The sequence below is a fragment of the Anopheles coustani genome, chromosome 3, assembly GCF_943734705.1.
Source record: "Anopheles coustani chromosome 3, idAnoCousDA_361_x.2, whole genome shotgun sequence".
NCBI classification, from domain to species: domain Eukaryota; kingdom Metazoa; phylum Arthropoda; class Insecta; order Diptera; family Culicidae; genus Anopheles; species Anopheles coustani.
The window spans coordinates 32,027,771-32,099,859 of record NC_071288.1 but is presented as its reverse complement, the minus strand read 5'-3'; the positions used below and the strand labels follow the sequence as shown (position 1 = coordinate 32,099,859).

Sequence of the window (72,089 nt, the reverse complement as noted above, 5' to 3'; positions counted from 1 at the left end):
GTTTTGTTTAAGAAATTGTGTATTTTGTTTGTTTTAAATTGACCTATTTTGTTTTGACCAATAATGCTTAACATTTCTAGGTTCCTGTTAATCTCCTGAACGCTGTTGCAAAGTGTGGACTTCCTTAAGGTATTTAATAAAGCTTCACAAAATGGTTAACTAATCTTCCGATAAGTACCTTGTTTCCAACCTCTTGATCAAATTTCATGACTAAAACCAAAGCGGAGTTGTTTTCATGGTAGGACATCGTTAACGTCTTCATATAAAACTGAATCCATTGATAAAACGCACACTGAACCGTTTGATCGTTGATTGTATTGATTTGCGGCGTTGCTTACGCAATGCACAGTAAACCGATCAACTCACCCCATCGCAACCAGAAGTGTGAATGCAGGCTATATCGTTCCTTAAAGAAAGCGGCTTACGCTGTTGGGGATAGACATAGTCGCAATAGAAGTGGGTGCATCTGCTGCTTCACGCGTAGTCTAAACCATAGTCAACAATCTGACCCGAACAGGATGTAATTGAAATAAACCCATCGTCTTAAGAGATTAACGTCGTAAACAGTTGCTTGCAGAGACCTGCTTTCTGACACCCTAGGAGACTTTCTGTCGTTCCTTGGTCTTCTAGAGCCATGCTACATGGAAAGACACCCATGCACTCGTCCACATCAGCCGTATCGAATGGATGAAGCTCCGATAGCTACTGAATAAATAATTCCACTGAGACACGATAGTGGGAGTGCGAAATAGTACGCCATCAGGCTCGGGTAAGCGTGCGCTGAACTAAGATACTTGCATCTTGCAACGGACTATCGCTTCTTCATATTAGGCTAATTTCTTTCCTGGCTGCTAAAGGCGAATAGAACTGAGTTCGTATGGATGCACGCTGCTGAACCGGTGCTCATAAAGTAGCGCTTCCGATGTTCCTTGCAAAATCGTTGCCGAGGGTTTCCCTTCCTTGCGGATACACATACACCCCCTTTTCTGGTTGGATATAATTATTGGAGCGTACAGACATAATTCTTGGCGCTTAATCTTACGCACTCATAAAGTGTGATTTATTTGAACCCGCTTGTCCGTGTCCTTTAGCCCTACGTTGTCTATTCCGCAAGCTACCGAAATAAGATCGCATTCCGCTTGTAGCATGGCAAAGAGATTGTTACATGTTTAATAACTAGTTTGTGATGGGTAGTATCTTGAATTTGTTGTGATGCTTACAAACTTGATTTTCAAAATTTTAAATTACTTGATTCACAGGATTGTTTTCAGAGTAATATTTTGATTCAAGAACAACTCAATTCACCGATCATTTTCAGCGTCTTGTGGTCATATAAATATTAGAACCACTTACAATCAACGACTACAGCAAGAGAAAATAGTTCTTTTCTCGCCTAAACCACCGTTAAAAAAATGATTTAATCTCCGCAAGACTCCACAACGACACAAAGGTTGTACGGCTTCCACAGTCCACCAAGTCCACCAATGTCCTAATGGGGATAATTATCTCTAACGATCTACAATTTCGTACGACATTCGGTGCCAAAGCATAGCCGTAATTACCAACCCTTCGGTGGAAGCGGTTGGCAGATAGGAAAGTGTTTAATTTCGCACTAAATAGACTCATCCACAGGAAAGTGAAGAGTGTACTTCCCATTCCAGGAGGCGCTTTTTAGTTGCACCAAGTTTGGGAAGAATAGTACTCCTTTTTGCGAAGGAAACTGGCGGTTTGTAGAGAGTGTATTCTCCGAAATTGGCTGAAAAGAAATGCAGCACTTTTCACTATGAAAAGAAATACAGCACTTTTCAATTTCTCTGTTAAGTCTTGTTTATTTGCAGTTGGAAGAAGTTAAGCTACAAGTTCTTGAAGTACATACTTTATATGTTAATTTTACTATCCATCATAAATCACACCATTTTTTTCAATCAAATACTTTTATTAAATGTGAAACATTTCAGCGCCAAGGAATTGTTCACTTCACTTGGAACAAAATTTTACAAGCTCTTACACCACAAATCCTGAGAACGGATACAAAATGCTGATTTTATTAAGAAGTTTTCATCCCCACCTGTTCGTGCCATTTGACTCAGGAAAAGTATTCGGGACGAGCAGCGAGTAACGTCGAAACCTCATTATAATTTAATTTAATCAAAATCCTTCCTCGCCAGAAGGACAGCAAGCAGCATTGCTACGAGAAATAAAATTTCTTGACGCATGAAAAGGTAACCAAGTTGAGACTGTCACCGGTTTGTGCAACGAAAACTTTTAAAGGGGATTGGAGTCAATAAAGTTTTGCTTGTTCCCGACACATTTGTCTCTATTTATGACAGCTGAAACAGAACGCAATACACTGCCCTGTTACTGTTCAATTACATATTCCAAATCTCGAGCTCTTAGCAGAATTCATGTCACAAATTAAAATTACTTTACATATTGTTACTGAACGTTGGTGTAAGAAACCAAGACAAAGTAATGCCTCAACCTTACCGCATCAAACGCTGTACCTAAGATTTATACGAGAATATTTATAACTCCCACCCCGCGCCCGGTTACCGAATCCGTGCAAGAGCATTGTGTGAGGAAATTATTTATTGGATTTGTTGCTCCTTCCGCCCCATGAAGATGATGCTGCCCAAGCGGATGGTGTAGCAGCTACATCCGAAACAGCACACCCACTTAATAGGACTTTCTACGTAAACGTTGATTAGATGGAACATTTGATGGAACCATAATTCAAACTGATTAATGCGTAAACTTTTTGCAAACCAAAACATTCTCCACCAAACGAAACGATCAAAAAGGTAATTAGTGAGTCGATAGATTTAAATTGAAACGTTTTGCTAGCAAGCGCAGAAGGCAGCTAATGAAAACAAAACTTGACGCGAAACCATTGACGTAATGCGATACGATATTTTTTCAATTTCAACCATAAAAGTGTTTTAAGAAAGTGGAAATCTTTTATGTGTTATTTATTATGCGAGGCAGAAACGGCCTGGAACAGTTTAATAATTATGAAGATAAATTTGACAAAGTTACAGAACGACTCATGATCTAAACATCCTGTACATGTATGCTTTTGATTTCAATGTTAATGAGTGAACTCAAGTAGATGTTACATTTGCTCTACAGCTTCAAGTGCGTCGTGCAGCAAAAATCAAATCAAACGACCTAAATCACCCTTGTTCCAATGATGATGCTTACGATGCGCTGCTGTTCCTGACCGAGAGCCGGTATTGTGTCTCAGCGTAAAGGTTCATGCTGGTGACATGTAATAAAATGTTCGTTTGTGCCCGCACCGGCCGGAAAGGTTTTGTAGTACCCGTTTTTAATTATTAATTTATTCATACGAATGTTTCCTGCTGGTCAAGTCCGGTCTGGTTTATCCGGGTTGTCATTTCTTCTGAAATGCACCGTTTCTGTTTTTTTTTGCAGACGGACCAGCCCCTCTTCGGAATGCTTTGCCTTTAAATTCCTTTATAGAAGGATTCATGCAAGTGGTCGCCAGGAGCGACGTCAAGCCAACCGTCGTATCACGTACAAATGTCCGGGAATGGGATGAGCAGGCCAAAGACCGGACCCGTTTCATCCATCGTTCCGGAACCGGCTTTTGCCGAACCGAAAAAGGACCGGGAACCCGTGGCCGTGATGACGGCGGGACTACAGGCCTTGGTTTGTGCTCTAGTCCGATCTAATTGCATACCACCGTGTGCCCGGGAAAAGCCGCAAAGGCACATCCAGGGCAGGCGAAACTTTTTGCTACACACACCCTTTGAGTACCAGCATCCTTACTATCCCTTCTCGGTGTCGCACCTTCCTGGCCGTGAGTACCCTTAGCTACTTCATTTCAATTGCAATACCGAAGCGAATGATGTTGCTATGAAATATCGGTCTTATTCATCTCTTTGGCCTGGCAGATACTTAATGTGGCGCTCGTTAGTATGTATCTCTACCTCAGGTCGAAAGGATTTTTCTTGCACCAATTGCTATTTTTGTTATGCTTCTCTTTGCTTCACTCGTAAATGACCGGCAGCAACGGCCGACTCAATATTCAAATACTGACTCATCCGACGAATCCGGGAGATGGTTTACATTCGAAGCAATTTCGAATTCGACCAGCGTACCTCTCCAATAAGTATCTGAACCAGGAGGTGAGGCGACCGGGATGGACCAGCTGAATTCCTCCTGAATGAAAGAAATGTTTTCCATCTAGGACATAATGTTTCTTTCTAGTGCTCTTTTGCATTTCAAGTGCCTTGCATTCTAGTCTTATTTAATTTCAAACGTAATTGCCGTATTGAAAGCATGCAAATCGGTATGGAATGAGTTCTTACAAGTACTAACATTCTTTTCAATCAAGAATGACTGACCTACAGTTTCATATTAGTTTTATTGCAAGTAACATATGGAAGAAGAAAGAAAATATTTGAAATTTATGTTCAATTCCACAGCGAAATCTAAGTTTTCATGATCGAACGATATGCTGAGGTAAATTGGTTTTGGCCCGTTTGTTTTACGATTTACATAGGGAACATAAGCTCGTAAGCTCTTGCCAAGAGTACAGTCAATGTAACGTAATAATATAAACGTTTAACTTTCTGCTAGAGCGATATGTTTTGTGAATTTCAACCTAAACTACAGATATTTTATATCATGGTTTGGTAATTTGTGTTTTGTTTTAAGAATCTGTAAAGCTTCATTGACCAAATACAAGCGCAAGGCTCCGCGGTGAGAAATTTTGCAATCTAATTTTCCAATACACGACTATCTAAAAGCTGTTTAAAAGTTGAATGCAACATATGGGATACACGAAAAAAACTCACCCCATTCACCTTTTTGTTTGCTCGCAGTTGGTTTTCCAACCCATTTACTAGATCCTTCGATTTTTGAATTTGTTGCCGGATGTAGTGGAAGCACGATGGAAACTATTTTGCTGACTTTGCTCATTGTTTTGCGTCTCTCTCATAGCCCTTCGAGCACCAATAATGTGAACATGTGCTTTTCCACTTCTCATACACGAGTCGCGGTGATAGAGAAAGGAAAAAGAAATTTCATTGGCAAAACACATATGTAGATAGTAACGCTCCATAAAGTCAATTCCAGGCGAGCATCGCAGCACGATTTGCACGAGGTGTGAAACAAGTAATACGTGGTGTAAATAATCCGACAGCTGGCTTAGAGTAACCACTTGCGGTTTGGCGGGGGTGAACAGAAAATAGATTTTCCGGATGTCCCGCTCCTCAATACATTTTGCAATTTTTAGTCCAACCACCGGAAAGCCATTGGCAAAATGTGCGATTCGATCGATGTTCGAATATCGAGCTGTGATATTTGCCCCCGGGACACGTTCATTGGAGTGAAAGGTTAAAATTTATCGTCACAAAATAAATTCCTTGTGGTTTTCATACATTTTTTAAGAGGTATTATTTTTTATATTTAGGAATATTCAATATCTGGTTCTATTCAATCAGAAATACTCGTCGTGGTTATTTTATTCACATTATTGATTCAATTAATTTTCCTTTTGCACATTTGTTTCAATTTTTTCTTTCCATTTTTCAACCATCAATGTAAGTATTATGTTCTCACCAAACCCAAAAAACTACTTAAAACAAATCGGTCCCACACTGGAGCATTTCCATTAACTGATGTAAGTTTATTACGTTCGAAGAAGTATGCATTGTTGAGAAAACCTCAACAATAAATGATTTCACCCATTCGATCTCTTTCCTCTCCAAAACACCCCAAAAAATGTTACCTTCAATCCCGTCTTAGTTGCTTCTTTCCTTCGAAGCATTGGATGATCGATGGTTTTCAATTTAATTCTTTTTAATGTGTAAAACACACGCTCGGTCCATCGTGATTGATGAACGAAGTGGAGCACGGGTGCCACTTCGTTTGATGAGGGTTCAAAGCAAACTAAACCCCTTAACTTCTACATCAATCGAATGCGCATTACCAGATCGGAGCAAAGTGTGTTGGAAGTAAGTTTAAGAAAGTGCCGATGAAAGTTTTTGGCAAGATAAATCAAAAGATACCTGAAGGGAGCAAATCTAATCAGTACAAAAAGAAGTACAAAACGAGCGTTCATCGAATGCGTTCAAATAGAAAAATGGATTCAAAACTGTCCATGACCTACTCTTTATTTAATGCTTCTAAATGCTAAAATTCAAAAATCAGCTTCAAGAACGCTAATCCTGCCAGACAATTAGACATCGGATCGATAAGACAGTAAAACGTCGCGGACATTCTTCGCTACCTGCCGAAAAATGAACCACTTAAACGCATCGGCATAAATCCCTCGGAAAATCGGCGCAGCCATTGCAGCCATATCGCTTTCAATAGTTTCCGCATGCATTTGCGGCATACCGTGGCACAATAAGGAAGCTCTAATAGGGACAGTCTCGTGCGAGCTATTTCGCCCATATTTGCAAACGAATCTCGCGTCGCTCATAAATCGTTCATTTCCATTTATTCAAATTTAAATGATCGAAAAACTCCATGTGCATGTGCATCGGGGGCAGGAATACCGCATCATGCCCGGAGGCATGATCGCATAGGTTGGTGAGCGAACAATTGTATGCTTAGTCTGGGCGATCGATAAACATTCAATGAATTCTGAAAAGGGTTGCATTAGAGGAGGTAGAATTATAAATAGATCCTTCCATCCTTCTGATGCACTCGCTTGTGGAACGAATACGGTCGCGGCGACCCGAAGCTAAAAGATTATTAGAATCAAACTAATAATAGCGACCCATCGATTGTCTTGGTTCGATAAATGATGGAAAGTTCCGATTACTAAGGGAACGCTTATGATGTAATCCGGAAAAGAAGTGGAAGAAAACAGTTTGGGATATATAGCCAATTCAGATAGTTACCCATAAAATTGAAAAACAAACTTTCTCGCGTAACTGAAATTGGTTTATGCATTCTTTAACATACATTGAAATTAACAACAGATCCCTTATTCGCTGTTGATTCAATCATATGTACAGAATATATGTTGAATTGTTTTATATTTATACATATTACATATAGATATATTTTCTTAAAAAAGTAATGAGAAGTCATTCAAATGGAAATAATCCCTCTCAAAATGTAATAAAAAGGTATTATATGCCATACTTCCTCAATGAAAATTCGTAGTAAGCTGCTACCGAAACAGAAGGGATAACTTTTTTGACCCATGTTAATCTATTTACATCTTTTTCTCATGCATACTCACACTCTGCTTTGTGAAAAATTAATCCACTATAACCAAGTGAATTAATTAATAGGCCAGTCACGTTTAATATGATCGAATGGCATAATATCTTTACCTTTGCTTCATCACAAAATGGATGAATCTTTACTTCAATCTATCAATAATTTGATTGTATTTAATAATTTTATGCAAATGGTGTTCTAGACGGTACTTTCAATCTACTATCTGATTTGATTATTTGATTTCGATTGGCTGGCTGTAGGATTATGATATGATGCAAGCAGAATCTAGTTAGTCCCATTTTAAATCTACTCGTTATCGAACTCTAAGAGCCATTTCATGTTATTGATATTGCATTTATGCTTTCCAGAAGTAGACTTTATTATAATGAGTTCGATTGAAGAAATTTCAACACAATTTCACATGTTATCTTTTTCCTTCTGTTTTTTATTTGAGCAGTAATCACGGAGTTAGGGTCAGACAGGGTAATAAAAATAATTGATCCTTTTAACAACTCTTGTTCTTTTTTTCCACTACCCGTACGATTAAACCGTTCACCAGGAAATAAAAATTACTGATTGATATTAATTATTTTCGCCGTTTCGTTTGTTTGTCTAACCGTGCATAAAATCGGTCTTTTTACATTGAATGAAATAGAAAAGATGTTTTGGCTCCGCGGGGGTCCGCGACAGCCGAGCGGTAGCGCCGGTTAGAAAATCGGCTCACGCCGGGGCTAACCACCTCGACGGCGTGGGTTCGAATCCCAACCGAGACCGGACCCTCCCCTGTACGAGAGGACTGACTATCCACGTACAACAGGGAAACAAGTCTCGTAAGCCCTTAACGGGGGCAGGCATGACCAAGAGGTCGTTACGCCAAGAAGAAGAACATGATTGAAAATGGGACATATTAAACGACATATTCAAATACATGAAAAGCAACCGCCAACGCCAAGTTTATGATAAGAAACGATCCGTTTTTGTCGTGCATCTTTACCGTTTCCAAGCAGGTGTTACTCAACATCGACCCCGCCGAAAAGCTTCTTGCGGCAGATTAATTTAAATCCTTTATTTTCAGCAGTCGGTATGCTTTCACATTTTCTGAAAACGTGCCGTGCTTTGTTCAACATGGGAAACCGGTACGTGCTTTGTTGGACAAAAAAGAAGAAGCCAACAAAAAATAAACTGATAAGAGGCAGCTCTGCAAAATAATGTGAAAACGTGCTACCATCTTCGGAGCATTTTTCTTCGCCTCCATTGGCACCCAATCCATCTACAGCGACGCCATTTCGGTAAGGCAACGTCAATATATGGGAAGCAACCTAGGCGTAGGCCATAAACAAATCCATATGGCGGTTTATTTTTCTTGAATTGTCTGCGCCACAAATTCGTGAAGACAACCTTTACCTTCTCAGTTTTTAAGTTGGCCAATAAAATAGAACATAAGGCAAACGGCACACAGGCAAGTACGTCGCTCGAAAGCTAGGTAAAAAGGTTTTGCTTTCAACGATGCTGGCTGAACACAAATCCGTGCTGGCTACAATTTATGAACACAAATAATAGCTTTGTCGGTTGAATTGAATTTCCCACGGAGTTGCTGTAGGTTCCTTCGGAGGGTGTGCGTACTCTACAAAAGGCACGACACATGTTGATAAAGTCACCCAATTTATTTGTTTGCAGAACGATTTTCCACGAGTGAACATATTAACCTCCTGAAAACAACTGTTCGGGTTAGCCTGGTTAATTTCCAAAGGGTCATTAAATCAGAACGACATGAAGAAGATCGATGAGTATCATGTAACCTAATAATGTTGTTTGTTTTAATTAGAACAATGATATGTGACTTTGAACCAGTTCTCTCGTCACATTAGCGGTGTAAGATTTGATCGTATCGGTCAATGATTCACCGTAGATATTTTCATATTCCATACTTTATCTTTTATATGAAAAGTCATTTTATACGACTATCTAATCTTTTTGTTAAAATTAGAGAACAGGCAATTGTCTTCAATATTACTTTACCGATTTCTTAAATGTTATTATCACTGTGAATAACAGTATCGTAGACAGAAAAATCAGTTCACTTGACTTCTTGAATAACTAGAGTTACTCTTGGAAGGTCGCCTGTGTACAATCTGTGTACAGGTTTAGTAGCCTCCACAATGAACCGATCCATTCAAAGCAAGTGTGGACCAGGGTTTATGTTAGGCACTCAGCCTTTTTTGCTGCCCTCTCAGCTGCGATATTCCTCCCCAGCTGAAGCCGAAACCTCGACAACCGAATGCGCCGACGCATGTGACCGATATTTTGACGGCTCGCCACGCCAGAACTTCAAACCATCTTGGCACGGGCGGCTGTCGGCCATTGCCACCGAAACGCAGCCGTCAGTCTTCGGGCGTTCGTGCTTCCTGCATGAGTCTGGATCCGTGAGTGTGCCGTCGTTCCGGGGTGGCTCGCCAACATCCGTGTGGCCCAAAGAGGCAGAGAGGCGTCGCGCGGAACGCTAGCGGTGGTGAGTGGTGTTAGGCCCTACCCAAGAGGAGATGGGGTAGATTGAAGGGCCAGGTGCATTTGTTTGTGTTTTTAGTAGGCTCGAGTAGGTCCTGTACACCAATAAGTGCAGGCCCTAGTTTACATTGGTGTGCGCATTATGAATGGTAGGAATATCAGTGCGTATAGAAACAAATCATAACAAGTGTGTGAAAATCTCGGAAAATACGGACCATCTTTTGATCGTCCGAGAATGGTTGTTCGCAACTGCAAGTAAAAGCTCCAAAAGTTCAACAACGAGATGTAAAGTGACAGCGTGTTCCAAGGAGTCTTGCAACACTTACCGGGTGGCAGTGTATAGTGTGTCTAGGTGTGTGTATATTTGGTGCATTTGTAACACAAACCTTTGAAAGGTTTTGCATGTGCTGAGCGAAAACAAAACCGAAACTAAATTGAAAAAGAAAACACGTCCCTCCTTGCCTCGAAGCAACGCAAAGAGGGCTCTTACGATGGATCGTTTTGTGCCCGGACGTTCTACTGCATAAACCTACACACATGTACCGTTTGGAAAAGCAGATGGAAGACTTGTGAAAACATTATCAATTCTTCTGAAAACGGGAAACAAGAAAGCATGATGTGGTGAGGTTTGTAATTTCGACAACGGAAAATTCTTTTCGGTAGTGGAACTGTTGTAGTGAAAAACAGTTGTGACTGTGTGAGTGAACATAGTGAAACAAATGTGACCCAGAATTCTTTATGCTCCAACGCTGGGGATGGCCGAGAAGAGCGGCAGAGAGAGAAAGAGAGAGAAAGTCAACGGAAAAGCCATCCGTTGGATGTGTTTGTGAGAGAGGACTTTCTCATTTCAGTTGGTATTGAAAGCCTCGATTCCTCTTCTCTTCGGCGAGTGCAATTTTGTTTTCTTTCTCATCCACTGCTCTCCGGTTTTCCCTGGTGATGCTGAAACATCCGTCAGCGGAGCACACCCGTGGAAAAGTTTTGCCAGCTGCTGAAAATTGGATGTGACATTTCACCGATAACGAGTTATCGTCCGCGGAGCGTAACCAGGCATCAATCCTTTTTTGCTACTTCCGTAGATATATTTTTCTAATCCCAACGTATCCTAACCGGTTCGCATCCGTGTATGTATTTGTTTGCGCTTTTACATGTTAGTATGCGAGGATGTAGTAAGTGTGCTGCCTCATGTACGGGAAAATGTTCAAGTGAAATTTAAAATGTAATGAAACGTCAACTCGAAGCTCATCACTAACTCAGAAAGGCAGAAGCTATATTTATTTCAGTGCATCAAACTACATAATAAATTGTGTAGTTCGCTCTCTAATTGTTGCCAGAGGTTACGTTGAGAGTTGTCATATTTTCACGTTGCTCGTGGTGCTCCCCGATGCATCGGTTCAATTTTCTTTAAGAAAAATAACTATTAAAATAAGTGGTAAAGTTATTTGCAAACACAAAACTCTTGTTTCATACTTGATAAAGTGCAATGCACACCCCATAACTTCTAAACTAAATATACACCAAACTCTCTTCACCATAGGTGTAACGATAAATAAATAATCTAGTGCATTTATTGAATGTTTATTGTCTGGAGAAACGTCACAACGGTGAAACGGTGTTATTGGACAAAAGATACTAAGCTCATTTGTGTGAGAGTATTTTGCTGCCAGAAGTGTAGATTATTTTCCGATTGGAAAAACCCTTGCATTATATCGGTGTGATGGACCGTCGTTGCACTTTTGGGTGGATTGAAAGGTGTGTTTACTATTTCCCTTTCGATTTAAAGGGTTGTTTCATCTCTCCGATGACTTATTAGCGATCAGCGAGGGAATATGTAAGTGGAAAGTGCTACGTTGAAAATATGATATGATAACAACAAAAAGCATGTGAATGGATTACTCGTTTCAAGCCGTCATCAAGTTTACTACAACAGATAAATTTGAGGTAAGTATATAAGCTCAACTTTAAGGTTTCTCATATTTTTTTTTTCATTATCAAACAGTTCTTTACCAATACGCCTTGATGACCAATATTACATGAAATCAGGGTTCACACATGTGTTGCAGCCATCATTATCAGCTGCTTAAATATTGTCTCTAGTTTCGCTTTTTGGAACCATCCATGTTACATTTCCATAAACCCTCGGTAGCAGCTACTCCAGCAAACAACAACACGTTCTTCTTATGTGCTCGAAACGATGTTTGCCTTGGCGATAAGCTAAAACCCCCGTGCCCGTTAGTGATGCAACTGCTTAGCTCCGACGGTTTTATGGCGCCGTGCATTTGCTTACTCACGCGAAACAGCATGCACGGCCCACTGGGGAAAAGGGCATGCATGCATGCATCAATATGTATCCCGCCGATCGAAAGCAAAGACGGGAAGAACAGCCTGGCTCTGGGGTGCGAGGTTTCCCCGGTAGATTTATTGCATGCTTAACCGTCACCTAGCATGAGCCGGTCGCAAGGAAGCGTGTTGTTAGTGGGCGGCAACACCACTAATGCGAAACCCAAACAACTTTGTCCCTTGTCCTTTGGTCGTGCCGGTTTGCCGTATTTTATCGCGATAGGAAACCGATAAAACTGTTATCCTGCAACCATTTGTCCACCGGTTGGGGAGGGTGCTGAACTTCCGCTGCGAGTTCTGATTTGGAGAGAGGGAAAACCAACACCTGCTGCTGGGGTATCGTATAAGAAAAATGAAACCACAACACGGAATTTATACAGATGGGTTGGATTTGAATCGGTCCGGGAAATTGTTGCGAACCTTTGTTGTTCTGATGTTTAAGCTTGTTTGGATTCAAGCGCTTGTTTGTAAGTTTTACGCATATTAATATTCAAATGCTATGCAAAGTGCTGATTTTCTAAGGATTTATTTCCAACCGTTAAGCATCTTATAATAAAAAATATATTTTTCTTGCATAAACACCGCTTCTTTAGAGTTTTCTTATTTCCGGAACTTAGAAGCGGCTGTGAACCTTACCGAAAGCATTATTCCTCATTTGAAGGTGGTCTGTCTAAACGAACCAGACTCCCCTAGTAATGGAATCTGAGCCTACAGCGAACTACGTACAGAAGCATTACCATAATGTATTACAAATATTTACCAACTTCTTGCTTTCCCCCGGCAATGGCTATTTAAATGCCCCAAAGTCGAAGCATGAACATACATTTTCAAAGCCTCCTTGAAAGAGTGAGAAAAAGAGAAGGATGAAAGTCATGTCCAGTCACCAAAACCAAAGCGTCGTATGCTCCGTACCGTCATGGAAACATTTTATGGTTGGGAAAACGTAGACTTTGTGCGGAAGTGTATATTTGTCGTGTACCTATAGCCCGCACTTTCTGTTGAAGCTTTTCGCCAGTTTTGTTTAATCCACCTACGTTTTGATTTCGTAAGACTTTTCTTCATACCATCATCCTGGCCTGAAGTGTATATATGTGTGGATGTATCTACATTGGAAGCTATTAGCTTTTCGGTGCGGAATAAACTATAGATGCTGCGTTTCGAATTAATGATTCAGCAAACCGCACCGCTAATTATGATGTCCGCAGGGAAAGCGGTACCTGGGAAAAAGAAATACCACCGAACCCAACCAACCAGCCCGAATCGTCAAACACCAGGCATAGGACTCGCGGTTATATTTGTTTGCGAGTGTTGACTGACGGCAGCACTGGGCACAACATCTGCCAAACAGGCTTTGAACCATCAGTAAACATCAAACACTGTCGCTCGATAGGAGAACGCCTTGCCCTGAGTGATGACCAGGACCCGTTATAAAATTGTGTTTATTTTACGTTTGATTATGTTTGAAGTATGTCGTTTTAATCAAACTGATATCAAGATGATTTATTTGAAAAGAACTTGAATGCTAAGACCTTGGAAAAAAATCTTTGGACTTGCAGTAAGTGAGTGAATTCAGCATTTATAGCTATCCTGCTTCCTTCGGTTATTTCCAAACCGTACTTCCAATGTACGATTTAACGTTCACAATTCAACAAATAGCCATCATTAAAATAAGTGATTCCAACGAAACACGGTATGTCATTTCCGAACCAACCCATTTCATGTGTAATGAAACGCTCAGTAACGGTAATATCATGTTGAAGTTCCAAAGGTCGCAGGAAGACAGTACGACCTCAATTGCGTAACTCTGAGGTAGGTAGTGTTGTTTCATAAAAATGGTTGATGGGTCTCGAGTAAAAATTACCCAATTTGATTGCCCACAGCCTGTTTGTGGAACGATTTCGGTTGCATGTCGATGACATCGATTTTTGCAGGCAATAAGGATCGTTTGTGGTAAGGGAAGTTGATTGATTGTTCGTAATCATAGTTCTGAGATGCATGGTGTGAAGTAACCTTGTCGGTTGCAAACATGTTCAGCACATTTGAGCATTAATTGCATCATGTTTATCCATCAATTTACGAGCAGAATTCGCAAGTATACGAATTTCAATGCAATCATTCTTTGTCTGAATTGTGTTGCAAGTACGATGAAAGGATATGTCATAATACCAGGAACTTTTGTTTGTAACTGACTCAGTACTTTTTTAATAGTTTTCCATGATTCAATAAGTGTTTACATATTCGCTGGTCTGTGACTGATGGTTACGATTTTTTATTGTAAAGTAAAATCATGTCTACTTCAATATTTAAGATATCTTTTCTGCCAGACAGGTTTTGCTGAACCGAGGTATGCGTATACAATATTTTTTTCTATTAAATCACTTATGAGTAAATCGAAAACGAATTTCCTCTTTTAGATTCAAATCAACCAACTCATAAGATAACTTTCAATCTTTCTTTCCCATCGCTAGCGGTAAAAGAAAAACAGAGATTCTGATACTACCCGGTCCCAACGGTCCATAATTGGGCTCCAAATGCTCGGTACTACGATTAATCCGTTTTTTGTGCACCGCATCGAAATTAAGTGTCAAGCCAGCCCATATCGCGTTCCAATTTTCTCCGATCGCGCTCTTATCTATTGCGAGTTCGGGTCCAATGTCCATAGTAGCTTACCAGCAAAATCGAACGTTGAACGATGCAGTTCTGCCGGATGTTTGTGAATCCCTTCGTCCGCGTGCGTTTCACACTTTGGCAAGCGGATTTTCCGGACCGAAGCTTGAAGCTGGATGTGAATGCTACGACTCGTTCCGCTGAACCATGTGTGTGTGTTTGTGTGTGAACATATGTGGCTGCTGATGCTCGCTAATGGATCTGGACGTCCGAATGTAGAACGTACGGACATCTGGGATCAAGAGGTTTCCAAGTTCAGCTTTGTTCTCCATCAACCTTATCGATTCCCTGGCACACCTACGGTTGAGCACACGGTTGGTTGATGGCGAACAATTAAAGCAACAGGAGAAGCGATTTGACGTGCGATTTAATCATGGCAATACAATCAGCTGCACTACTGCGAAGCACACTCTTTTCATATGGTTAATTGATGTTTTTACACTCCTCCTCTAGCCAAAAAGTTCTCCCATGTTTCTAATATAAACGTAGCAAATAGCACTGTTCTTCATATGTAATAGCAACAGTTTCGTGCATGGCTTGACGAACATTTCCACCTTATATCGCTACCAACGTACTCGTAGGTTCCATTTAACTTTCATCCACCATTTTCTTCCAACAGTGGGAAAGTGGCACTTGACTTTTTTAACAAACACACCGAAATCCGGCTTAAGCCTCGCCCGCAATCTTACCATTGCACAGCCAAGATCCGAACTGGCGTGGAATAATATCGAGCACCTCCTCCCGGGCGGAAGTCCGAAGTCTTTCGACCCCTCCCACGATTCGCGGAATTCCGAATGAGGTTGAAAGGATAAATGAAGAATGAAGATATGAAGTTAACGTAGGTTGACACCTGGCTGAAGAAGTTGTGGCCATGAACGGGTCTTAGCATGAAATGTTAATCCCATTATTTCCGGGAAGCTGCCTCCACCAAGTGCTCATTATGTTTCATTCGCTACGGTGACGAATCGTCACCCGCCGGTTTTGATTACGGATGCGGATGCATGGGACGAATGGGTTGGAAGAGACACCAGAACGGCGTGGTACACTCCAGTCACGCTCTGGCAGCGATATGAGATGTATCTTAACGGTAACGTCCTCTTAGTGGTTTCGTCGAGAGTCCTCATTACGTAAGCAGACCAGATCTCTTAGTCTGCGTTTGTGGAAGGATGGAGAAATCTGGGTTGAAATGAGCCGTCAGTCTAGGCTTATCAGAGATGAGATAGTAAAATTATGAAGTATCCAAGCGTAATTTCATTGGATTAGTGTGGTTTTTATCGAGGATTGGTGGAAATGATATAGCAGAGTCATTTGCAGAGCAGGAAACAGGAAAAGGTAGAACCATAACCTAATCAGCGTTTAAAACAATTAAACCGATATTTTGATTAGCATTTTAAACAGCTTTAAAATTCACCTCATATCTGACATTTATGTTAGGTTGTTCTTAAAATTGTATAGCTAGCATTTACAAAACTTTCAAACGTTCAGAATCGCTCTACGTTAGGTTGGTCTTAAAAGTTGTTGTCGTTTAAACTTCAGAAAAATGTATTCAACTTTGACATTTTCGTCCAAGCAGCAAGCTATCTCTCAAATAAAAGGATTATTTCCCCCAACCACGGGTATGTGAGTTCAGCATCAAGTGCGCTAAGATGCTTAAGATGTGAATAAAATTTCAACCACATTTTAAACCGACCATATTCTACCAATTTAACGGATGCTTGTACGAGAGGCACATCCAACCAGCTGTCGCTAGCATAACTCGCACACAGCTCCTTCCTGCCAGCGAGGGTATTTTAATAAATTTAGCTTATCTCTCTAATGCCAGTGATTTATGCGACAAAATACAGCACCAAGAGCAAAAAAACCTCGAGTTGAAGCAACCTCTTGCCTGGGATGAGTTTTTATGTTAGCACTTCTGGTTTTCGTTCGTTTTGCTGATGTGGAACGATGTGGCAACATATTTATCGTATAGATAATTATAAACAACAGAGCAGTAAGATGGACTTGAGGAGATCACAGGGACGCATTACATTCGCTGCCATAAGTAAGAAAACGGAAAATAATACGAAACGGGTGTTAATGTTGCCTAGCTAAAACCGTTGACTGTTAAAGACAGTCTACACAGGTTTGCGGATCTAAAATCATGTTATCTTAAAACTTGATTCGATGAAATTATCCTCCAAATTGTTATGATAATGTTTTACCCAGAGAACCCAGAATAATCGATTGTGGCGGTCTTAAGAGAACAATATTTTGATAAGTTCTTGCTGCCACTGTCTTCCTACATTCTCTCAAGTTATTCCGAAAACCCACAAGATATGCCTCCCCGTTATCCTATCGCGCGTGTTTCGCTTTCGTTATCAGACACACGATAAAATTAACGGTAATGCTAGTGGTTTTCTTGCAAGCTATATTGCCAACCATAAAGCTTCATTAGCCTGTTTCCGATTGCGAATTAGATATGCAAAATTGATACAGCATCTCTATGGGTAGAAATTGTTACTTGCTGCTAGAAAGCCACGAAAACGTGCCGTGAGAGGAAAGCTTTATTTGTTTGAATTTTATTGATCTCTTTGAGTTCAGTTTAAATTAGTGACTAGTTTGATTTTACAATTATAGCCAATTCTTCTTAATCTACAGCACACCGCAACACCAAAATAAATACGGAATAAAGAATAGAATATGGCCGAGAAGAATGCAAAACAAATGTGAGGATAATAAACAAATAAACACCAAAACCTCACGTCCCTAGAACGTTTGTTGTTTCTAAAATCTCTATGTTTCAGCCAAAAATGCAACCAACACGAGGTAAACTGAGTGGAGGAAGTGGAACACTGAAACAATTCTCATGAATTAGTATACCCAGCTTCTCGTGCATTCAAGCTTCGAGTGCTCGCAAGACAGGATCTTCCGTAAAAAGGAATCCGCCTCTAAATGATAAGCCTCACAATCAACAAAGATAGCCTGTGTTCGGACAGTGTTTTGTAAAACTCAACACAACAATACATTACCGCATAGGGTAACAAACATTGATAGCACGCTGTACGAAAACTCAGCACGAGTAGTATTTTTGGGAAAGTTGCTGGGATAACCGAAAATCAAACACAAAAACCCAGGAACTTTTGCGAATGTACCGAAGGCCCTCGTGTTTTCTAGTGGTCTATGATGACTTCAGTTGAAGATATGTATACCATACATGTATCTGCAATGGGAAATACATTAAATCCGCTTTTCGCGTAATGCCAACGGCCCGGTTTCATTTTTCCAGGCCCGTTTTCTTTGTCCTACTCAGTTTTGTGTGTTGTTGTCATTTGTTGTCTTTCTGCTCTAACAGAATGTATGTAGAATGGTATGTAGAATTCAAAAAGCGTCCCCAAGAGATCCTCGGGTTGTAGGATTAAATGCCCTCGACGAAGGGAAAGAGTTTTCCGGGTGAGGTTTGCATATTACAGCACCGACGCGGGATGGCAATGTTACGGGGAAAGTGGTAGCACCCGGTCGGTGGCGGACATTCACGTGTACGCCGGACCAGTACACTAACCTGGCCCCGGGGAACAACGGATATTTTCCTGTTTGTAAAGTCCCCCGAGGAAAACGGGTACTCGCTCATCCTCGCCGGAAGGCTTGTTGTCCTCTTTCCTAGATCCCGTGGATGGAGTACGTAACGAGGAGAAAGGGCGCAAAAATGTGTCCCAACCCCCCGGGCGTGTCGGAACCTCGTCCTCCCCATTCAAAGCTTGAGATGGGCCAGCAGTACCGCACAACTCACCCGTGACGCCGAAGAAAATGAGTTGGCACATCACGAGACGTTTCGCTGGGCATGATCACGTGAACCCTATTATTGCCGTCATTCAATTTTCCCCTGGAAAGCTGTCTTCTTCGCTCGAGAGATCTCCATCTTCCATCCCAAAGCTCAGCACCGGCACCTACCCTACTCGTTTTCGGTTCTGTTGAAAGAAGCAAACAACAAAAACATAAAAATGGCGCGTGAGGATTCGAATTTTATCCCATTCTTTGCGTAGTGTGGCTTCTCCCATATTCTATTATTCGCATCCTGTCTGATATTTCCAAATTTTCTCAACAAGCAGTTTTATGGTTAATCACCTCATCCTCCCTGAAGTGAAAATGTGACCCTAGCCAGAACAGGAAAAAAACCCACATCAACACACCCAAAAAAATTGAAGCTTTCTCTTCACCTCGGATAAGCCACTCCAAACCCGGTCCCCTTCAAAACCCGCCGTTCACCACTTCTCATTGTTATCTACGTTTATTCTTTTTCTCATCCCGCCTCAAATCGCTCCACTCACTTTACCATGGACCATTCCGTTCGTTAGCGCTTGATGACGGTACGGCCCAAACAAAAACAATTTATCAAAACCGAAAATCTGCACGGATCACGAAATTACGATATTAATTTCGTTCGCTTTTCCACGGCCCGAGGTGGCTGTGCTAAGTTCTTTTGGTTGGCCGCACGTGAACCGCATGTTCGCGCGCACATGTAGAGATAAAAGATGGCGGGATCTGTGTGGAGATCGATTGGTAAGTTTATCTTCCCTTTATTCTCGGGGTGTTGGTTGTTGGTTGTTGAAAAACGGAAAACCACACGCAACCGGCGGTTTGGAAGGTTATATATTAATCTTTTGCTGCGTCGAATGTGTTTGCGTATTTTCTTCTTTGGCGCTACAGCCTTAGATTTTTTATAACCTTTCATACCCTAATTTGGATCGAAAACAAGTTTCGTATCACCTTAACCCTAGGCTACAATTAAGATATCCGGTTCGTCATTTGGCTTTTCGAAAGTGACCAAGAAATATCTTAATTTAGTTTTGTTTACTTTGTTTTTGTACTTTGCGGTTGAAGTAAAAACTAAGTTGTTCGCCTTACTCATTCCTCCAATCTAACGAAAGTGTGTAAGAAGTGCGAGCAGATTACGGAAGAAACTGCTTTCGCACCGCAGCCTCTTTACATAAGGTCTGACTTTTTAGAGGGTATGAAGTTGACTATCACAAAATGATGTTTGCTGTCCGTTCCGTAAGTCGGTGACTTCACTAACTGTTGGGGGTTGGTTGTGCTGCTTCACCATTTTATCACGTTCAGTGTAAAACTAAAGTACGCAGGCAGCTCATTACGAAGATTGTCATATAATCATCGCAACCCCAAAACTACCCCTAGTGTTCTGGCAAACTTACGGGAATGACATTCAGGCATTAAAAACCGCCAGACTGGGGCAGAAGAATGTCGTCCAGAGTAGTTGAGGGTGATTGTAGAGGTGCGCCACTTTTTGCGGTTCGGATGAAACTTCGTAAAAGACTTCCTACCAATTCAACGTTTTGCCTTACGGTACTTGTCTGGTTTTAATTGTTAGCTGTTTATATTTTTCAAAATTCAGGATTACATCCAAGTAGGAGTGGAATACTTAGAGACATTATAGACATGCAAACGATAGCTTGTAAGTTCAACGGAGGCTTGCTATTTGGTTATTGAACAGATTTTGCTCACTCATTTACTTCTATGAGTAGTTCTAGTCTGCTTCCTGTTTGATATTAAAGGATTCTTTTACTTATAGCGCTAATGAACGGAACAAAACACAATGAATTGATAAACTGTGTTGAAAACATCGGTCACACGTGTTCGTCTGGAACAGGTCGAACGAAATTACCATAAGGTGGACGAAAAAGGTCTATAAACGCTATCTGAAAAGAGTTACACAAGCTTTGCGTACTCGTAATGGACCTCAGATTCGTTTCGCAACCATTCCCCTTTTTGGCATGATGGTATCGCACACAATTGCGACAGGACGGGGGTTTTCCTTTTCTCGCCCTCAAACCGGAACGAAAACCTCCGGCTAGTGCTCAGCTATGCGTGCTCATCCATTAAACGATGGGCCTGCGAAAAGGCAACTCAAACGAATTGACATGATATGAGGCATTGAGTAATTGGATTAACTAGTTTACGAGCGATTCTTATCGGGAGGCCTGAGCAGTTGTCTTAGTTCCCTGCTGTAGAAGATTTGTGGCTTCCATTTCACCTGAGTTGTGCAGATCCTTTCGATTGATTATTTCTTCCAGAAGAATTCTTGACTACGTGCGGTACGCACTTGAATGGTCTGCAATTTGGCTTTGGTTCAACTTATGTCGATATCAAAGAGTTGCGAGTTATCTTGAAAATTTGAAAATAGAACATGTTTTCTGGAGACTTCTACTCTGTTTTTGGATATAACATGTTCAAATACTTTAGATTGTTGGCACAGAAGGCCTAGTTCTAAAACTGATTCGACGTAACATATGGACTGTAATGTAACTAAATGTTAGTCAAATTTTCAATGTGATAAAACTATTGTTGCATTCGCTCCTTGTTAAGTTAATCGTGCAAGTTTCGCTTTGTAACATTATATGAGTTTTGGAAACCATCACCCAGTTAATTCATACGATACTCCTTCTAATAAGAATTACTCAAAATAAGTGAGAATATTATGAAACCATACGATGCGTTCCTGTTATTAAAATGGGGAAGTTCAGCGCAAGGATCTCGCTTTCAACTTGTTCTTCGAAACTCCTCTGCCGGCTCAGCTTTGCCGCATATCATCGCTGTAGAGGATGCTTGCAGCCAACAGGACTTTCGCAACGGGAATCATACTTTCCCGGCTACTTGTGATATTTCAAAAGTTTTCCAAGTGCTCCAAAATTGTTATCCAAAGATTTTGCTCATCTCTGCGTTTCCGCTTCAGGGCGTCATGCCACAGATGATGGCAATATGGAATTGAAAGTCGTAAGATGATGATACGATACGGAGCGGTAGCATAAGGTATCCGAGATTTCACAGGCCACAATTGCCAATTGACAAAGAATTTGATGGTCGGAAAATCTTGGTGTCTGTGGTGCACACCATCTGCAGTTTTTTGCATGCCTAACGAAGAACGCTTTGCAATAAGTAAATTCCCTTTGCATACTGGCTATGTAGTTGCCAAATACATTTGATGAGTCTTCTGAACTGCAAAGAGTTTGAAGAAAAGTTTAAAAGGAATAGGAAAGATTTTCGTTACTATTTATCGAGTAACGAAATTCTTTCAAACTCACATTTCATTTCATATCCATAAGATCCTTTCAAATGAACTTGGCTATTAAAAGATACTTGTGGATTCTAAGAAATACTTAACAATGCGGCAAGGCATTAAATCAAAAGGAGGAATTTGGTCTATAGAAATGCGATTTATTATTGCTTTTCTTTCAAGATCAGGAAAAACTCGATGAAGCCAGTATAAAAGATGAGAGATTTATTAATAAAAATAAACGTCCGCCAACTGAAAGTTTCTGGCAAATGTCTTAAAATTATCTAAAAAGGGAGATCGAATAAAACAACCTCCATTCCCTCTGACCACATTCCACTCCACAGCTCGCTTCGAGAAGGCAACAAAATTCATCATCGAATGGATCAGAGCATTCGACCAAAAAACCTTCCGCAATGCATGAGAAGGGTCTCGGTGCGATCGCTTCATTTCAGAGGAGTGGGAATATTGAACATATAATTCAGCAGTTCAGTTGGTAGCTAACGAATCGCCTCTAATGCCGTTTCGCAAGGACACTATAACTAACGAACATTGCCAAAAATCATGAGTATCATCGGTTGGGATGCGAAGATAGCGCGCTTGCTCCAAAGATGGAACGCTTAAAGGGCTTCGCCTTAAAATTTAGACTACGTTTGCTGAATGGAGGTTTTGGTGACAACATTGAAAATCCATGGAATTTGGAATCCTTGCGGAACAGTTGTACCGAGGTCCTAGTCACCTATTTTGCCCATTTGTCCCAAGATGTAATTTGGGATTATCCATCGCAATACCTTGGACTGGGCCACATAACACGACAGAGAACAGCAGGGTAGCACGGTCGCTGACGTTCCTGCGTAGCAGAGAAAAGGTATAAAATTACATTCCGTATATCCGTGCCTATAACTCACGCCACCCCTATAATTCAGCCTCATACAAAGGATATTTTAATTGATTCAGGGATATCTCCTTGTTATTGTTGTCCCTTACCAATTAAGCAGCAAAGGAATCAATTTACCAATTCTCATCTATGATGTAGAAAAGATAACAGTATTGTCACACACCACCGAGCGAAGCTTCATTCATGATGGATCCATATTCACTTGCCCGAGCAAGGCTTCATTTCTTTTACATGCACTCACTTGGCGCATTGGACAAATTGGAATTTCATAGAAATCTCTTCTCCTTGACACGATTCTCCAGGGGACCGTTATTCTTTAACTGAACACTTTGTAAGACTTTTTTGTTGGTCTGGCATTTAAAAATATGAGCTAAATTAATGTTAATTTCAAGAAACAGCAAATCCGTCTTTCAAAGATTCCACTTCTTCTGAGATTAAAACTAAGAGCGTTAGACAATCTCCCCTTTTTGTCTAACGTGTAGTGGAATTGTAAGAAATCTACAAAGGGGGATCGTAGATTGCTTAAAATCCTACTACACATGTGATTTGACTATCTTCACACTCCCGAGACGTAGCATGAAGGCAAAAGCTCAGACATGCGTCCCTTGAAATTCTGAACGTTCTGCTTAGGCCCAGGTGAATTGGATCGGCTCGAATTTCACGATTCTTATCATTGTAGCAGGAATATAACTTCCTAGTGTTGATAAAAGGGTCCCTTGTTGGGAAAATTTTCAACGAGGTTGTATTTAGGAAATGTCCCTACAAAGCGTAGTATAGAGAAATACTCACAGGTTTCTAAGATTTATGTTTTATCTCGTTTGCAAATAGATTAGATGTTTATACAAGCCATTGTCTTTAGATCTTTGTCTTTAAAAATACTTTCATTTTGCACGGGACAATTAATGCAGCTCGTTTTTTGTTTTCTATTATTCCACAAACAAATCCACCCATTATAATTAAACCTCACAGTGCACATTGGAACATCACCCTTATCTGTCTTGGCCAGGTAGACTAAAGAGCAGCTTAGCAAACAAAAATCGTAGCCGTAAACAGTGTGCAACCTACCTTCCCTCTTAGCACCGTTTCCTCCGGGCACCGAACAACTCATGGATTCATTTGGTCACCTTACAAAAATATACCGCAGCTTGAAGCCGTCTTACCAACGGTCATCTTCTCATGGGTTGGTGCTGGTACCGATTCTGCCATCTGTCCAAGGTCCGTGTCCGTGTTTGCTGAAGCGCCGTAAATAAACATTATCTCGCCCGTCTTCAGAAGGCTGAATGTTTTTACGCACTGAGCCATTTTCGCGGAAATGGTGGTTCTCACCAGGGTAGCACATAATTCTGCCGGGCGCTGATGGATTATCCTGTCTCCTAGTAGCGATCCATCTTAGCGCTACGTTTCGCGGGACCGCTATCGCGACGGGATAACTTTGTGCACTTAAAAAGGGACTTATAGACAGAAGCTTCTGCGATCAAGCATCTATTTCTCCAATGCATTTTTCATCTTCGTCAATAATCTCAAAAAAAAGCATAAGAAAAAAGGAGAAGAAAAATATCTTGAATGAGTTCATGAACCTTGTAAAACAGTTTCTATTGAATAATAGCCAAACGTTAGAGACACGGAGGGAAGCACCAGCTTAATTAAAAAGCATCAAAATAAGATCGATACCTTGTAACGGTTTATTAATGTTTCCCTTTTGTTTGAAAATTATACAAGCTTTATGGTTGCATTTCATACTTTTTTGATATATATTTAATAACAACAGCGTAAGAATACTGTTTGGATCGTCCGTACTTTTATGCAAAACCGAATGTAGATCTCGATGACCTTGAACGAACCTTAACACAGCGATACAAACAAGAAAAAACGACCAGATAATTTTTAATTATTCTCGACACAGTGTAATTGATCTCTACCGAAATCTCTTCGGATCGTTAATGATTTATAGCCAAATTACTTACCCCTGAGGTGGGCCAAAATTAAACACAGAAACAATCTTCGCAAAAAGAGCCACTGATTAAAAATATGTCACGCTCAACCTTAAGCTTCGGTGCGACTGAATTAAACCGATAGCATGCAGCCAGCAACGGCAACGAGTTTTCTGTATGCATTCCGTGCAGGTCTGGTGCTAGCAAGATTACCTAAGAGACCAAGTATGTCGATGAAAAGTGATAAGATTTGCATACGATATCGCGTTTCACTTTGCTACAGAAATGATAAAGGTTAGCAGCATGAGAGATATTGATACAACAACAAAAACATTTTCAACTGCGACATACAGTATATTGTTGTGGTAATTGCTAAAATTAACTCTTTTTTGCCACTATTGCAGGCCACTGCTTACGACTCCTCATTAGCAGCACTCTAACTTTTCCTCTTTCTTTTCTGATTCTCTTACAGCCTCGACCTTGGCTAACCTAAAGTGAACTTGCAGTTGTTGGCGCCTCCTGGAAACAAACAGCCTAATTACGAACTTTTGCCAACATTCAACCAGGAAACCACAGTCTGTTCAGTGAAAGTCGTCACACCAGTACACAACTCCTACCACCATGGTGGAATGATGCAATTAGATCCCAACGACACACGGTGTGGTAAAAATATCGTCCCGGAAAAGGGAACGCCTCGTGCATGGTGCTTATTAGTTGTCAAGCTACAACTTCAAAAACTCCTGCTCCAACCCAAACCCCTGCCAGCACCACACTTGCTGCTGATGTCGGGCAGGAACGCATTCCGGTATGAGTTCGTTTGTGTCACCGCCAGCGATCGTTAAGTGTCAGTGTTTATGATGCTCGGGCCAGATAAATGATACAACGTGGCGGTGCTGGGCGCCAGGGAGCGGGGCGTCCGACCAATCAGTGCACGGGTATGGCACGAGCACTTCGTTGGGCGGCGGTGGGAAAATAACATCGGAGATAGTTTCCAGTGAACTTTACGCCGAGCCGCTTGCCAAGCGCTGGCAGCTCGCGCTGCGAACGACAACGACGACGAGGAGGATGACGTGGACGATAGCGCAACGATTATTGCCTAGCGATTTGTGGCAATTTCTTTCCCGTGCTCTCGTGCGAAATCGAACCCGGTGCCACAGTAATAAAAAAGGACATTTAAAGTGTGCACCAGCCAGGAAACGTCCGTAAGATATGTCACTTGGTACCGTTTGACATCTCCATCCGAGCTGTATGTGTGTGTTTGTACGGCGGCAATCATTACTCGCAGACTAATGAGACGAAATAATGATATTGCTGCACAAAGTTGCACCAAGTGGCACCACCACTTTGACTCCGATGCATCTATTGCTTTCCAATAGTGCAGCCATCGGGGCTAATGCAATCGTACTCCATGGTAAACACAATCAGTGTGAGAAATGGGACCTTTTGAGGATGCCACCCACTCAACTGGACTAAAGACAACGCTGAATGATACTCTAGCGCCGAGTGAGCTCCACATAATATACAGCAGCTGGGAAATCGTTTAGCAATTAGCTTGAGTGCCACCACGTGTGACCAAGTTGATGATAAGATGGAAGTGATTAGAAGGAAAAACGGAAAAAAGATTCAAGAACGGAGCCCTCCTACCCAGTGTAGTCTGGAATAAAAGTGAACGAACATACTTGATAAAGGTATCAGAAGACAACTAAACGTGCACTGGGAAATTGTCAATGTAACCTGGCTCGGCGCTCATAAAATACACATTTTAATGGTGAACCCTTATGGACAAAAGTTGAACGATTTGCTAGCGATTACGTTGGATCAAGTTTTGATTTGAGTCGTTCCAGCCTATACTATGGTGGATTAATTTCTAGCTCGTTACTTTTTGACAGAATCTTTCGATGCTAGAAAGAAGTGAAATTCTACAAAACTAAAACGGTACCTTCTATCGAAAGTCTCTTTACCGATCGGATGTAAATAGTGTTCCTCGGTTAGTGCAAACCATTCCATTATTATTCTCGTCAAGTGTACAATATTGTCCATACATTTAACCGTATGCAACGGATTTGCAAAGCGGAACCGGAAGCATCGTTAGTGTCAACGAAGAAATTGAAAGAAAGAGGAAAAAATACACAAACGGACAGAAAAATGATGTTTGTGAAATTCCAGTACTTCGGCATCGTATACTTTCTGCTGGTGCGCTTCCTTAACGGTGCCGCGATGGATCTGTACAAAAATTTGCTCCTCAGCAATCGCATCGTGCAGACTCGATACGGCCGGTTACAAGGGCTGGTACTGCTGCTGGAAGGATACAAATTTCTCAAACCCATCGAAGCGTTCCTGGGCGTACCGTACGCCACGCCGCCAACCAAAATGAACAGGTAGGTTGACATGTGTTTTTTTAACATGGAATGGAATCTTAGATGTAGACAATCCATTTCCATTCGAAAAGCACCAGGCGTCTCCATTAGCAAGCCATTAGGTTCACAAACAACCAGGCGTCTCCATTTTAGGATTTTTGAATTTTTCGCATACTGTTTCACGATGTCAGAGAATGTGTTTTGAATCAAAAGCAATAACAGTATGAATGCATTAGAATAATTCAGTCATTATGAAAATATCTTATTCTAAATAGCTAAAATATTAGACATAGGAGACAAAATCAACACAAATATTTTTCCGGTACCACTTTGACAAAATTTTATTCTTTTTCGAACATTTTTTAAGTCTCTTGAAAAGGGGTGTCTTCAATATGACAGCATTTGAAAAGGGTCTTTAGAAGGAAAGTTTTGGGATGGTTTTTTTTCGTGAGAAGCTATCTCAGCGCAAACTTGTCGTGAAAAGGGGTTTTGGCAGCTTATTTCACGCCTGAAATAAGGTGATGAATGATGTAATTTATCAGTTAACTACATCAACGCATCACAGCATCGACCGTTCGGGCAAGTCCATTGTTTTATGTGCAACTTCTTACCTTGCTCTGGCGGTTGCCAGAACGAATGATAGATAAACGGTTGACCGGCTAAGTGAATAAAGGTTGTCTTTTCATTATTACTTTCCATGCTGAACTAATCGTCCTATGTTGATTTCGTTTATACTTATTTTTCAGATTTAGGAAGGATTTTTGATAGGAAAAACTATACCAGTGACCAACCACTCTGATGAATTTCTGTTCATCAATCAACCTTAAACTTTCAAATTCCATTTTCGGCTTGATTACACTTCACTTAATTTTTTATATGGCCAAAAATGCTCGCATTACAATTTTTTTTATGAAATGAAGTAAGCAGCATGTCCAAATTAAAACGCACCATAATTGTTTTTTAACGGTATACTTGTGGTGATGCGTGAACCTGTAGCTGCCATAATAAACCTTATAGGTTTATGGTACCATAAAGTGAATACTACTAAAAAAGCCACTAACAACAAATTACCTCCTGTATGAAGAAAGCAGCCTCTCTTCGAGAGATGTGCAGTAAAACAACCTGTTTATTTTATACGAGCGTGACGACATAAAACAATAAAAACATCTCTTCGCATACAGATCTTTAAACAAAGTTTCTGCTGGACCTGGGCCAACGTTATTTAAATTCTTTTGCATTAAAAGATTTAACGCCGAGAGCATATCTTTCCGTTTCAACCAAGTGTCAGCTATGTTAGTGACGCAAACATAATCATTAGCCCATGGGTGAACAACTTGAACGATGAGTAAGAGTTTTATGGGACATAAATATGGGTCTGATGTTGGTATGGTTGATAAGACGGGTGAGGCATCGCTAGATTTATGTTGGATTGTAAAAGAAAACACCCCGGAAGCATTGAGAAATCTTTGTTTGTTTGTGCATTCTGTATGAAAATTTCATAAATCTTACAACATTTTGGTTATTCTTCATGGATTAACATTTGACATAGTGATTGATTTTAATTATAAAAATATAGCATTACAAAAAATCCTATCATTGTAGAGTTAGAAAAATTGTAAACCATTGTTAAAGGTTTTTCTTAGTGTTGTGCTTAATGAATCTTTTGGCGAGATTCATTCATATGAATCTTTTACCTAAGATTCATTCAGATGGATTCATGAATCTTTGCGGATTCGAATATTCAAAGCTTAATGAATTTTTCGAAACCTTAATGAATCTTCATGAATCTTTCATGGTTCTGTCATGAATCTCCCCGATTCTGTCATAGGCGTGGACATTGAGACCAAAAAAAAAAAAAAAAAAAAGGTGGTCCCTCAACCGACTTTTGGTTGGTGACTTTACATCCTTTGGTGTGTACGAACGAGCACATTTTCTCTCTACTGTCCGTTACCCATCGACCCTGTTTCCATCCGTACGGTGGCTCGCAGCATTTTCCTCCGGGTGATGGGCAACTATGCCTCCAAAGATTCTTGTTGGTCACGCCACCCTCGGCGGGATTCGTGGAATCGTCGACGCGTAATTATTGATGTTAAATCGTGGAAAATGTTCACTTTACTTTCATCAAGTAAGAAAAAGACTTGCGCCGTCATAATGGCTTGTTTGTGGGTATTCTCATTTTCGATCAATTTCTCATGGTTCACTGGTTCCCGGGGTATCTACTTTATGCTCACGCTGAGCCAGGAACCGAGGGTTACTCTTCTCGCTTACTCTAAACATGAAAAAATACGGAAAATAGGGAGGAAATTGTACGGCCCCAACCACCGCAGATATACTAAAGCAAACCCAATGTCCAATTGCATAACCATGAAATCTCTTCTCTTTGAAACGGAGCAGTGGTAGCAAAGAAGGAGTACTTTTCAAATCAAATCAAATTTCTTTCCAAACGACCACTTAGCCATGGAGTCTGGAGGATATCAAATTTACATGGAATTTTTCTGTGTCTATTAAATTGTTTTATTCACCAGCTACGAGTAGTGTTTCCTTTCTTCGTCTTGAAGTGACCAGGGTTTTTGTTGTACGAATCTGAATATGTGTCGAATCGAAAGATCAAACATCATCATTTCTTTCAATGCAATGTTCGAACATTGAAATTCAAACGACGAAACCTACAACGCTCTAACAATTTTGAAATTCAACAAATGAAATGATGGTCATATAAATCAATGAAGAAAAAGCTCAATCATCAAATAATAAATTGTTTTAGTCGAAGTTTAGCATTTTTTTTTATTTTAGAATCGTAGAATTCGTAGAATCGTAAAAGAAAATTTTCGTAGAATATTACCGAAATGATATTGTTATTATTTTGTTATAAGCCAAAAAGTTACCGTTTCCTCTTTGTCTCGATATTATAGCTTCGGCATGCGCTTGAAGGCCAACCGGTCGACAAGCAAATCCATGCAAAACCAAGTATCTCACGTTCGCCCCGTTGCATACAAAGCTCCAAAGCTTGGTGTGGCTTTTCTCGCTGATTTTCTCTAATATTAGAAATTGGCTCCATTATTCGGCCAGGAAAGAAGAAAACGTTTCCGGAACGTTGCCGCAAGATAATCTTTGGTATCGGTGCTTTTTCAAGAACACTACAACGATAAAAAACGGGAATCTCAAGTGAAGTGAATGGCTGAAGGTTTTGGCGCTGCTGTTTCTTCATGTGGCTAGCCAAACCCATTTCTTTCGAAGGCTGGTCGAAAGCTGGCGCCATTCAATGGGTCTAGGGGACCAGGAAAAAAGAAACAAACAAGTACCAAGACCAACGCCGCCAATCAAGTACATACGTATCAACTAAGTAACGAAATACCAAAGCAGCGATGTGAATCGAAACAGAAAAGAAAGCAAAAGGCCATTAGTGTACGGCACCAGCCGAGCGGCGCTTGCTGAAGCAGAACGATCCATAGTAAATACGGAATAGTGAAAGCTCTGAAATTTGCCTCACCCCTACTGCATCGCACTGACGTGCCAGCCCGGTTCGAGGTCAATCCGGGGCGTTAGTCATGGCCTTGTGGATTACTTTTGGCTATTTTTCATTTAACATTTCGCCATTTTGCTCAGTAACTTTGCCGCCCTTAAGCGATGGATAGGAGTGGAACGAAACATTGGAAGAAACTTGGAAAATTGCGTCTACTCAGTAAAAGCACTGGTATCCCCACTGGACGAGAGAGAAAAATGATTTTTCCCTAGCAAACAACCAACACGGATCTAAAAGAAACGTTTGATAAAGATTGCACCACGAAAATTGGTGGCAAACTTGTTTGAACGAAATTTCTTGATTTTTCCCCTACTTTTCTCCACTTGTATCTGCCATTTCCCCGAGTGTAGAGCATTCGATTCTTGACTTGATGGAGGCGCCCAGTTCTTCATCAACCGAATCGATTAATGGAGGCGCATGGTGTTTTGATGCCAGGCACCATTCCTAGCAGCACTGTTTGCAAGAATTAACCAGTCTGAAGATGAAATGCGCTAAAAAGTCTGCCGGGTGACATTGGAAGGCGGACATTGCGACATTGCGACATTGACGACATTGCGACATCTTCTAGATTCATATTCACTGTAACAGGGGGAGCAAAACGCAAACTATCATTACGATCGCGTGGTCGATCGCTCAATGATTGGTACTAATTTGTGATTTATTGCTTTCCCAGCGATATTGTTTTTTGTATTTACAGTTTCGTCTACAGCATAATTCTGTCTGTCTTGATTTGTTATCGATGGTCAAACGCGTGTAATTAAGGCTGGCGTTTTCTCAAAACAAATCACTTAAGCTGATAGATAGAATAAACCAACAGTAGTTTTTGGATTAAAAAAGTATGTTAAGTGATCATTAATTGTCAATCTGATAATTGTAAAGAAGTATTTAAATTATCCAATAAGCATGTGGTTATTAATTTGTAGCTGTGTTTTTTAAAATGTACTTCTTCTTCTTTCTTCACTGGGCCGCTCGCAGTTGAGCACGCCGTGCTGACATGGCCTGGTCACCAATCGTTTTTTGGTAGCTCGGTCCATGGCTGCACCCCTCCAACCCCGGTCGCATCCGATTTTTAAAATGTAATGTTTTGTGAAATTCTCCCATTAAGTTCAATGAGCGGTTTTTTTTGCGTCGATCCACAAAACTGCCCTCAGTTCTCGTAAGATGCTCAAAGACCTGGCTAGTACACTGGCCTAGATAAACGTTAAATCGTGGACCATCGATCTAAAGCAAATAACCGTCACCACCGACAGCATGTCCACAATCTGCATCACCAAGCCATATCCGTTCCAAACGCGTTTAGCGGAATATTTATGATAAGCGCTCTATTTTATAATCAATTTCCGAGAACCAGCCAACGACGAAGGCAAACACTGTTCCCGGAATCTCCACACCTTCGGTTCTTTCCTTTGCATTCTATCATACCTACCGTCACCTATTCTCGGGACACTAATGCTTCGCTTGACCATGCAAAGCGTTACCATTCTCTGCCAAGCTGTTCTCATCGACCGGTTGTGTCGTAGCATTGGATCGATTTTACGCAAGTACCGTTTCTCGTCGAGGAAGCAGTAGGACAACATTTCAGCTGATGCTTGGTGAACCGTTTTTCCACCCATGAAGGTGGAAATTCAATTTCAACTTGCTAGGGAAAAAGGCAAACACACGCTAAAACAACCAGGTTCACATGAAGAGATTATACTTTTATGCGCAAAGATTCTATAATTCATCGAGAAGGAAGGTTATCGCGTCGAAAGATTTACAGTTAAGCTAATCAAGAATTTTATATTACATATTTTCGCTACTGAGCAAAAGGTACTTCTTCCAACCATCTTCTCTTCCATTTTTTATATTACCATACAGAATATGTAAACGCAAATTATGTTTTCAACGATACAAAATATCACTAAATTAGCTGCTTTATATTTACAAGCAAATAACATCAAACAAATCATTCAAAACTATGGAATGGTAACGGTTACAAACTCAACTGCATCCACCAAGTGGATCGATCAAACAAAAAAGAATACAACCTGACCAATCCAAACACAAGCAACGAAAAAGAACTCGTACGGAAATCCGCTATCGTTATTCGAATATTCATGGTCTAGCACCACTCGCTAAATGCAGCTCCACAATTCAATAGAGCTCTCGTTCGTTATTCTTCGTCTATAAGAAGTTTCATGATTGGAAAAACGGAACGGTAGGAACGAAACGAGGTCAGAAACCTAAAAGCAAAACAAAATGTTCGATCCAACCCGTCGATAGCACTCACCTGTAAGTAAATTTTCCAAACAAAGCTAAAGCTTACCTTCGTGTCGAAACTTAGGTTAAGCCGAAACTTTACATGTACTCTCCGAGTTCCTTGCTTGCTGAACTCTTCATCGCAGGACACTAGGCCTGAGGACTTTGAAAATCGAACATTTTCGCACACAAACACACGCTCACATCATCAACTTTAGACAACTTTTCTATCTCCTCCTCCTTCGTAATGGGTGAAACTTTTGTTTTAAGGGCAGAAGAACAAAAGCATCAATCCAACCCTAAATGAAAGATGTAAAATTTCAGTATTTGAGCTTCAATCTGCTCTCTAAACCTAGAGAAGGTATTCTAGGATATTTGCTAAAACATTTAAGTGACCTTTTGAGATCTTCCTGCTCCCGTCGATTCCGAATAGCATCAATCCTCATCTTTCTGCTACCTGGATATTTATTATCAGAATGTTCGTGGCCTACGAACAAAGTCCGATATTATGTTTCTCGCTTCATGTGAATCCGATGCCGATATCATTGTCCTCGCCGAAACCTGGCTGGATGCTAGCTTACCGTCCTCACTCTTTTTTACCTCAAACTTTAATGTTTATCGTTGCGACCGTTCCTGCCTTAATAGCACCCGTTCCCGTGGGGGTGGTGTTCTGATTGCATGCAACTCACGTTTGTCTTCCTATCAAATTCCATCGAATTTTTCGGAAATTGAGAGCTTGTGGATTTGTATAAATTTGGAGCATACTCGCGTGTATGTTGGGGCTTTCTATGTCCCTCCCTCGCATAATTCGGATCCGGCTACCACTCTTGCGATTCGTGATGAAATTTGCATGGTCTCTGATCGGCTCAAACCAAATGACTTTCTGTTTGTTATTGGTGATTTCAACCAACCCCTGGTTACTTGGACCAGGGCAACCTCTTCTCCTCCGGGATGTGTTTCTTCTTTCTTGCACTACCTTCCTTCGTCGCTGGCTCCATCAAGTTCCGGGTTTTTGGATGGATTGGCCTTCAATGGATTATTCCAATTAAATGGCATTCCCAATGCCATGGGCCGGGTGCTTGATCTAGTCCTGGGTAACTCGGTAGCGGCCGCCGCGTGCTCTCCGGTGTCTCCTGGCATTAACCCTTTAGTGCCCATTGACTGTCATCATCCTCCTTTGAGCTTTGAGATCAAGATCTCTTCAACTGTACCTCGTACACTTCCTGGCACTGTTTCTCATCATCTTAATTTTAGCCGAGTAGATTATAATAAGCTTAGGGCTATCCTCTCTCGTCATGACTGGTCCTTCCTCTATGAATGTGATAATGTTAATGATGCTGTTGAATTCTTTTCTGCTTCTGTGTCCTCTGCCTTATCATCCTGCTGTCCTCCTTATCGTCCCCCTCCTAACCCTCCTTGGTCGGATAGAAGGTTGAAGGTCCTTAAAAAGGACAAAGCTAGGTGCCGTCGTGCTTACTGGCGTTGCGACTCTCATTTCAACAAGTGCCGCTATAAGCTGGCTTCGTCCGCTTTCCGTATCTATAATCGCGCGCGTTATCGTATCTATAATGCCAGATTGCAGTTGCGTTTTCACGCAAACCCTCGGTCCTTCTGGCGCTATGTAAACTCCCGCCGTGGTGGTCAATCCATCCCTGCCCAATTGTCACTTGGGTCCCGCAGCGCTAACTCGCCCCAAGGCATAGCGGCTTTATTCGCTGAACATTTTGCGGCCATGTTCTTGGACCCAATATCCGATCCTCTCGTTCTTGCTCGGGGACTGTCTTTTACCCCGTCGAATGTTATCCATGTTCCTCCTATTGTTGTGAATAGTGAAATTGTTGAGGGAGCTCTTGCCAAACTAAATCCGTCGAACTCTCCAGGACCCGATGGCATTCCGGCCTCGGTCCTTATCAAGTGTCGATCGATTCTTGCTCCACTGCTCGCTTCAATTTTTGGACTCAGCCTCTCTACCAGTACTTTCCCTGCTTTGTGGAAAACCAGCTGGCTGTCTCCTGTGTTCAAGAAGGGCGATCGCAGTGTGATATCTAATTACCGTGGCGTCTCCTTACTCTGTGCTTGTGCGAAAGTATTCGAATCTGTTGTCCACCCTTGTGTGTTGTTTCATACTCGTTCGTGGATCAGTATTCATCAGCATGGTTTCATGCCTGGACGATCCACAACGACGAACCTTGTGCTTTTCGTCTCTTTCCTGTCCAAGTATTTAGATCGTCGTTGTCAGGTTGATGCTATTTACACGGATTTTCGTTCAGCGTTTGACCATGTTTGTCATTCATTGTTATTAGCCAAGCTTGACAAACTTGGTTTATCTTCTTCCCTACTTGCCTGGTTTTGTTCTTATCTGTCTGATCGGTCCTGCAGAGTTAAACTTGGTGTCTCCCGCTCTAGTGTCATTGCCTGTACTTCTGGGGTTCCCCAGGGTAGCGTTTTGAGTCCTCTCCTTTTCCTTCTGTTTATCAATGATGTTTGTCCTATACTTCCCCATGATGGTCACCTTCTCTATGCAGATGACCTAAAAATTTTTCTTCCTGTTGCCAATCTCTCTGACTGTATGGTTCTTCAAGATTTTTTGAACGAATTTTCCTTGTGGTGTTCCGCTAACTTTTTATCCCTGTGTCCCGAGAAATGTTCTGCCATTTCTTTCTCCCGTTCCCAATCTCCTTTGTGTGCGACTTATTCTGTGTATGGTTGCCGCCTTCAACGTGTTGAGTCCATTCGTGACCTTGGTGTCATTCTTGACACCAGGGTTACGTTCAACCTGCACTATGAAGCTGTCCTTAGTAAATGTTTCAAAACTTTAGGTCTGATCAGACATTTGTCACATGGCTTCTATGATCCTGTTTGTTTAAAAGCCCTGTATTGTGCCCTCGTTCGTCCCATTGTCGAATATGCTTGTGTTGTTTGGAATCCCGCGGGTGTTGGTTGGTGTGCCAGGTTCGAGAGGATCCAAAGAACTTTTACCCGTTTTGCTGTTGCTCGTTTGTACGGGGGTTCTGTCCAGCAGATGCCTTCGTACACGTCCCGGTGTCAGCTACTGGGTCTTCCCTCCCTGGCACAGAGGCGTGTCTCCGCGCAGGCCTCCTTCATTGCTGGAGTTATCCTGGGCGAGATTGATGCCCCAGCGCTGCTTGCCTGCGTCAACTTCTACGTGCCTTCTCGGTCCCTTCGTCCGCGTGCTCCTCTTTTTGTTGAATCCCGTCGTACTGGTGTCGGTAACAATGACCCTGTGCTTGTGTCTATGCGTCACTTCAATCTTCTTTCTGATCACTTTGATTTCAATTCTTCCCTCTCAAATTTCCGCTCTTCTATATCCTCTACTCCTGCTTTGCTTTAATTTTTCTATTGCCTTCTTTCTGCTTCCGGTTCTACAGCATCTTTTCGGGTCCACGCTTATCCATGTTTGTAGTCTGAGTTAGGGTCTAGTGCTTAAGTCCCTGTTTTTGTATCTTAATTTTAAGTTTTGTTTAGCCCATAAGTGGCAGACAAAATAAATAAATAAATAATAATAAATAATAATTTACAATTTAAGGAAAATGAATGAGAATCATTATTTCCTACAAATTAAATAAATCGAATCGAAAACAAAACCCAGCTGCGTCCTTCACATAGTGACATCTATGCTGTGACGAGGCGTACGCAGCCAAAAGTTGGTCCTTCGAACTTATAATGCAATAAAGAAGCTGTACTAACTTTGAATTCGATTTGCCATCTATCAACTGGGTAAAGGCCTATGTGTTTCACCCCATCATATCGATACGTATCGGATGGAAAGTTTAGTAACAAATCAACTTCTACCAGCACTCAGAAGTTCAAAGGAACATTACCATAATACAGCTACGATGGTACACTTTCCTCCCGAGGTGCTGTCTTTGCACATTTGATCTTTCTACGGATATCAGCCTGGTTGGATAACATGATAAAAAGTTGTACAGTTGAAGTGAATCAACTCGGCATGATTAAATCCTCTGACAATTGTTCCGCCTATCGTAACGCGATGTCTTTACTATGATAACCATCCGATGTGTTTTGATTTCTCCAGGAAAACCGATACCGGAACGACTACTGACGCAAAGCAAAGCAATAGAGAATTGTCGATCGGGTTAATTTCACCCGCATCCGGAATCTTCACGACCCTCACACTTCCAGCGTTTTCCTTCTACAATGAAACATGATTTCCGTTTGCTTGCTTCAAGCAAACGTCGTGTCGTTTTTCTTGGCCCCGAGGGGAGGCGATGGTAAATCGATGGAAACACCTTTCGATTGTGATATGCATCCGTTGGTTATGTGTGTGTGTGTGCGTCCGTGTTTTTGTATTGGGGGCCATAAATGTCGCAAAGCAACACGGAACATAATTAACGTCATGTTTTAACATAAATTAGACCGAACGGTAAGAGCTCTGTTGGTCCTAACCGTTAACCCTCTCGTTCCGCTGTCACACCTCTCGCACTCCTGTAGAAAATCCCAAGGAGTCATGTTGTACGCGATACGGAATAATTACGACAAACTTGCACAGGAAAAACCGACGGAACCGTGTGTTCAGTGGAAACTGTAAAACAAATCACTGCTGGATTCGAATATCCCCGAACTGTCGATAAATCTCAACCACTGTGTACCGATCGGCTATCTGAAAATCCCTCGAGAAACCGTGCAAGGAACGGTGACCTTTGCGGTCGCTTAAGCCCTGCGCAAAGTCGTTAGACCTTGATTTCGTTCGGCGATACTGTGCGATAGGTAATTATACAGTCAATCTTGACATTCGACTCTAAAGCTCTGAACTCCGGCGAGGGCCTTCCTCGTATGAACTTAGTAGATATGGCTCGTAGGTGTCTAATACCCGCAAATAACGAAATGAGTATGTAAATGTGTCTCCACTAGTTTCTAATACGTCTCGTGATACGATAACGTCCGCCTCGTTCATACGCCTCCGTTGGCAATGTAGGGATCGGTTCGGCTGGGATTCGGTTGTCAAAAATGATCGCCTCCGTTCGACCTCTCCGACGACGCCGTTTGCGGGAATGATAATGCTTGTTAGTGTTTGTTGGTTGGATCAGCTGTAGAAAAAGCGATACAATTAAAGCTTGATGCGTGATAACAGCCTATTTCTTTTGAAGTGTGAAACGGTCCTTTCTTGGAGCGTTTCTATAAAGGGTTCAAATGGTTTGACAAAACAAAGAAATTATCTTATAATTTTAAGTTGATACGCAATGAAGAACTTTCAAAAAATTTACATTAAATCCGTTATCGTTTAAAAAAAACATTGTATAATAAATATGCTACTTTGTTATAAGTTATTTTTTCAAAAATATTTTAATTTTTGAAAACAAAACATTTGTTTAAGCATTCACCACACCTAAATAAAATAATTTCAGATGATACCTAAATATTGAATCTTGAACTATTATGCGTTGAAAATATTTGCATGCGCTCAATATCGTCCCGACGAACCAGGATTAGAAGTTTTCATTGGAATCATTCCAAGGAAGAGCTTTTAAATTTCAAGCACCCAAAGAACTTTGCTCAAGAAGCACATTTGAAACGACAGCATTCTCTTTCTCTTATCTCCTTTCCACTTCACTCTGTCGAAGTCGTGGCCGAGTTTCCCTAAAGCCAAATTAATGCCTACCGGCTCTTATCGGTTCTCACCCTGTTTCATCGCGACCCATTTCTCGGTCTTTTGGTCGTGCGCGCAGGTATCGAAGCACATATTTGCAGCTCTTCTGCCTCGGCTCTGCCCTTATCTCTTTCGGGACCCTTTTTCAATATCATCCGGAAGGATGTTTTTTTTTTACACTTTTCGAGTGAAGTCATTTCAATTATCGGCAAATGTAAACGCACAAACATTTCTTGTCCAGGAGAGACCGAAGAAGTCCGTTCATCAGAAGACCCCTTTTTTATTTTTAGTAACTTGGAAATGAGCAAAGGTACGGGATACTTCGCTCGGGTTCTGCAAACATAATAAGTTGAGATTAGCTGCCCCAGGTCTGACCTTCTCGAGGCATATTACTCGGTCGTACCCAGGAAACTAATTTCTACCGTAATCCCCGTATGTCAGCAATTTTTAGAGGGAATGATATTAAGAGACAATTTATTCAAAGAATGTTGGTATATCTGAAACGTTATTCAACTTCGATCACATGAAGATCTAAAGATTGTTATGATATTAAATGATATACAGGAACCATGGATAAGTCACGATGTACAAACATGTGAGAAACGACAAAAACGACAAATAACATTTATGAAACCTCCAAGAAAAATGAACCGGTTTCCAAACGATTTTCATACTGTAGCAACAAATCCATAATAAAGTACGAATTTTCTTTCAAGAGTAAAAGCGAACATGCCGGCTCCAAAACGTACGTAAGCCCATCAAATGGATGTGGTTAAAAATAAAATCGCATTTTTGCACCCATAAAATGTACTCCCAACCGTAAAATATTATGGTTTTCATCTAAAACCTAGCTTGGGCCAGAAAACTCATCTCGCTGATATCGCACCCAGGTGTCCCATTGCGAAAGATCTACGAGCTATCGTGTGACACGCATTTGTTTTTCTACTGTCATGTGAATTTCAAGCTGGTTCATTTTCGGAAGAGTGTGGTTTCAAAACATGAGAAAACAGAAATATGTGCGTAGCAACCAGAAACATTTAAATTTGCTTTAAACTTTAACAAAAACGTCCCTGACGAAATCATCTGCGCGCTTCATAAGCACCACTAAGCGTTAGGCGCTTTCTCACCTTCATTTACATCGGTGTGTGCGTGGTTGGGTCGTTTGTTGTCAAAAAGGGTGAAAATATGTCTTGGGAACGAAGGAGGAGGGTACGTTACCACAGCATCATAATGATTAGTTTCATCAGCAGCTGATGCCTCCGGCACTAATTCATGGAAGGAGGCTGGCATACCACAATGGTGCCGTTCAGGTTCAGGCTCGAAAGCATTCTTAGAAACATGCAAGAATTTTGCAAAAATACTTATTATATGACTTTTCTAGTCATTATTATTTAAGATAAACTGTCTCATTATTGAATTCTCATAAATTTACGATTTTTGGTGTTTTCTGTTACAAATTTATGTCAACCATTTATTTATGAATTATAGAAACTTGTTTTAGTTTATTTATATTGTAGGATAAACTACAGTTAACCTCACACATTCCAATGTAACAATCATGGTGCAAATAATGTCGAAAAACATCCCGAAACCCCAACGCAAACGCTTAATCATGTCTATCCTCTTCTGGTGTACGTTTGCGGTGAACCTCATTAACGTTGGCTCTATGGAAGAAATGAATCCACCCAGCCTTATCAAATTTTCATCCAAAACCCCAAACTTCATCAGCACCGCTATTTGATAACTCCGCACACGAATCATCATCATTTTTCCAGCCCTCGGCTTAATATTGCTCACATTTCGACTCACTCCTGGAACCCTAGGGTCGGTTCCCAGCAAACAAAGGCCAGCGGTTGGCGCGACCCGGATGGCCCAACCCTGTTTACGTTCTGTAACGCGAACCGTTTGGTGAAGGAAGGCCGTCGCTGATGGCGTAGTTTTCACACCACGTTTGGGTTCATCTCCGGGACATTCACGTGTTTGACGATCGACATTCACTCGTTATCGCACGCCGGTATCAACATGTATAAATGTATCAGGTAGAGCGTAGCTCGGCGTGAAAATTCACAAGATGCAGGTTGCAGGCCGTTTCGGTTTATTTTTTCTTGCATAGAAACAACAAAACGTAAGCGTGATATTTCCACGGTAAAATATATCGTAAACCCACCATGACGGTGGAGTCAAGTTAGCTGAGCTGCGGACATAAGCCGACTTTGGAGTTTTTCTTTTCTAGCCCTCCGATCTGATGCGCCATCGCATAATGTCTGCTGCAACACGACACCGGCCTGCGTTGAGTAGAAAATAAAGAGCTCCAAGGCAGGCAACAACTATGTATAAAAAGCACGAATAATTATCCTCTATCTTCCGGAAAACACGGCAAACGTGTGTTTGTGTGCGTATTGTATTAGATGCTCCTATCCGACCATCGGGAACGTCTCTCTCGTGTGAGGACAGCAGGTTGATGCAGTGTGAACGTCATGCTAATGGGCAACTGCTCGTCTTTAGGATGGTGTCGTTACGCAGGCATCTGCAGTACGCTTTGATGATGTGTGGTAGATGGCAGTGCCAAATAAATCAATTTTGTGCTTTTCGTCTCTGGGCAGTGCTGGAAGCTATCGACACCACAGTGACCAAATGGCCGTGAAACTTATCTAGTGACCGAGTTAATCAAATTGAAGAAAGGATTTAATCATGATAATATCATGAATGCTTGGCATCCTCACCCAAGTGCGTTAATACAATGGGAAAATAGACAGAAGAATATGATGGTTTTGTTATGGTTAAAAAGCCTTCCCTAGCGCATTATAATATTTTGGATTACCGTTTTGTGGTATTAAAGGTGATGTCAAAATTGAGAATTTAAAGTAGGTGTCACGATTTGATGCTGTAGGAAAAAAGATTTATTTGAATACTAAAAAAAACCGCGAAATTATAAGGCATTCAAACTGGTCGTTAATTTGGGTCATAAATCAAGCATACAGTAACGTTTCTTTTTGTGTCTAAAGCAAGGATATACGTGTTCAAATAACCGGCTTCGCTTCACGAATTAGAGATACTTGAATGTAAACACGATTGAAACACAATTCCCTTATTCTTTTCGTAGTGAACGTAAAGCCTGTTCCATACAAATCCAACGAAATTGCAAACATCTCTCCTGACGATTCCGGACACCGATAGGAACCGCGATGCGATCCTCGCCGCATAACAAATCAGTAACCGGCTCTCGCTAGCGGCTTTTCACCCGGGCACTCTTTTCGAGCCTTGTGTAGGTTTTTCCTCGGCATAGCTGTCGAGTCCCGACGGGAAAAGCCACCGGGAAGACGCACCGCCGGGCCCACGCTCGGTGTCGATTTATTGCCCACACGCTCGGAGTCACCGGAGAGCCATCAGCTATTGCGGTTCCATAATTGATCTGCAAATCAAACACAACCACCAACACCGGCCGACCGAAGTCGCTTCCGCATGCACCTGGAGACCATTTTGAGCCGTTTTCGATCCACCATTCGTGGAGGAAAATTACCTTCTGTTTCTCACACACCCGGGGGTCGTTGGGGAGATTTTTTTCCCTCAGCCCAACCCCAAAGGAAAGGTCAGCAACGATTTATCTTCTTTGGACTTCCGGCCAGGTCCCAATTTCCCCGATCTAATCGTTCAGAGTTGGACCGAAAGCCTTACAAAGGGTGTGTTTGCGAACCGTGTTGTGCCGATGGCATTCGATCAGAGTAGACCACTCAAGAAAAAGCGAATACAGTGGCCACATTCAAGCCTACCCGGACGAAGACGTGCCCCACAAAATCACGTCTTTCTTAGGGTGCGTTCGGGTTTGAGACCAATTTCGATGCAGCACCGTCAGTTTCACACGAGGACCTCTACACATGTACAATAGCTTTTATTGCAATGCGGTGCTCTTGCAGGGGAGGAGGTAAATTTTCCCTGCAGTATGACAACCGTGCACAACCGAGCACGCCTTTCGGAAAAGGGATCTTCCTTTTCTCAGCCACTGATTAAAATTCCACCACGTGCGGAATAAATTTTCATTAGGGACACTCGCAGCGGCACTGCACATACACTTTGGCGTCGACGCGAGCGCAAAAAGGAAGAACAATCCTTCGCATCTTTTCCCATCACAGAGAGAAGGGCGAGAAATAGGGCCGCGGGCTCGGGGAGATTTTTTACCATAAAAGAAAAAGGCCATGCAAATCCGCCTGAGCCTAGAAGAGCAACACTCATCTCGCAACGGGAAATTGTTCCCGGTGACGAAACAGAGCAGAGTTTCCCTCTGCTATACAGAATTGTGCCAGCAAGATTTCGGGGGACTTGTGTGCCTGTTGTTGTTGTTTGGTTTCGCTCGTTTGTTCATCTCTAGCCTGCGGAGGACGTCGTACGTGCTTAAGAATCGGAATGTTTTCCTACCGAACCACACGCGTATATTTTCCTCTTTTTTGTTTGCGAAAACCTACAGAATCATTCTTGCCATTTGTTGGGGTGCGACACTGGCGATCGCTGAAACATTGTAAATGTAGATGCTGGTGGGAAGAATACCTCGCAGAAGCACTGAAATATACAATATTTCCTTTCCTGGAGTATTTCAAGGCCAAGACCCTCTTTTAATTTGTGTATATGAATAACAGTTGCAGTTTGACAATCTGGTTCGTCTGGAGACGCAAATAACGTGTCCCCTTTAAAGATGCCCTCATTCCTAAGAGAAACGGCGGTTGTTAACTATGTCCTTAACGCTTTCCTTCGCTCAGCTCAGTACGAAAAAGGTAGAACTAATATTAACTAATGTACGTTGCAGCTGCTGCTAATACTATGTTAGACTGGGGCACTCTCCTCCTGGAGATGCTCCCGTAGATGTATGGCCTCTTAATGACCTCGTTTTCGTAGAAACCCGTCTCTTTCTAGTTCCCCTTTTCAGTGACTTGGCTCCTCATCTAGACGTTGAACCTCATCCGAAGCAAGCTCCAGGCACTGCGTCCTACTTCACAGTAGCTTTTTGCAGTTGCTGGGTTTCACTTTAGTGTTACCCTTTTTTATGTCTGTTTAATGGCTGGTTTTTCGGGTAAGCTGCGGTGTGCTGGCACCACGAAACCATTCATTCGTGTGCACGTTTTGTTTTACATTTTTATGCGCTGAATGCGGCCACGGTTGAATTCAGTGCGTCTTTTGTTTGTCTTCTGCCATTCCCTGGGGGGTGGTGGACGAGATTTAAAAACAGGACGCGACTTTGGGTGGATGGTATGGACTCATTCCCCCTGCCCGCCTTCACAGACCACCTAGTTTAGCATGGAGATTGCGTATCGTCATCGTTACAAATGCGAACCATCCGCAGCATTTCAGTTTTCCTCGGCATCACTTTTTCTTTGCATTCTCGTCGATGCGTTCCCGCCTTTGAGTTCGGGTAGGTCGTTTCTATATTCCAGCCAGCCACGAGTGGCTCACGACTCAAGAGAAAAAGGGGCACCCGTCATCAACAACACATTCGACGCGGGAGGGCGACGAATTTTCTCATTACCACAACCCATCACAGTGTTCGTCATATGCATTCAGTGGATGTGGTGTGACACGTGACGTCCATAGAAAACAAGTCATTTTGTGTTCCTGTCCGTAATGTAATGTGTAATGTTTCAAAACAGTTACTTATAACACTTCTGCCACCTCCAGAGGTGCGATTTGGAACGAAAATATTTCAAATGAAGCATCTCGCTTCTTCAAAAACGCTCGGTTCTGGGGTAAATGAGTGAAACTATTTGCTGGCATTGAATAGAACATTCATTACGGCTGGCATCTGCATCGAGTTTTTGAATACCCTGATAAAGGTACTGCATTCATGTGTTCAGAATATGAATATCCTATGTCTCTCTTCTAAAGATTGAAAACGAAATGAACCCTCATTTCAAACAGAATAGAATTCATGCTTTCAATACACTTGCAATCAATTGTTGTAAACAGGAAATGCTATGCAATTACTACACCTATGGAGCTCTTCTTGCAAACACTGCAGAAAGCATTCAACATAAGTTCCAATACTAAACCCATCCATCTGAGGGTTGGTTGTCTCGGATCGAGTACCCGATGCCCGACATACTTCATGTTCACGATAAAAGTTCCACCTTCATCCATTTTCTGCCATCTTCCTCATCAGCCACTAGCCAGTCTCTTGAAACCCCGTACCCTATACCGAGAAACGCCATTGGAAAAGAAGTTTGCGCTTAATTAGAAAAGTACTTCTTCGGTGCGGCTTCGTAACTCGATTCAGTCCGCAACCCAGATTTAGACGTCCCGTTAGGCTTTTTGCTCTTCTACTTGCACTTGTAAAGTATTACCGGTTAACAAGTACTGCAGAAATATCACTCCTAGACGGTGGAGGTTATCATTTTTCTGCGTCTTCCTTTTAGTTGGCATGACGAGTAACGTTCAGGTGGTTCGTTAATTTCAAACTTTAACCATTTACTTTTTAAAAGCCTGGTAAAAAGCACCAAATGTAGGGATAAACCGGGCGCCAAGTAACCGATGATGGCTGTTACTATTCATCTATTCCATCAACATCTACAACTTGCTTACGATGAACTTCCCCGAACGCAAACTTTTGTGAGTACGAATAGAGCAACCCATCAAAATACTGCAAATTGCAGGATTTGTTTGCTTTAGAAGAGAGCAATGGAAACTGCAATAAAAATAAGTATTTCGAAAAGGAACACAGGATGCTTTCGGTGCAGTGTGACTGACATACAATGCCATGATGCATACAATATCTTGTTAAAATAATGAGACGGTTAACAAGGTATTTGACGATGAGAACGAAGAAGGTTATCCTTGAATATAACGATTATGTTTTTCCCACACTACAAATTAACCAGTACAAATATTATGTTGAGTTTTTGGTAATGTAAATTTCTATTTTTTTTTAAATTGCAACAAAATGACGCAGGTATGATGCAATGGAACTGAGTTTTACAAGCAAATCATGTTTATAGAAGCAACCAGTTTGTAGAAATCACACATAAAACACATGAAAAACACGTAACACATAAAAAAATACATGTGATGTGTTGGAAAAGTTCAGATGGTGCTATTATGCATTTAGAAACGCATTACGCCCGTTCATCTACACTACAAGACATTTAAAAAACATATCAATTTAATCGCTCAGAGCATAACGCCTTAGCAATAAAAGAAACCCCAAAAGTATTTGCGCATACCTTTCTCCAGTGGAAGAAACAAACGAGCGAAGAAGTATCCTTATATGATCCGCGCAGTGCCATCGTCGGGGATGGGCTCATCGTCATTCGTCTGTCCGTTTCGCTTTCCAAGGCCCCACTTCCATGGACGTAACGCAAGCCCGCTATATTTTAAGTGCAAAATAAACATAACGACCACAACAGCTTCCTCTCATTTACTTTAGCTTTATTTGACCGTTATCCCGGCTGTGCGGCTGCGAAAGAAAGGGAAAATAAAACTGAACGTTATCCTGCGTTGTGTGTGTCGACGATAGTTGGTTTTGGAAGACCCATTGCGCAGAAGGCACCACTTTGCCATTCAAACCTACAAAAACGACAACTGGCAATAGGCCAAGTGTTTTATGTATGTAGCTTTCCTTTGCTTTTTTTTACGAACTTTGGTGAGTTTGAAAGAAAATAAGGCGAAAGAAGATCGCATGCTACCGGAGCAACCTTGAACAACGAATCTTTTAAACACGAACCACGACGTGCAGTATTTTATGACTTGGGAAACGACCATAAAAAGAACCCTTTTTGGGTTTCTCCCGATCGTCTTCCTATAACAACTTCACTACCAGGACGCGCCATGCTATGTTTCTTCTTTATTCTATTCACTCGTCCTTCCCCAATTTGTCGTGCTCGATTGGGACTGTCGCACCAATAATAGCATTGGCAAAGTTTCCCTTCGATAAAAAGGGCGCTTTTTACGCCGTCCTTTCCATCATGGAAGTGTGCCTCTCGAAAAACCACCCCGGTCATCAGGCAAGGCGGTCTACTCTGCAGGGAACGAAAAACAAAAGTACATGAACCTAAATGCCCCAAAGAGATGAACCGAATGAAAACCTCATCGAAGCACATTGTTTGATGGATGATGAAAATTCATTCATCGATGGATGGCATCGATCGTAAAGCGACGATGATGAAAACTAGATCCGTTCGCTCGGGAATGGTTGCGTTTGGTTTTTACACGGGATTGATTTTTTCTATGTATTAGATCTCATTGAACGAAAGTAAATTAGTCTAGCAATTTTTCTAGGAAAAGATCTGATTACAAATTGAAAACATACCATGTGCCGCATGGTGAAGCATCTTGTTGCATTCGTTCCAATGTCAGCTTGCTCTTATCGTCGGCAAACCTAGTCCAGGTCTACGAATATCGAAATTTAACGTGCTCCCAGCGGGCGGGAAAATTTCTCTAATTCACTTTGGAAAATATTTCCCATAAATTAATTACCAACGCCACCAGCGTTTTCCCTTAACCACCAGGGGGTTTAACTTGTCCGGACGGAACCCGTGCTGCGGGCAATACTGGGTTGCATTGCTTCACACTCCATGCGGGCTTTGAGATTTCTCGTCTGCACTGAAAGGCTCGGTACTCCTCCCATCCGCTTATACTCCTTCTCCAAAATGACCGTTTGTGCGCTTGATTTGCATTTTATACCGTATCGGTGGTAGCTACACTCGCTTACAGCTTCCCGTGAGCGAAGACTCGTAGAAACTCCTTCCGAACGCCAGTTTACCGGCGGTGCACCTGGCGCGAAGGACGAACAAGAGGAAAGTCCGAACCAACCGCGGGTCATTCTTTGGAACACCTGCAACCAGAAGAATGGTCCCATTTGTGGAGCCTCCGGGTTGGACCTTTTCTTACACCGACACCGGCTCCTATTATATTACTATCATGCCCGGTGAGACAGAGAGGGCCTCCAGTGGAGCAGCTGCCAGTATGGCGAAATAAAATTCCTGCACGTTTGTCCCTTAAAGCAAAATAGATCCCGAAACGAGCCGGTAAAGATGCGCCACAGCAAGACACGGCTGGCGAATGAATCACTTCACTTCCGGTGCTCGGAATCTTTCACCCCCCAAAGGGCGCTTCGGGAGGGAGGAACAGTGGACCATGGTACCACCACCACCACCAACAGCATTCGCCAGCGTTCGCATATCGGAACATGACAGTCTTGTGCTGGCGATCGGTCCCGGAGTTGTAGTAAAATTTTATTAGCTCGCCTGTAAAGCTCCGTTGGGAAATTCAGTTACCACCCGGGCGGCAAACAGGTAGCAATCATAACAGTAACGTCAGCCGTTATGGGTGAAAGCTCTCGCAAGAAAATAATGAAAAGAAGATGCCTCCAATAAAGATTTTGTCCACGACACCCATTTGTCGTTCGCAGGAGCTTTACTCTAATATTCGAAAGTCTTATATGTGTAACTGTTAAACAATTGTTGCTCTAATTTCTATACTTTTATCTGGAAATGCAGTCTCATCATCTCTTATTCTATTGCTGCATAATGATATAAAATGTGATAGAAGCACTTACAAAATAGAATAAAAGAACAGAAAACCTATTGAAATATTCTCGGCGCTCTGGATCGTTACGCTATTTACCGTTCAGAAGAATACTCTTGAATTAAGAATAAAGTATGGTTTAAGCGTACTTCGCCTTATATTATCCATCGTATCTGGTCCGGTTACCTGTTGTTTGCATTCCTCTTGGCCATGCGCTCACGCTAGGATTTATCTCTCTCCGTATTTTTCCGCTTCAATTGGGGATGCAGAGACCTGCTGCTTTATCCTACAAAACGTGGTCCGCCTCCAAGATGCGAAGCAATTTTATTTTATTTTCCACCAGCGCAAATTAGCTTTTGCTAAATTGAATTGCCAGTTTGTTCCGAAATGAATTATAAGGAACGATGTAAGAGCTGAAAGAAATACTATTTAATGTTCAGAGTAGATGTTGTACAAAAAAACATAACCAAAATATTCCAAAAGACACCATTCTTTGCATATGTTTATACTATGTAAAATCATTGACCAAGTTAGAAATAATAGTTGACGACTGATAATCAAAACGTTACCAAACATTACCAAAACGGGTAACCAAGTTATTTCCGACTGATATTTTCCCACAAAATTATTTTCGCATCGATTTCACCCATAAACCAGGTCCGTTTATGTACGTTCCGCTGACATGCGTATTACTTTTATCTCCTCTCGTCAGTTTATGTGCCCTTCCATTTTTCTATGTGCTCCAAGAAGAAGCCAAGACGGGGTAACTAGTTTGCGCTCTCAAAATAGTACGATCAGTGCATGAAGGAAGATTTTGATGACGAAAGCTAAAGTTTATACATCCCCAGCCGAGAACGGAAGGTGTATCGTAAGGAGGGCCTGGTCGTTATACAAAAAATTACTATCGCTCCCCTTTTAATCATCAGTGGTGGTCGTTAAACGAACTAACTGCAACCGAGTGAAGGTAGATAAATAAAAACGAGCAAAACCCGGGACCGACACGGGATCGGTTTGAATCCATATTTAACCCAATGCAACCTACTACGAGTTTTTGACGACGGACGACCGGCGGATGGACCTCTTTTGAAGCTGCTACTTTTCGTTGTTTATGCCGTCTTTACGCCGATCTACACCAACAATGGCTGGAGTCAGCGTCTGAAGTGGCCGAACTGGGGAAAAACTGAACTGACAATGTCTCTGTCACCAACAACCCCGTTGTCCCGATACGGCCCGGTCCTGCGTCCAAATAGCATAATTGACATAGTCAGTAGGAACCCGGGGACACAGCACACCGCGGCACGGGCATGGACGGACATGAGCGGACGGACGGATGGAGCTTTTATTCGTGCGGCAGTAAATCCCGTTGCTCCCTTCCCAAAAACCGGCTTGCCATGGCGGTTGGTAAGGCATCCGGCGACTGTTGCCGACCCAGAGTCAACGTAACCTCCGTAGTGACTGTCCCTACTGGACTCACAATACCCGTCACCCATAAACGGTGCTCGAGGATAACCACTGGTTCCAAGCCGACCCAACTGCGCCAATGTAAAAGTAATGATTCACAATCAGTATAAATAATGTTAACCATAAACTTGGTTTGTGACAGTCCGAAAAGCGGACCCCCATTTTTACTTGCGCCGTCCTCGTGGGGTACCCATAATTCCGGCCGAAAAATGCTACCCTCCGGCATGAGCCCGGTGGGGGTGTAGAAGACTGAGGCCCGCTCATGCCAACTGCACTAAATGGAGCAGGGTTCTTGTGGGCAACTTTCTCCCGAGGTCAGTTGAGCGAAAGTACGCTCGTTGCAGCATGGTTTTCCCTTTTGCTTCCGCTGCTGGCAATGGATTGGTTGGCAAATTGCTTCAAACGAATCTTTTATTTGAATGAATATTTAATGAATTTCTGAGCTCCTTACCGAGAACAGGTGACTTTGTTTAGAGTATCTAAGGATGTTGTCAAGGATTCGGTACGATGTATTGTGGAACTCGCGTAAAGGTCCACCCAATGCTTCTCATAAAAAAAAGGAAAGCTTTAGTAAACTAATGAAAAGAAAATTAACGAGGTCTGACTTATTTGTTACCTTCTACAAAAAGCAATATGATAGCATCCTCTGTTCCACGTAGGAAGTGCCCATGGCGCAGCGGTACTTTGAGAAAACACCACGTCATAGGTAGTTGGATCGAACCTCGAGTCTGGGACCTTCCGGTATTACGAACGGCTGACCACCGATTTACAATAGACCGGCTTTTGGTCACAGAAACTCTCTTTGGAGAAGGGCCTTTTCCCACTAGGGAATGTTGTGCCACATAAAAACATCCTTTTCCCTGATCCTCAAAAAAACAACGTATAAAAAAAGTTAGAGTGGCAGTGGCTATGTCCTGTTGTGGTTCATTCCCTGACGTTCATGTTCATGTGTCAGGAATTGTTTGGATTAGGTGCATAATCCATGAAACCTTCACGCCTTCTCGAAGCTCATTTTTCGAAGGAATTCAACCTCACAAACACCGTACTATAATCTGCCTCTTCAATCATTGCTTTAATAACCATTCCTTTAAGCACACTCTCCACACTCACACACTCCTATTCGATGTAGTTATGGAACTACTCCATGGCATTGCATATGCTGATGTAAAGGAGCAGACTCACCGATCCTGTTTCGTGCGAGATTGCACTCGTAAACAATCTCTTGCGGTCTTTCTACTTCCAACCAGAACGGTACGGAAATTTTGGACTCCGGAGTGATTACATGATTGCAATACGTTGAATCAAAGCCACTCCAACGGTCGGACGGATCCTTTTCGCCAGAATAAGCCTGAATGATGCAATTCCACCGAAAGGTTTGGAAGGCTGGCGCAATGTGAAGGGTTCGATTACCCGTCCTTCCAAAGTCTCAGTTTGATATTGGAGGTGCGTTTCACGCTGGCATAAATTAGTTTCTTGTGACGGTGCTGAACGAGCGTGGGAAATACGGGGATACGAGATTGACCCCTGCCTGGTTTGTTTCGATTTATGTCTGCACGCCACGGACACGTGCATCGCTTTGCATCTTCTCCGAAGGCATCATGGAAAACGTTACCCGATCCTAGGATGACCGCATGTCCACAAGGATGAACCGTAACGTGTGCGGAATGAACCGTAACGGGGTTTGGTGTGGGGAAGGTATTCCTGGAAAGTGTCGACCAGTCTTTCTTTCATCTATCTCCAAGCCGTTGCGAGCTTTGGGAGATGAACCTGTGGTCGGCTGGAGACCTAAAACCTGAACCTTCTTTTGGCAGCCATCCCAGGACGACTGTCCTTTCGCGTTCAATTCTGATCACATAATCTCACACATAAATCATTATTTATTCGGACATTTACACCTCACGCTCTTTCTCTCTCTCTCTTTCGGTAACTCTGGAAATGGGCATGTTTTCGCTTCCGATATTGCACTTCTGCGAACCCCAAGCGGCTCCTGTGAATATGAATTCAGGCCACGCACATTTCAGGTGTTCTTAGCGGGAGGATCCTGACTGATGGTATCTAGGGAAATCGTGGCAGTGGTATATCACTCCGAAACGTGTGACTGTGTTGAAGGACAAGAAGTATAATTTGTGATGGCAAAAATGGGCTAAATTTGAGACATGTTTCTCCCAAACAAACGTCCCAGTGTTAAATTATCCCTTGGAGTATGCAAATGCATAAATATAATTCACGTTCGTTTGTCGTAGCTCTAAAGCGCAGCTGGTAGTTGCTTATGGGTTGTGAAATGTTTGCGACTTCCTACGACCAAACCAGAACAATTGAAATTCTTTGCCAGTCGGAAGCGAAGCCCCTTGTCGGAACGTAAATCTTGGCTGTTTTTCACTCTCCCGAAAGAAACCCACTCTAAATCACTGCTTTTGAAGCACAAGACACGTGCGTTGGGTCGACGCCACGTTCGATTGCCCGGCATGCTCCTAGGAACGGTGCGTTGTTGTAGTGTCGGTTTTGTTGTTGGTCGCTGTTTTGTTCGAAGTTCGTTCCCCGAATAGCAAAGCCCGCGGAATGTCCTCCATCCGCCATAACATGAAACTGGCTGACGGGTTTGCTCGAGTCCGACCGGCAAAGCGTAGGCGGGTTTCACCAGCGGGCATCCGAACCCGATTTTCCACCGCCGGTGCCATGGAATTGGATTCCGCGCCATAAAAGACACGCTAAACGCCTCTCGGAAGCGGCGAGCAAATAGAAAAACTGAAGCCGCGAAGGTTTGGGCAATAAAATTGCGATCGTGATTGGAATGCGTGTCACAGCGTTTGCGTGCGTGCGTGCGGTACTGTCGGTTTTTGCGGTACACACGTGGCCCGTGCGCCGGAAGTTTGGCTTCCTCGCCGCAAGCACCAGCGGAATGGTTCGATCCCGCCAAAAGAGAACCCAACACTCGGCTGCCTGGGTTGATTTGATCGACAAAGGATTGTGGATGTATCATTCGGTTTGCCATTACGATCACAATTGTGTTACTTTGAGGGAAGATCGGTTACGGGGCTTTTTATGAAACGGCGCGAATATAAACGACGACACGTTTCATCTAAATATTCATGGGTTAAAACGAACTATTCACCGAAAAGCCGAAATACTAATCCTTCGCAGAAGTAACAATTTTCCGGCAGTAATGTTTTTCTTTCACCTCCAAAAAGGATTGCTCGAACCGTAGGGAAACCTTCCGTCAAATCCATCCTAAATTATATCTCAACTTCCGGTGCACAGTGGTTCAGCTAGAGCGGCGGTCCGGTCGTCCAAATTTTGTATACAGTTTTACATTGTTTTCAAGTCAATAATTAACCATGAACATGAATTAGATGTTTCCAATCTGGATCCAACGTTGCTACTTGCTACTTCCTTGTGCAAACACCAAGCCTGCAGCTACCGTCAACTTAACTATGATTTTGGCAAGAATTTTACGCCAGACAACCTTATTACTACATCCACCTCACAATATTTTTTTTCATTTACAATATTTTTTTGCATCAATTCTGCACCCGTACAACATTTCATAACATACAGTAATGCTTTTTATGCAAGAACACAGTTGAAGAGGGAGATTAAAATATCTACAACTTTAAATATCTATAACTACCAGAGTCGCAAATAGTCGCAGCCAATTTTTTCAGCATACCTTCTTAAGATGTTATATTTATGCCCTGATATGGTCTCATAGAGTTCCGTTTAGTTTCAAAAAAGTACTGGCTTGTTAAACATTATAAATCAAAAATGTTGTGAGAGTTTTTCATTTATTTAAAATTAATGACAGTATAATTTGATAAAATTTAAATTTTTCATAATTTTATACTAAACCCAACAAAATTTCCTTTTCAACGAAAAGCGTAAGAAAACATTTTATAAATAATCTTAATAAGATTTGCAAAATGATGCAAATATTTGAAAGAAAACTTGATTTTTCACCTTTTGCACAACTTTCACGGGCGATATCTCTCGCAATTGTGCTTTAAAATTAGTAATATTCTAGAAATTTCTTATTATATTATATTTTTTCATATAAACGAAAGATTTTGAAAATTGGTTTCATGAAATGTCAAACAAAATGACCGGACTCTGAATCTCTGTACGGTGGTGCGAAAACTCAGGATGAGGAAACTTACCTGACGATGAACTTTCGAGGCCCCTCCCGAGTGAATGCATCAAAGGTCTGGAAAGTTTCTCCTTTTGCAACATATCTAATATTAAAAGTACCGATCACCGGTATCGATTTACGCTGCTTTTCATGTCTCATATTCACTTCCCGTCCAGTTGCTTCTCTCTTCTTTGAACATGTACTTCAGTGAGCAAAAACGCTGCAAAACCGATGATGGTTCCACGCCAGCACAACTTTTGGCCGTTTTGGCCCGTTTCCTGGCCCGATAAGCTCATTTGCAATTCCAGCCCTCGGCTGAAACTCACAGGCCCGATATCCGATTCCGTTTCGAGCGTGTGTTCCGAGGCCGTAAGATGTGTGTCTACGTGAACCCTCGTTCGAAATGACGATAAGCGATACCGAAAGAGCGTATGGGCCAGGGGCAAAAGTTCTTGAGCCCTTTGATGAATAAATCACAAAACTTATGATCCACCGGATGCTCGAGATTACGGATGCACGCACACTCGGCCGTCTGACGAACGCGGAGGATTCATCGAGCCTACAAAGAAGGCTGGGGAAGCTGGTCGTAACGCTTCAGGTCGAAGGCGATTTTTTTGATGTTTGTGTTTTGCGTGCTTTAGCAATAGATTCGCAATGCTTTCTTCGAGTAAACATATCAACATACCCCGTCTGATGCGGTAGCGTGTATTTTTATAACCAATTTTCATGAGCCCGACAAAATGTTTTTAATTTTAATGGTATAACTCTGGCAATCTCTCAAACATATTTTGATTATTCCGGATTATTTATTTCCGGTTCAAGGTAAAATACTTTTAAAATTCCCTTACTTATTCTTTTTCGTAACATACAAAACTTCATCACATCCAACTTTCCACTAGGCGATGATGGATTTGTGATTTAGAAAACCGGGTACCGATGGTTTGTGTGTTTCAAACAAGAGTCCGTAGCCGAGCTTTTAAGCCGAAGTAACCACTCTATAAAATCCTGCTTGCCAAGAAATGCTAGAATGGAGCCATCAACCCTCAATCCAATGAAACGATTTAACTTCAATCCAATAAAAGATTCCCCACATCTGGTTGTGCAAAGCGAGAGTGAAGTAATGCGGGAACCACAAAAGAGAGAGTAACATAGACATTTTCGCTTCCCAGAACGACAACCAATGGTAGCTTGCAATAAAATAAACCAGTTCTTTCTCACAACCGCTCTCTTTCATTAAAATATTACCAACATTAATGAACAGCTAATAAAGCAAACTGTTAAGCAAATGGTGGTGCTACCAATAACTTGAGCTGAATTATTTTATTTTCTTTCATAAACCGTTTAAGGTTTTCTAGTTGCAACTGGAGAGTTGACCTTGCAAATCAAAGCTTATCGACAAGTTTATGTTTACCCTAATGTTCCCAAAGGCTACTGAAAGTAGTGGTAGATTGTTTTTCTAGCTCCAATTCAGTGTAGCATACGCTACGCACATCACACAATTCCCACGTATCCTTATCACATCACACACTATATTTCAAACCCACATCTCATCACACTTATCACACTTTGTAACAACACAACACAACACGTTAGAACGCAACGTTCCTAATCCACACTTTGTAACACAATGTACAGTCAGGAAAGTTATGACGAAAACCAGAACCCAGAACCAAAACACAAACCATGTAACTGTTACAATGTTGCAGTCACCAACCACTTGTAAACCATAGAAGGAAGAACCTTGACTTAGGTTACAATGTTGCATAACATGCAACGAAAGTCAATGTCAACCCACTCTTAAGCTAATGAGTCATAAATTAGAAAGAACACAACGCTGACCTTCGAGGCGCTAACGGAGCATAGGCGTGTGTCATACGACACCTAGGGAAAGCGTGAGAACCGCGCGTCGAACCGAGCGCATGACGAAGTGACTCAAAGCGGAACCAGGAAAAAGGTCTTTCTCCAGGCAAACCAGGAAAACTCAGGAAAGGATAACATTAAACAGATGCAGGTTAAACTAAGCACAAATGTAACAAAGAAAGTTTGACTATAAAATAAAGAGGAGGCTGAACGAAAGCAGTTCAGTCCCTGCCGAATCGTCGAGAAGACACATATCAAAGGAAGTCCTTTTATTTCGACGTTGAAGTTTCATCCGAAGGATCGTTCTACGTTTTTAACAATACATCAGGTTTGGAAAGGAGTGTTACTGCCTGTTCGGGTATATCCCTTACCTGAATTTGAAACAGACCCCCTTCGTTCACGGCTGGCAACATCAACTCGACCGTGGTGCTGTAAAGCTCCATTAATTATGGTCGGCTGGTGAACGCAAATACGGCAATTCACCAACGCTAGGGACCACGATTTGTGTACATACAATCAACTATCCGGACCGATTTCACTAAATTCTTGCCACTCCGGTCAGCTGAGAGTGGCAATAAAATCGGGAATCTAGGGGCACTGGCTCTCGTGCTGGCGTTAGAAGTCATACAGCACATAGAGGCTTTTGCAACGCTTTATTTTTGAGCGTTTATGGACCCAAAGAGGTTCCCTCGCGAGTCAGCAGTCAGAGTGAATTTATATTCTAACCCGATCCACTCGATTGCACTTCACGGCGGATACAACTTATTGCGTGACGTTATAGCACTATTATTTTATGTTTAGTAAATAAAATGCTAAATTGCGAATCTGGAGTTTATGGATAAAACCATTGCAGAGATTTGTTAAGCTTCAACGCATAAGAAAATTAAGCTTTCAAAACTAAACAAACACGACCGAGGCCAACTATGCATCTTCGAATCCTTTAATCCTTGACAATTTCTAAATTTAATCGGATGTACAGATCCTTTTGTTATTCATCTAAAGCCCGCTTATGAGAACATGCCTTGTCACGCCTCAAGCTGCTGTAAACATGACGGTTTTAATTAAGGTTTCTTCGACAACGGCGACCGGCAGCTTTCCGCCAGTTCAGTCTCTCATTATTTCCAATCGAAACATCTCGCAAATGTTGCCCGAATTCTCCATCGTATTCCTGTCGGAATTATCCTTCACGCAGTGTTAAAGCAAATATCAATATTCGTGGAAATCCCTGGCCTTTGCTAATATTCGGTGGCTACTGACCTTTTCCACCGCTGTTCGACCTGTTTGATGGCTAATTTGAATTCTGTTCAATCCCCAGTCACGGGCTCTAGACTGGAGGTCAACGCCCTAAATCCGTGCTAATGAAACGTTTCTTTATTTATGCATCACGAATTTCTGCAATTCAAAGCAAGCATGGTTCTATGGTTCTGTACAGCGAAAGCGACGGAGCGTAAGCCCTAGCAATGGAAAACAAGTGCTGTCGTTTTAACCTGGAAAATCATTCGAACGCTTATTAATGCAGCAATGTCGGTCAAACCGTTGGGTGTACTTAATTTATTGAGATATTTTACATATTACTACTACGAGCCACCAGGTAATTGACATTTTGCAACAATTTTTAAGACAAATTAAAAGCTCGATCATCTTTAATTTGGATAAGCAGTGTTTAATGGTGGTATGCATTGTTTGCTGCGAATCCATTATAAATTGTTAAATGAAATACAAGAAATCCATCTTAATCAAATTCAACATATAGCAACTCATTAACCGACTCGTTGATTTCAAGCTCTTGCAAATCGTTTTTCTTGGGTGCTTTTGACAAAGTTTTTTTCTCTGCTCATTTTCCTGCCCGCTCTCGACAAGCTAACTGAGTAAAATAAAAGCTTTTCACTCGCTAAAGAAAGCGTAGGCGAGATTAGGTTTGTTCCTCCCCGCCTCGGAAGCCATTTTGCCGCCACGATTAATGATGAATGAGCTCGGACGCTTCGGTGACCATGAATGGAAACCAGAGCAGTGTACGTGCGTCTATGCTGAGCAAACGGCCATCCATTAAAGTCTCAAGGTCTCCAGCCTTTACTTTTTCGATCTTCCATGCCACTTCTTTGTTATTCTGTTTTGGATTTATTTTTTTTCCTCGTCAATTTTATCTTCTATTTTTTTTTATCCAAAGGTTACTAATACAAACGACAAAAATCTTCGAACTAACCCTCTCCTAAACGGAGATGCTTTTACGAGTACACTAACCTGTTATGCTACAGAAATAAGAAAGTCTTAGCGAGGGGTTTCCCTCACCGAACATACGTCACATAGTTCAACCAATTTCGTAGAGAAGTATCCAAAGGATTCTTTATCGTTGCTCGACGCTCTATCTCTCTCTTTCAACAGTTTGAAGAAGTCATCATGTTTATACCATCACCTAGAAGTTTATTGATTATTTTCGCTTCGCTCAGCACACCGCGAGTACCGCGCGAATGTTGATTTTACAACGCGACTTAAAACACGTCGCAACTCAACACGGTGTGGGAAGATAAACATTGACAAAAGGTTAATCCTTCTTTCGTTGATGGAAAGCCAAATGAACCTCTGTTTAACCTGGTGCTATTTAGCTATTGTCCCAATCTTCCTGTAGCTAAAATTGACTTTTCAAACATTGCCATTTTCGTGCGTCACGTTGAATTCTGCCCTCTCGAATGGAATTGATGATAACGAAGGCATGCTCAGAGCGGTTTCAGGAGTGGCAAAACATTTCAGTAAATTTATATGGCTTCCCTTCAGACATACTTCCTCAAGATGACACCAACATTTCACATGTCACATGTCAGTTTACCGTTCGCGTTGCTGCTTCAAGTTCGCTGATTGCACAACACTTCGTACCATCGCCACAAATGTACACGTTTTCAATTTTCAGAACTTCCCACTTTACTCTCCAGCTTCTGTCTCACTTCATATTTTCTCCAGTACGGGTCGAAGTCGAATGCAATATCGTGTGGCTCGTTAGTTCAACTAATCGTGTAATAGCTCAAACGCGTTGACGGAGTCTCTACCGAAGACAACTTCCTCGACTGCGAGTTCAGACATGTCATGAAATGTATATTACATCATTTCACTGTCACGCATCGCTGTTTTCCCCGGGGAAAAATTGCAAGTTGGCTTACTGACCTGCAAGGAAGAATTTTCTGGAAAAAAATGGATATCATCGCCATAGAATCATCACATGTTCATTGTCTGTGAGGATCCTTCGAATCGTTAAGCTTCTAACACAAAAAATTAAAAAAATATAGCGCTGGTGAGAAAATCGTCCCAGTAGGAAAAGCACCAATTCGTGAAGCACCTTGAATAAAATATCTCAACGTTAGATTTCTTATCTTTCAAAGCCTCCTCAGCTTCTCAGTTAAAAACTGTTCCATTCTTATGCACAACAGCCAGGATAAGGAAAATGGCATCCCTAAAGTGCTTCTTAATGCTAAATTGCTGGGCACAAAAAGAACATCTAACTAAGATTTTTGAAAAAAAAAATGGATAAAAAAGTAGAAATAAAAATAACCAGGCAATTCAAACAAACCATTGCTCAACTCTTTGATCAGCATGGTTTACGCTTGCAGTGCACCAGCCTCCTCCTCAGTGCCACCAAACACCAGAAGCGAAACGAATGGTTCTCGAGGTCATCGGCCAAATCCGTTACGGCCCTCGGGTTCCACCAATTGGTAAGCATATGCCAGTGGCGATACGGAACACTTCAATATGTTTTACAAACGAGATAACTTCATAACATGAGCTCTCAAACATATCAGCTTTGCGCAAATCGCACATACACCCTTCTTCTCCATCCGCCTTCGCAGTTCGTGGACCCTTGGGTTCTCTCAGAAGAAATCGTATCAAGGCCACAACGATGACGAGCGGCGCACCCACGGCGAAGGCTTCCCTCGCTCGTCGGAAAAGCCGCGGCAAATTGGGATGGATTTTGATACCATTTACCCGAAAGCACCACTTTGCCTCGTGCCGTTCGCCGTCTGCGGGGAGTTAAATTGGCATGCGTTTTAACTTTTTCTTCATCTTGAAGGGCCGGTTTATTTGTTTACTTTTTTCATCATCTCTTCTTCTCTCTCCATCCAGACGTCCCGCCTTTCCTCGGCCTTGCAAGCTGAAGCTGTTCATAGATTATCTTTCGGCTTAAGCTGCTTCCATCTTAAGAGCCTGGGTTTTTTTTTATACCACTCCGGTTCCTTTCTCCCTATTTGGCCATTTTTCGTTGGTATTTTATCTAGCTTTCTTTTGTTTTCCTCCTGACTTAAGCATTTAGTCCAAAATTTAGCAACTTCAATCAGGGCCGGGACCGGGATGGAATCTTTTGACGAAATAAAGCGTACCAAGCGATGGGTAAAACAATGGGAGAAAAAGGGTCTGTCCTTACGAGGTCAAGAAAATTTTCCGAGTCCATAGCTTTTCGCGGTAAAAGGAATAAAAAAGAAGCAGAAAAAAACAATACAAACACAAGTTGTCGACTAGCTAAAGCGGAGCGAATCTTTATTTCGTTTGAAGGTACATTGTAGGTAGGCGGTTTGTACATACTTTTTTCCCCAAAAGCTTTCCTTTTTTAGGGTTACTGTTCTTCTGCAAAGCTTAATGTTACATTTTCATTCTTGGCTAAAATTCAATACCCATACGCAGAAAATCTCTTACAGCAAGGCCTCAAAATAAGTACCCTATGAGCTGCGGCGTGGGTTCGAATCCCAACCGGGACCGGACCCTCCTCTGTACGAGAGGACTGAATATCCACGTACAACAGGGAAACAAGTTTCGTAAGCCCTTAAACGGGCAGGCATGACCAAGAAGTCGTTACGCCAAGTAGAAGAAAATGTGCTGCGGGCAATCTCCGATTTCGGAATTCGAATATCGGCTGTCATGTTTTTTGTTTTCTTGCTGCTTTTCGTTTTGTGGTTTTCTATATTGCTAGCAACATCAAATACTAACCGGTACATCATTGAGAAATGCCGAATGTCGTTTGGTTTATGTTGAGCATGGTGTCCGACGCAGTTGGTCCATAACACTTTTCCACTTTCCCATTTTTCTCCAGCACGAGGTACTACAAATCAAAGCTTATACCATAGATGTACCATATTTGGCACAGTTAAGGAAATTCTGCATAAAAAGTTGAATAACAAAATCAATGTTTGATCAAATCATACCATTTTTTGCACAGTGCTAGCCTAACTACCATAGAATATAAGAAAAACAAGTAAGAAACTCTTAAATTGATATTTCTTCAAGTTTCAGAAATTTTTTGTGTGGCACATTATGTTCCTAACTTGACGCATGGTTTTTGCAATGTTCCTTACTTGGCGCGATGTGTTCCTAACTTGGCGCACTTAAAACAAAATGGATGTAATTCATTGAATTCAACAGCTATATTCAAAAGTCAATAAAACAATAGAAACACTTTTCAGCAGCAATTTAAAAAACAATTTAGCTTTTTTTGCAGCGGACTTTGGCTTCTCTCGTGGAAATAAAACTATCTCATCGCAAACTTTTATAATCTCATTCATCAAAGCCTTCTATGATTCAAAAATATCTAGCAGCGCAAACATTCATAGTCTCCACGGTGAATAATTAGGAACACTGTGAGCCAAACTTGGCACAACATATTTTCGCTTCAAATTAGCATACATGTCTCAAAAAGCGTCGAATCTAACTACGATTCATTGGAAATACTTACATTCTAACAGTTTCTAATAAAAAGAAATCCCTAATAATTCATACTCCTTAGCAGCGTTGCTAACGCGATTTGAACCGAAAACATGTTTTGATGCGGATGTATTGTATAAACATAAACAAATATTTGACTGCATAGTTTAGGCTGAAATGTTTTGGAAATAGTCTAATATCGAAGAAAATATTAGAAAGTGAGCCAAGTTTGGACCAGCGCCAAGTTTGGTGCTTCTACGGTAATCATAAAATAGAACACAACAAATTTTGATTCTCGAACATCCCCGAACGGAGGTGTTCCTGTGATAGCGCGAAGGATGTGTTTTCTTACATTTCGACTACGTAGACACATCGAAATCCCATCAGCGGACATTGTGTTTTTTGGTGATGGACATAAAAGTGGCACCGGTGTGTCCGTTAGCTACCGCCGACGTTTGAGCCTCGCACACACCGGGATATGCGGAAAACAGTGTTTCAGGCATGGTTAGGAAAATGGCGCACTCCGAAGCGATGCAGAGATCCCGACTGACTGACCTTTTGGAGCCGCGGGAGAAGCGAAATGTTTGTTCCCGTGTCGGATTTTGGTCTGGCCAGCAAATGAGGCTTTCCGGACCGGATGTGTACCCGCCCTCCTCCCCTCCGTCGACTTTGCACTTTTCTCGGCGCACTCATGATGCGCATCCATGTCAACCGAAAACCGCTGAAACCACTAACACTTTCCGTGACACAAGTGCACGCATCTGGACAACGGCACACGGAGTTGGCCGACCCGGATGACACACTGTGATGTTTCGAGTCGCCTGGTATTATCATAATGGTAATAACCGTATAAAAATAATTATTTACCACACAAATGCGCCACATCGCAAACCATACTGACATAAAATCATTCCTCGCTCCGTGTTCGGTCATGTCGAATTGTTGCGTATGTTGCGTGAAATATATCGCTTAAAATTGTGTGTTTGTGAATGTGTTCATCGCATCGTACCCGGTACTCGGGAAAATAAATTAAATATTGCGTTAAATAGAAATTATAAATTAAGCTATCGCAGGCAAAAACTAAAAATAACCCGGTCCGAAACTATTGCAAAACTAAATCAAGTAATTTTTAAACCCCGTTTTTTCCTATCGTGCACTTTATGCTGAGCGCATATGCTTTCGAAAGATCAAAAGACAAACCACTCAAAACAGTGACATGAAACGACAACATACGTTGCGCAACTTATTGGTCATTGAATGAGTGGAAAATCCCTTCACAATGCGTGAGATGCATTCGATTGCATCCAACAGTTTATCGAGATGCGGTTTTCTGATTGAAATCTATTCCATCTAGCATCAAATGAATGATATAGCCGTACGTCTGCGTCCGGTATTCCAATGCAGACGCATTTGTGCCCTCAACACTGCTGGGAGAGTAGCAGCAGCAAAGGCAGTTGGTGTTCGATTTGTCGAAAACTGTGGGAAATTCGACTTTCTTTTTCCTCGATCAAATAAATTATAACATGTTTATACCGAATCAATTCCAATTTATTTATGACAAATAATTTGAAAAATAAAATCAATTATCACGTTGTTTTTGTAAATTTTCTATTTCAGTTCAAGGATACCGTCCAGGAAAATCGGTGCCGATGCCGGAAGAGGAAAACCGAGTACTTTGCTTAAAATCACGTGAAATGTTCTTTCAGCAGCCAATGATGGTGATTCCACATAAAATTTCCGGTACGTTAAATTACGCCTTCGCTGTTTTCATTCTCTTCTCTTTCCAAGCTATAATCAAATCATTTTATTCTTCCTCATTCCAGGTGACATACACGGTCGGTATACCGAGCTGCAGACTGTTTGAGTATGAGTTTCCCACCGGAGGTCTACTCAGATGTTCCTGGGAAATCACGTCGATCGAGGCAAGCAGCCACTGAAAACGATCTACCTGAAGACCTCTAGCGTACAGAATCATGTACCGTGAGATATGTTTCCGATCTTGGTGAGAACGATCAAATCTTCGGTTCCACGAGCTGAACCTAATCTGACGGCTGCACCAGGTCGTCGAGAACGGGTACGAGTTCTTCGCCCTGCGGTCGTTGGTGACGCCTTTCTTAGCCCTGAACTACTGAGGGGAATATGCGGCGTTGTCATGTGGTGCGGTGGACACAAATCTTAATGTGTTCGTCGTTCGCCAGATTGCAGTTACGACCCGTAACACCATCGGTCATGTGGTCGCAAACGAAACTCATTGGAGCGCGGGCTATTAGACTATTCACCAAAGATGTGTTCTATCAGCAAAGTTCAAAAACAATAAAATGGTAAACCATAGAGAGCCTAAAAGGTGTGCTACCCTAAAATGATTGAAAAGAAACCCAGGCAATATGGTAACGCATTGGTAAAATGAGGTAAAATACCATATCCTAAAAAAACATAGGGAAAAAACCCAAAGTAAATTGTTATGTCTAGAAGCCGGGTACGATCGTGGGTCTAAATAAAGAAGCTTCCCGAAAGGACACGGTGTACCAGAAACGAGATGTCTGGACAGGACACGATCAGGAGAAAATAACAACCGATCAGTTCAAACGACGCTACATTGTAGAAAAGTAGGTAGGATACTTAGGTAAAACCGATCGACTGGAAAATTCGTACCTAGAATAACTAACCTGCCTGCTTCATACAGGCACACTTACAAACCATTGTATGTTATACACCATAAATACAATGAAAAAATCCTGGTATAAAAAAGAAAGTTTTTTTTATAATCAATCAGTGTAAAGCTGAAATTCATACGAGTAACATCGGGTGTTTATTTTGTTTACGTCATGGTACCAAAACCACACCCAAAAGTTGGAAGCGATCAGTTCTCCCCTTCTACTTCATAGACCTCCGTCGAACGCTTGAGGCAACTAGCTTGAAGGTAATAGATAACAAGAGACTTTGATGATGCAGTGCCGGCAAAGACATTGTTATTTTTATTCGGTTTGCATACCGGAACACGAGCTAGAAGTTGTGTACCTCCACGAGACCGGCTTGTTAAAACACGATGTAAAACTGGCTGAAAATGACGATGAATAAGTACGCGTATAGTTGATGCAAGGCCAATAGAAAAACATTCATTTAGAGAATAAATAGTGAAAATAGACAATCAATCATAATGCAACAATGAATAAAGGATCAATTTTACACTAATTTGCAGGTTTGTCTTCTTTCGTTTTAAGCATTGGAAAGAAAAGAACATGGAATTTTCGCATTTTAAAAATCGTTCATTTGTTGATATTTGCCTGGCTTCGTACGCCATCGCAGGTGAGGCTGAATTTTTGTGATAAAGCGAGCTACTAATCTCTTCACTCTCTCGGACACATGTCCGCCAGGAACAAACTAACGGAATGCAATCAAGCTGCATTTTCGCCCGGCACTAGCGGCAGCAAAACGAGTTAAATAATACCTTTATAATCCTTCCATTTCTCATCTCGGCGGTTGTCAGTTGAATCTGACAACTGGCTAACAAGAAACGGGGTCTGTTGATTGAAGCAATGTGGTAGCCGAAAGAAAGAAAAGAGAAAATTCAAATTAAAATGAAATAAGCAAATAAATCGAACAAAGAGAATTGCCATTTGCAACCGTCAGCGAAAGGAGACCCCCGATTGGGTGGTAAATTAATTTCCATATTGCAATCAATTCATGTATACAGCGTCATGGTTGGCTATGATTTTCCCAATCGGAATCGTCCTGTCAAACTGTGATAGAAAAAAATCCACTCCCCCGACAGTGGCTGAAACTGAAGACGTGTTTTAAATTATCTGTACCAAATCGCTATTGCAAAGTGAACGAACTGTTTCATTTGCTTTGAAAATAGTGAAATTCTAATCCAAACGCGACGAATCAATTCCCGGTAGGGATGGAACGAATTTTCGGTAACAGCTTTGACCAACTTTTCTAGAACATTTTTGAAATTGTCTTTGGTTTTTCCGGTTACTATCGGAATGAAACATCGCACCAATCTCATCGGTTATCAGTGAACGGAAGCATCGATTTGAAACTCGATGGTAAACTTTTGGAGCGCGAACAAAGTTTTAACGTGAACGCTAAAGCAAACACAATTCACGAAGGCGCCATTCGGAAACACATCCGGAGAGTGTTTCCATGCCAACAACGGTTGAAAGTGCTTTTTCGGTGCCGAAAGTGGGATGGCATGAAGTTGGGGTGGAACTTTTTCTTTTGTATTTAATCTTCGTATACCCTTTCCACTGAGAACAAAGTTAGGCAATCAATTATTTGACGCGAGAAGAAGCGGGAACAATTTTCAATGTCAACACCGTTGTCCAGAGCCAAAAACGGGGATGTCTCCGGTGAATTCTTTTTCTTCATTTTTCAAATATTGCTTGATCCAGTTGCGATTAAAGCTCGGCTTTTAATTTCAATTTGATAAACGGTTCCATCGCACAACGGGTAGAAAATGCTGAAAAAGTAAGGCAATCCTGGTCGTGGAATTGGCTTGAATTTAGACACATATGCATACACACACATACGCCCGGTGGGTAGTTGAACACTGTCATAAGACAACTTTCTTCCTAATCCTAACCTCTTTAGGGGGGGTATGCGAAATGAAAAAAGGGAATTGCTTTATTTTAGTATACTCGAATTCATCATCACTCTGTCAGCACCAGGGCCAGAACTGTTTGTTTCTGGTCAACGGCCCCTGCAGGACTTGCGCCTGTCCTCTCTCCCTTCCCCCCAACCGATCCACTCCTTTGGAGTGTGTTTGATGACGTTACGGATTCGGTTTGGGAACATGGACTGGAGCATCGGTTTTCGCACGACGAAACACACAGCCCCGGGGCAACCTGCGGGCTTGGGTTGTGTTTTAAGCACGGACAGTTTCCTGTGTGGTTGTGAATGTGTGTGCTTCTCGGGAGTGGCCACTTCACACGAGCTTTGCAGAGATCCAATGCCCGGGGAACGTTCCGCAGACGACGGAGTGGAGTGTTGATTTATGGTTTCCACTTGAGCCAAATGAAAGACTCGGAAAGGATCGTAGAGCGAGAGAGAATGTCCCTGTACCCCTTGTGCCGCGTCCCGATGCACTGGCAACGATGTCTGGAGTTTCGGTAATAAATTTCCTATCGTTTTGAATGGCACACTTCTGGCTCGCCATTGTTGTGGTTTTAGTTTCGGAACTGTTACAAATGTCAGTAGTGTTTTCCAAGGATACCAAAGCAGAAGTAAGCTGGGGACATTTTCTTTCACCAAACAACTACCCCCTTTCTCGTCCTTGAAAATAGAACTTTGAACTGTATTTTTGTTTCATAAAATAACGTTCAAATATTTCCCTTGTCACCGTCCTGCACCTTCATCATGCCAGCAGCACTAAAGATCACGGATGCAAAGCAAAATGCGGCAAAGCCCTGATCTTACCGGTACTGTATTTTCAGCATAAATATCAAATATTCCCAACCCGCAGCGCAAGTTTTCGTTGGGGCAGTTTTTGAAGTGGCCGGCACCGTCGATCACATTGCATTTTCCCGTTGGTTATCCACTTTCAAGAACCAATCCGACTCGGGAGTGCGGAAAGTTTCCGGAAAGGAGAAGAGAGTCAAAAGAAAAAGAAAACTCAACTCCTGATATTTCTTGTTTCAGTTCTGCGGTGGATTTACAGTTCACATCCTCTTGCCGAAACTCAAAACCCACCTTGGACCCGGGCAGCTTTTGAACGAAACGATACGACCCGAAAAATGCAATGGTCACTGGTGATTTGTTGGCCCCGCTAGCTCTGGTGGAATAAAAAAAAAGAAAATAGTACTTCTCCCTTCCAGGTGAGCCACTTTTCTCAGTGATATTATTAGTTATGAATATATAATATTTGAATTTGAAGAGTGTTGTGCAGTGAAACCAGTTTCGAGAAAGGAAAAATTAGAAAAGGGAATTGTTGAAGCGCATGTTTTTAACGAAATTTTACTTGCTTAGTGATAGAATTGTTCTTTTCACATAATTTAATTTTGTTATTATTCAATATGTGCTATAGGTATATCATATTACTGGGCATAACAATTATCTTCAAGGACTCCTCAGAATTATTTACATTTCTCATGAACGTGAGCTCACCAATAAATTTCTAAACAAACGCGTAACACAAATAGAGATCAGTTCCCACAAATCCCGAATTCCCAATTTTCAAAACCATTCACCACCATGTCGATCGGTTCGCTTTCGTGGTTTTGCTCGATGACTCAATTAGTGGAATCCTTTCCCGCTTCGGCCCGTTGGGTAATTTAATTAACTACTCCTATAATCGCGATGTGCGAGTCTGACGGACGAGGGTCTTCGGTGTGTCGAGTGCAAATTACAATTGTTTGATAAACATCTCAAGCGGTGGTTCGAAAATCAAATGCGATGCGTTGTTAAACATTTGGTCACCAGCCGCCCAAGAAGACTAATATTGGGGAATTTGATTCAACATTGATGCACCACGTCACGATGTCTTGGTTCAATATATTTTTTTTTACTTCTAACTCAGCATTCAAATTCTTTTATTTATAATATTCAATCCTATATAATAATTTTCCTTCCGAGGGTCGACCATGGCCCAACAAACACGCGCGCGAAAAGTAACCCTTATTCGATCGATGCCTGATTCAATGTCGCTACTAATACAAAATCAGAAAAATGGGCCTGTTAAGCAAAACCGACCCTTCTGTGCGTTGTTGTTGGAATTTGTTGCTGTTAGTGTGTGTAAGAGTGAGAGAAAGAAATAGGGAGAGATATAACGAGAAAATGAGAGAGAAAGAGAGAGACATACAGTAAAGATAGAGGCAGACATAGTGGGGAACAGAGAGACAACAATGGAAAGTATCCCCGCTGACAGAAGTCCATATAAAAAAAACGGCTTTAACTCGGCTTTAACTTGGCTTGTAGACAGTCAGACTATAAGCCAGAAGAGAATGCACGCTGTGACGTCATCGCTCTCTGCGCTTCCTCGCTCACGCTTCGCTTGCTCTCTGCTGTTTCTTCTCCCACCCCATTTCTTTCTTGTCAAATCAAAGCATGTGGTTTTGGTATCTTATAAAATCGCGAGGATGACAATTTATTAAAACAATCAAATACAATACAATATTAATACAATATTTTACTGCTGATATTGTTTAAATACTTATCCGTTAGTTTTACCACGATCGCCATTCCATCCATGGTGGTGCAGAAAAGCCTTCATTCTGCTTCGAAGCCGCATCTTCGCCGTGGTCCATTTCATACATCAGCTGCTGTTTGTGCCGCCTGACAATCACTTCTTTCACACTTCACTACTTCAATTCACTTTTAAGAATACAAAACTACACCTTTGAAGATGTGGAATCACAAAATTTGTTGAAGACAACATCGGATAACATTTCCCGTGTTGTTTACAATCCTACGCTGGCTGCTTTGACAGATTCGCTCAAAGTGGACTTGCAACCGAGAGTGCACTTGGTGTACTAGAGCAAAACTGATCGCGTCCAAAAACTAACACCCAGAAAAGGGAGAAAGAAAATTTTTTTTCGAATGTTGGAAAGGGATGACGGGATGAAATCGAGAGAGCGTAAGAGACTCTGTCAGCGGGGATGACAAGGCGAGGCATAGGGATAGGGATAGATATAGCCAGAGAGAGAGAGAGATAAATAGAAAGAGAGAGATAATGAGAAAGAGAAAGAGACAGTGTGAATGCGATGGGAGATGTGGTAGGCAAATTAAGAAAGAGTACGATGGAGAGAAGAGAGATTGTTGATGAGGGATGGAAGATGGGAGATGGAAGATGGGAGATGGGAGATGGGAGATGGGACATGGGAGATGGGAAAGTTGGGGACAAAGAGTGGTAAACAAATAAAGAGCGGGATGAGAAGTGGAAGAGAGAGAGAGAGAAAGAGAAAGAGAGAAAGAGAGATGAGATAAGAAAGAGAGAAAGAGAACGAAATTGAGAAAGAGAAAAAGATAAAGAGAGCAAAATTTAGAGAGTGAGAGAGAGAGAATGAGAGAGAGATAGGGAAAAGAAAGAAAGAGACAGAAAATGAGCGGCATAGGACGGTATGTCTGAGCTGACTTAGCGATTATGTGAGAAGGAGTGAGAACAATTGCGCTCGCATACAGGATTAGCTTACAACGCATCCAGTTGATTCGAACTCGCATCTCTATGCATGTGTTAACGGATCTACCACTACAAGAAAACAAAACAAGAACGTGAGAAGTGGGGATCGCTATCCGCGGCAGAGCATACGGTGGACCGATCCGAGACTGCAGTTGTGCGAGCAGGTAACTTTACCTTCCGCGAAACGAACAAGGCAAGAAAAGGGAGATAGTTCCTTCCGCGAAACACAGAAGGTGGGGGATAGCAAGCGGCAGAGTGTGCAGGCCGTCGAGCTGCTACTTCGCGCCTTTTATGAATCATCACACACATGGAAGGATTCTCCATTAGAAACAAAAGAAAGAAAAAATCGATGGGGGGAATAGTGAGCCACAGAACGTGCAGCGTATGCGGCACTGATGGCACAGGGAGAGAAGGATGTGTCCCGCATCGCATCGCAATAATATGGATTATCATGCGTAGCAGGAGTGTTATGCTCAGTTTACACGGAACGCAAAAGCCTGATAAAACACGAGCAAATGTCAGTTTTGCTGTCATTTTTTTTTCGTTTCGTGTCGCCGCTACTATTCGTGAGCCGATCCAAATGAAAGCGCATTCAGTGATGATTTGAGTGCTTAACTGTAAAACAATAGCAGAGAGGTAATGTGTCCACCGAAATCTTATCAACAAACATTAAACATCATCACAAACAACTATTTTCCATCCGCTTGCAATCAATACTAGGTGCACACATTTTAGCCTACTCCTTTTTTTAACTCGACGACCGAGAAACAAATTTGCGCAGATTTTGACAACTGTAGTTAGTCAGTTAGTGTCAGACTGACAATATTTTACCGTTTGCAAAGGTTGCTTTGTGCTTCATGTCCGACCCACACTTTAAAAAGTGGCGTAACCACAGGACATGCGTAAGCTTGCATGTACTGCGTAGCACAGAAACTGGTACAATATGCTGTAACTCGGTTTAAGTACATGTCTTTGAAAAACCTCCTACTAACCGGGCTGTTTGATAAACACGTTTGATTTGGTATTTGGTAACATTTTTCGATATAACTGTAATTTTACATTTATATCGATGGGGGCTACAGTCAAAGGGAGATATCCTGTGCGCCAAGATCTGGCTCTGGTCGAACAGGGAGATGGTCAGCTTACTTCGTATCTTATCGATGGTCCCTCAATACGTATTTTAAACCCCCTTACCGTTCTGCAATTGCCGATACAATTGAAACCATAACGGGACGACAAGGAACCATAAAAAATGCGGTAGGGGAACCAGAGACTGCCGACGGGCCAGGTACCTGGCCTAAAAAACCTAGTTGATGTAATAAAGGTTTCTTCAAAACTGGTCAGCCATCTTATTTCACGAGTTCATAATTGTAGCATACTGTTGGAAACAAAACTCTCTCCAAAACCTGGATGAAATATATTCTCACACCATTTGTCGTGCGAAAGGTAGTGCACTAACCTGCGGAAGCTAATGGAAAAGTCGTAAAATGTAGTCCATTTGTATGGTTTATGGTCACTCCGGAATGGTGTTATTTTTATGGTTTTCACTTTTTTGTTCCTATTTTTTTTTCGGCTACAATTGGTCAGCCAATCAGGAAACGGTTTTTAGGAATGCATTAAAGACTTAAAGCTTCCCTTTTGAGACAAACTTCGAAATGGTCTTGATTTGAGTGGTAAAGAAATCATGTTTAAATATTAATATTTATCAGTAATTACTAAATCTGTTCGGTGCGTCGAGACTCTTCTTCAATCTCATAGAAGATGACTGCCAAAGAAACCACATTGAAAGCACTTCAACGCCACTTCAAAATTTTACAGTTAACTGGGAGTCGATGAAAATTTCCCTTCACGGCCTTAGACGTTAGAAAAAAAACTAACGGTTTGTCTGCTCTCAGTTTGCGTGTTTTCCTTCCTGATTATGAAAACCGTTCTTGCGCCACGGAAACATTATCCTCGGCTTGCACCGATCTGGTGAGAATCTGCTTACCTTTCATCGTTTGCATGCAAATTTGCATTTGGCATTTATGGCCCTCGCTTTCCTCGAGTGTGACGCAGCTTAAGAATAATCCTCATTTCTTCCCCCCCATATTTTTCCGCACCCTCGTTTGCCGATCGTTCATCTTTTGGCTCCTTAAAGGAACACGTCTTGGGTTTTGTCTCAGAATCTCACGCCCGTCGGTGATGCGTATTTACCGAAGCTATCCGAGCGTCGGAACACAAGATGTGGTGCCAGCTGACGGGGTTTATTATTGTCTGAAATATTTAACCACACCAACCGCAGCGCATCCTTCGGGACGCCCGAATGACTCCCGAGGAGTTTGTGCAATGCAACTGCGAGCTGGTGATGGAAACGTTCTGCAAATATTTGGCGATATGCGAATAAGCTGCTTTTCGTTTCGCAAGATGTTATCTATACAGAGAAACTGTTTTTTTTTTTTGTAGAATCAAATTACAAGCGAGCGTGTAAATATTTTTCTAGATGAAGTGTGCATATTTTGTAGCTAAACTGAATCATCCTGTTTTGAAATTAATTGCATGGGACACGAAAGGAAGGAAAGAAATGCGATAGAGGACTCAAACAAACATTTACATCAACACCATCGTGAGCAGCTGCATCTGCGGAATACTTTTGATAAACCTCCCGTCCGGTGGAAAAACTTTGTTACCTTCAGTAAGTTGGGATTCATCAGGATCTACACACACCTGCACCCGTGGACGTGGTCGGGCGGATGTTTAGCATGCTCGGAAGGTGATATATTACCGGTTGGGAGCGTCGCTTGTTGCCTGCCTGTAAATTGTCTTGTTTCCTGTTCTGCATTTTACGAGCGCTGTTTAATGATGCCGCACGCCTGTGCGCCCCCTCCGGAAACCCGCTGCGGAAGGCTTCGGTATCTACCCTCTCCCAGCAGTCGTCTGCAAGTTTCCGGCGGTGTGTAATGCGCTGCCGCAATAAATGCCATTGCTTGCGTTATGGAGTGTTAATTGAAAATGATGTGTAAAGTATCACTTAAAT

The 72,089-nt window shown here is 41.9% G+C and overlaps 1 long non-coding RNA gene across 1 annotated transcript; it reads left to right on the top strand.

The window, feature by feature from the left end:
- The first annotated feature begins 26,849 nt into the window (after positions 1-26,849).
- On the top strand, positions 26,850-63,074 carry LOC131259416 (uncharacterized). The gene is made up of 3 exons (XR_009178124.1): positions 26,850-26,964; positions 62,578-62,700; positions 62,784-63,074. It is a non-coding gene; the product is annotated as an uncharacterized LOC131259416 (long non-coding RNA).
- The last annotated feature ends 9,015 nt before the right edge of the window (positions 63,075-72,089 follow it).